Below are 62,872 nucleotides of genomic sequence, written 5' to 3'. Positions count from 1 at the left end.
ATGTGTGTACTTTGGATCACTGTCCTGTTGGATCCAGTTGTGTCCAGCTTTTCAAGTTCCACATTGAAGAATGGAGAGGTAGTCCTCCATCTTTATTATTCCATGTTTCCTTTTGAGAGCCTTCCAGCTTTATGATGTCAACAATGGGATTCAAATCCACACCTCCAGGGTGTGTAGACCACTCGTCCAGCCTGACATCGGACCATCCAGTTGTACAAATTTTTAACATGCTGCAGAGACGTTTCTTTACAAAATAAGTTGTCACTGAGGTAGTATTGTGACTTTATGCGAAGGCTCCACTTTTTTAAGCATGTTTTACTGCAAGCATTCACATATTGTGGTTATATCAATTCCACAGCTGTTCAGTCACGTTACTGTCACCCGAGAAACATTACTTTTGTTTTTGTCTGTGTGTGTGTGTGTGTGTGTGTGTGTGTGTGTGTGTGTGTGTGTGTGTGTGTGTGTGTGTTTTGTATATTTCCTTTGTGTTTTATCCAACTTCTGATATCTTTTATGGGGGGGGGGGGCGCATTAACTGGTGTTATTTTTTGTTTTTTTGTTTTTTTTTTTACCTCTCATAGCAACTGTAAAAGCAGTAAAGGTATCCTATGACTTCAAGATTTTTGTTTTTGGTTGAATACAAATCTCAGGGATCACAAACATGAAGACTACAGCAATTGCCATGCTGCAAAAATTACCACTGCTATCAAGAACACTGTCAGTAACCGAAAGAACAAAGCTGTTAAAGATAAAGTTGGAACATTTGGTGAAATCAGCAACAACTAAATTTGTCATGTTATCAGTATGAAGCAAAAATTCTGGGAACCAAGTTAAAGTGTGAGCATCATCACATTTTCATTGGAGTTTTTGTTTGCTTGTTTGTTTGTTTGTTTGTTTGTTTGTTTGATTGATTGATTGATTGATTGATTGATTGATTGATTGATTGATTGATTGATTGATTGATTGATTGATTGCATCGGCGGAGCGGGGCGGGTAGCTTACTGGGCTTAAGCCCGGGGTGTTGTTTCAGAAACCCGGGGTCTTTTGGAGTGTAATTTGTTTCATAGTTAGATGCCTGGCTGACAACTGTATAAAACAAAAACTACACACAATATTCGAAGCACATAGCGCACAGTCATAAATCCCCCCTAATTTTGGTATGATCCGAGCTCAGGCACGAGCCACTGAGCACAGCACTTACACATGTGAGCGAGGGGGGAGAAGCTGCTGCCTGCGAGTTTGCTGTAGGAGAAGCGGAGCCAGGCAGACAGAGGAGAGCTTAAGTTTGACCAGGTACCAAAGCAAATCATTGGTACTGTACAAATAATGTAAACATGACGGTGTATCGCAAAAGATTGATATCAAACTGATCACTTGACCCATATTACGTTACTTGCTCTTGGAGTGAATCAACAAATGGCGAAATGAAAAGCCGAACAACAACAATGCTGTTTTTTTTTTTAGAGAGAGTCTTAGCTTACATATGTGTTTATTTCATATTTTCAGTTGTTACCCTCCACGGCTAAACAAAGCACTCAACAATAGACATAAGGAGCTTCTTTCAAAGAAAAAACTCAGGTAGATGTTATTTTATATATTATGCTTTGTATGTTGTTCAGTATATTTCTATGCAAAACAAGAGGAATTTCAACACACAGCAGTATATTCACAGTTGAAACCAGATATTTACATATATCTGGTGGTGGTCAGAGGGCCTGGTGGCGCCAGTGTCCGGCAGCCTGGCCTCTGTCAGTGCGCCCCAGGGCAGCTGTGGCTACATTGTAGCTTGCCATTGCCAGTGTGTGAATGTGTGTGTGAATGGGTGGATGACTGAATGTAGTGTGAAGCGCTTTGGGGTCCTTAGGGACTGAGTAAAGCGCTATACAAATGCAGGCCATTTACCATTTACATACAGTTTAGGGAAAAAACATAAAAACATTTTTTTTACTGTTGAACATCAATGTTGAGTAAACTTTTTTGTTTTAGATAAATAAATATTGAAATATCTTTTGAATTAGTTAAATGTCAGAATAAAGAGAGACAGAGCTGTCTATTTTTATCACTTTCATCAAATTTAGGAGTACATATACACTTAGTTTATTGTTAATTAATAAGAAAAACTCCAAACGATTTCATTCTGAGCTTAAGAAGCTTCTGATAGGTTAGTAGAGTCCATGTGAGTAAATTGGTGGCACAGCTGTGGATGCATATAAGGCAAAACACAGAGCCTGTTTCTTTGACATGGGAAAATCATGAGATATCAATCAAAACACCAGGAAAAGAATTGTGGAGCTCCATAAGTGTGGCTCAATTTTGAATACAATTTGGGTGCAATTTGCAATTAAGAAATACAGATAGTTTCTCTCTTTACTCTTAAATTGAACAAATATGTTTTTTATATTTATCAATCTAAAAAAAAATAAACATTTAGTCTGATTTGATGTTTTACAATTAAAAAAGTCTTTTTGTTTTTTTCTGAAGAGTATGTAAATATCTGGTTTCAACTGTTTATTTGATGATGTTGGTGTTTGGCTTGATTTTTAGCACAAAGAGGGAGCGAGAGGAACAGAGAGGGCAAGAGAGGGAGATGGAGGAGAATGAGGACATATATGGTACAAATTATCTATTGAAAAGGAATACTTGAATAATATTGACACTGAAAATGTCATTGATAGGTTTGCAAAACTCAAGCTTCAAAGATACAGTCTCATGTTACCAGGTGCTGTAGCTCAGGTGGCAGAGCAGGTCAGCCACTAATCAGAAGGTCGGTGGTTCGATCCCAGGCTACCTCCTGGCTGCATGCCAAATATCCTCGGGCAAGATACTAACCCCATGTTTGCCTACTGGTGGTGGTCAGAGGGCCCGGTGGCGCCAGTGTCCGGCAGCCTCGCCTCTGTCAGTGTGCCCCAGGGCAGCTGTGGCTACAATGTAGCTTGCCATTGCCAATGGGGTCCTTAGGGACTAGAAAAGCGCTATACAAATGCAGGCCATTTACCACAATAAAGGGGTGTTGTCAGTGTAGTGCAGGTCTATGATGACTTTCAGTGCTACTATCATCTAGTTTTGATTCTGGTTAAGTCCTAAGTAGTCCTGATTTTGAACTGTTGTAGTCCTGTTTTATGCATGTATGTATGTATGTTTTATGTATTTGATAGCTTGCTGCAAGACCTCACATCGAGCACATCTACTGCAGGTGTGGTGCCTGTTATCGGTCCCGGAGTTAGCAACATCCCCCAAGAACCCGAAGGATAGAGTCCTGGCCCCTAGCCCTGCCAGTGTAGCAGAAATGATGACGGATGATGATGGCAGCAGCAGCCGTTCTTCTCTGCGTGAGTAGCTTAATGTTGTTCGTGTGTAATTTACGTTGAGTAGGCTAACCACGTTATTAAATTAATGCATGTAAGGTGAACTAGCAAACATCATCTTAGCTACATGCGGCTGTCCTCTTGTTTGATAGTAAGTACTCTCTTCACCCTGGCCAAAAAGGCTAAAATGACCAAAGAAAAAGTGGAAAACAGCTAAACATGAGAGGTTTTTGGACAAAATTTGTTTTTTTCCATTGTTTAAGCACTGCTTCCAGCCAAGAGTGATGCCATATATGCCCCATAGCTGCAGAAAAGGCTAACATTGTTATCTTTTTTACAAAAAAACAGCCAAACATGAGAGGTTTTTGGACAAAGTTTGTGTTCTCCATTCTTTAAGCACCGGTTTGAGCACCGTTTAAGCACCGGCACCGTTTCAAAAGTACCGGTTTGGCACTGGTATCGTATAAAACCTAAACGATACCCATCCCTAGTTCTACCCTCCCCCAATCCCACATGCATACTACCTTTTAGGGCTAAGCCATGTGTGTATAAAATGTCTGGCTCCGCCTCTGATTGATTGTTTGTTTGTTATTTGAATTGGCCAGAATCTTCTGCCAGAAAGACAGCAACAATCCAAGAGTGTAACTGTATTTGATAAACACTGTTTACAACACTCTACAAGAAAAAGCTGGAATATTTTGAGACAAATGCCGTTTTTATAAGAGAAAAAGAATGGTCTGTGGGGGAACAATAAAAATCATGGTGGTTTGACTGACATATGACAGCTTCAAATTTACATGACAATAACTTAACTGGACATTTTATCGCACTGAAGTGTGTCAGGTGTGTCAGGGTAGAAGTAGTTAACAGTAGTTTTAATGCTTTATTCTGTCTTTTATTGGGTAGGTTCTATAGTATGGTTTTATGCATGTTTTTATATATTTTGCATACCTTTATTTTGGAGCGTTTTTCTTTTTACTTTCTACCCACACTTTAATCGGTGCAATTCGCCACACCTGCTTACTTACACTGTATTAAAGAAAGGAGAAGACACAGAGCATGTGCAGACGTGGCACAGGCATGAAGACTGCAGAGCTTCAGCAGAGCAAACGGGTGGAGAAGCCAGACAGATCTCTGGGAAAGCCTTTCTCAGTGAGACACAACCAGTGAAAAGGGTGATTTCTCTGATGGTTGGTGCTAGAGCACCTCTGTCGCACCTGTGCATGTAATATTTGAGTGGGACTTCTCGCTTGGTTTTAGTTTGAGTTTTTTTGAGTTGATACTCCTTGGCTACCGTGACCATTTTAATTTTTTTTCTGCTCTCAAACTGATGAAAAACGACCTCCCTCTTCCCTCTACTTTTCCCTCATTACGCCTATTTTATTTGTTTGTTTTTTGTTGTCGTTTTTTGCTTGTTTTTAGTTTTAAACAAAGCAAAGCATCACTTTTAGAAATGTCCTGTTTCCTAAAGCCGTCTCCACTAATTGAACAGCAGCGCCCTCTGCAGTTGGTAGAAAGAAGTGACAAGAAGTGACAAGACATTTTTATGTCATTTTTCAACACATCTAAGAGATTACGTTCTAATCAATCCAGTACTTTTTGTCCAAACAATTTTATCCAAAAAGCTCAAAAATATTCATTCAAAATACATTAAGGGGATAACCCTGATTTTTTTTTTCAATCTTACATTAGACTCATATGACTTTGGGTGCTTTTTCACTCCTTTTCAGTCTAGCTCTTGTACCTGACCATTCAGTGGCATTTTTTGCTGTGGTTTGTTATTCAAATTGGCCAAAGTCTTCTGCCAGAAAGAGTGCAACAATCCAAGAGTTTCCTTAACTGTCTGTGATAAAGCCCCACAGGCGTGTTATAAGCACTGTTTACATTAAACATCTTTCCAGCAGTAATTAAATTCTGTGCAGTCATGACAGAAATCGTGTGGGTGATAATGTGGTTTCCTAGAAAACAGAGACAAACAATTGACTTTAATTGCAATAACATCAACTTTTGCTGAGATAGTAAACCACTTATCTCAAAATGTACACAAGGGGCTCTGTAGATCAGAAAATGGCACGCACAGCACACGTTTCATACAAACAGTTAGAGACCTGGACGGTCTCTTTACATGAGGCTGTCACAGAGTATGGAGTATGAAAATGTATCCATGAAGCATTTGCAACATTTGTGTCTTCACCTGACAAAAGAATTAGCAGTTACTGTAAAGATTCATGAACACACTTAATCACAACTTAATCACAAGACACTGCTTTACGACGGCTTCGCTGTGTAACACCTTCATTAGGGAGGGAAGCTGAGTGTGCCCAGCACACGTCTGCTGACGCACGGCTCTTTGGGTCCGCCTGGTTGTTACGCACAGACCTTCCTAGGGACAGGTCAGAGCAGGGAATAAACAATAATCATTATGAACAGTCACTAAACAGTCAAATGAATGTTAAACATGTATTATATCAACATAAATAAAAATATTTTTTTAAATAATTAGATTCAAAATTAAAGTCTGCAGCTGGCACTTGATTTTTTTGCACTGAAAACTTCTAAGAACAAAGGCAACAAAATTAATATATACAAAATACACAATATTATTCCCTTAAAAGTAAATAGTGCCCAGAGAGTGGGCTGCCTTGGCAGAAATTGGTTCTCTAGTTATTTTAAGTTTCTGGTTGGTCTACTGTTAGTGCTGGTCATTTTGGTTTTTGCATTCTAGACTCTAGCTGTTGGTTATTTGTCCTTTTGTACTTTGCTATTATAGGAAAAATTCCTTATAGTTTATTCCATGACTTTCAATTTTTCTGCCCTCCAGTGGCGTCCACGTCTGTTAAATGTGCTTCTGTAGGTGTGTTGTTGTTTCCTGCTTTATTTTGGTACTCTGTACTATCTCGTGCCTTGTATTAAGTTTAATTCCCCCTTGTCTTGATCGTTTGATTCTTGTCACCTGTCCCTTGTTTTCCCCAGCTGTGGTATTACTTCATAATTACCTCATGTGTCTATTTAAAGCTTCAGTTTGCCTTAGCACTTTGTCTTGTTGTACTGTTGTCAGCTCATGTGTTTCCTTTGCCATCTGTGATGAATGAGTTCATTTTTTTATGTACTTCGCTTTTTGTTCACCTTAACTTTGACTTTGAATTTGCATTTTGGGTCCACATTAGCCATATTCTAATGTACCGTCTGTGCATGGTTATAGCTAAGTGTGCCATGTGTAGTTTATAGTAAGTTATTTGGTGTTCTTTTTTGTTGTGTAGCCTGTAAAGGTAGCCCGGTGCATAGGACTGACTCTTGTTGTAATAATATTATTAATAACAACTTGTATTTGTATAGCGCCTTTGTATAGCGCTCTTCTGTAAAGCGCCCAAGGACGCTTCACAGAAGAGCACACTTATAAATGTAAATGTCTTGCTGTGCGCTTTAGTTTATAGCATGTTTTCTGTGGTCAGAAAGTGCATTATTGCACTGATAGTATGAATGTTCTCACTCTTTTGATTTTACTTAATTTTTTTGATATAATAGAAAATGTCCCCCTCTTAAATTTTGGTCGGTTGTCCCCTATATGCTGGTAAATATACTCTTTATATGGTGATGTGAGCAACTGCAGGATAAAATGAAAGAATATTTGAATAAATAAATCCAGTAATTTTAAAAAAATGTATTTTGAAAATAATTTTTTTTAATTTATAGAATAGCAGAAAAGATATCCACAAGTAGGCCGGATTGATATTTATACAAATATACTGAGAGCTACTCATTTGTAATTCAAAATATACTCATATTTATTCTTTTTTCTACTTTCAACCACCGATCCGATACCAAGTAATATTCAGGGTGGTATCGACGATACTGATCTGATACCGATACTTTGTACAAAAACTTATTTTATTCATTGTATCTCAAATTATAGCATCATAATGATTACAGGACATCAGATTACTTGTTCTTATCACTTAATAATGCAGAGTTCATCATATAGAAATAAAAAAAACTGAAGTTGTGCTATTTGAACACCTTGCCTGCCTGCAGCACTAAAGGACTCCGTGAGAGACATCTGTCTCGCCCTAGCAGCACCTGTCCCTCTCCTCTTCAGTTCACCTCAACATACACTCGTCATATTCTGTGATATGATTTCCTCTGCGGTGTTTGACAAGGTTAGTGATGTTGCCACAACCATACATGCCAACCCTCCCGATTTTTCCAGGAGAATATCAAATTTCAGTGCCCCTCCCGAAAATCTCCCGGAGCCACCATTCTCCCGAATTTCTCCCGATTTTCCACCCAGACAACAAAATTGAAAAACCATATCTCAGAATTCATAGCGTGGCCCAGCCAATTCCAGTTTCCCACAATGGCAGCAGATACTTAGTTTTAATATGACTCTTATTTCTCTTTCTGGGTCGCAAAAAACATTTAACATATTTTCAGGTGAGAATGTAGCTGTGTAAACTTCAAATATCTGAGACGATCGACACATCGTTTTCAAACCCCCGCGGTCTTTCGCTACTCGGGTTAAACATGATATATAAGTCACTTTGATAACTTAAAAATGTTATTGTTTGGCTTTTTCAGTGTTTTATTTGCTCGTGAGTAAATCGGTTTGGCTGAGATTAAAGTTATTAGATTAAATTAAATTTAACTTTATTAATCCCTCGGGAGGGTTCCTCCGGGGTGATATGAGACAGTACATGAGATATCGGCAGCATTTGCAGGTCATGCATGACATTTATATGACCTTTCATTTGGTGTTTAAGCTTTAATGAAAAGCCGACAACACAAAACTAAGTCAAATTCCAACCAAAGAGATTTCACAGCAAACGCCACTAGCATACCCTTAGCTTCAACATGACTCTTGATTTTCTGGTAGCTTTATGTTAGCATGCTCTCTGCACAGATGCTTGCAGAAACCTGATGTCACACCGCCAGTAAATGCTGGATCTGTAAGTCCTCAGTTCACTGTGTGCCAGCTGTTTTGTGTAAATCTTATTACTAATTATTATATAGTTTTACCAAAATGTCAGATGACGTAATGACTACATATATCTTTGATCAAATTCCAAAAATAAGCAAGCACGGGGCTAATGGGACCGATTGTACCTGTGAGCATGGCCCACATACTCCGGGGTACAAAGACGGGGAATCACTCACCCCGATCTGTCCTGACCATCTGTCTTGCCAGTCTGGTTCGTTTTTTTCCCTTCTTGAATCACACCAGAGACACGGGCTTCAGTTCAAATCCTTGCGTTTCCATTCAGAGACCACATGTTTTATTGCCCTCATTATTTTTGGGTTTTTTCATTTAAACAAAGGATTGATGGGATTTTTTCCCTCTCTTTTTTTGTTTTGCCAATTTCTTGTGATTTATTCATGCCTCCGAGCCGCCGAGTAGCAGGTGGGATGTGTGACTGTCATAAAACCAATGATATTATCTGACTTAGACCCAAAACGTTTGTCGTGTGGTCTGCCCCTTAATTTTCTCGTGTTCTCCCAGCTGTAAATGTGGTCGATGATGACTAATAATATTCAGCAATGGCAAAGGTTTTGCAATTGAATTTCAGAGCGCCCTCAATTGCGTTGTGATGATGACTCATGGGTGAATGTTGGATGCATGTTTCTGCATTGCTGTAGTGTTTTACTGGCTTACCTTACAGATTGTTTCATATTAATAGATTTCTCTAAAATTCGCATCAGAAGATGAGTTATGAAGACATTTCTAAATCATGTGTCCTATCCAACAAGTCCAAATCCAACAAAACTGAAATGTCTAGCATTTAAAAAGGAACATTTCAGGGTTGCAGTGGGGTCACTGTTACTTTAAATAACAATGAAATAATTTAGCTAATGTAGCATTCAAATTGTATTTTCGCTCCAAATATGATGACTACGACTCACCCTAGCAATTTTACAATATCTCTTTAAAGATACACCGTTGCCTCCCCCTGCATTAAGATGTCCAAAATGACCGCTTGTCAAGTCACATCAGTCAAAGTTAATTGATCCTTGTCATCCTCTGGCCTTGTGAACCTCCAAGTTGAAATCAATGGCCATTGTGTTTGAATCATGCCCTCCATTTTAAGCATTACTTGGAATTCAGCTAATATGATTGTGTGACGCATGTCTTGAGGAAGGATGGCAGCTGTGATGTGACGCAAGTAGCATTTTTGTTAATTTTCCATTTAAGAATGGGTCTTGCAGTGCTAATAATGGGGTTGTGCTTTTATTCAGCAATTGAACTTTAGTGGGTCTGAGAGTAAAGAAGGTGAGCTAAGGTTTCCTTATGTATTATATAGCTTTTATAGAAATTTGAACCTTGCACTCACCTGTACATAATCCAACAACATGTCACAAAAAAGAGTTTTAGTTTTTTGTAGCTCGAAAATCACAAAGCGTACATGCACTTCGGCACAATATAAATGGGTTAGCAAAGGGAAAGGTAAACAGCAGTAGACACTGCTGTAGATAAAGGGTAGTAGTTTTAAAGTTTGGTTTGGAAGATGGCTAAAAGCTTCTAATCAGATAACAAACCCTGAAATACCTCACAGGATAGACATCAGTACTTCTGAGAGAGTTTTCTGTGCATGATTAATTATCGTGTAATAAATGTACATTTTATTAAACATATCTGTTTAACTATTTGTTAACACGGATATCTGATCAATCATTTGGCAACAATGGCAAAAGCTCAGTGCATTTATGCAGGTAGACATGATCAAGGTGGTCTTTTGAAGTTCAAACTGAGCATCAGAATTGGGAGAAGAAGGGCAATTTAAGTGACTTTTGATGTGGCATAGTGTCAAAAAGCTCAGATCGAACCAATTTCTTAAATTTCTAGATTTCTTTAAAAAATAGAACTTGTGTAAATTTTTGGACAGTGTCTGGAGATAAAAGTAGAATAACCAAACACGGGAATAAAAAAAGGAGTTGGTATAGTTGTCCTTAGCAAGGTTAACTTTTTTCTTCCATATTTCTCCTTCAATTTCTGGCATCAGCTTTCCAACATTTTTGACCACTCCATTTCAAATGACCCAAGCTACAAAATTCTTTCTTGCATATATTGGCTATCTACAAATTTCAAAGAAATAAAAAGAAAAGATTTGAGTAAGAGGCATTCTGGGTGTCCATTGATATTTTCTCCTCGAGTCGTTTCTTGGTGGATTTGCTAGTGCGGTTAGGAACGTTATCCTTTACATTAGATCAGATCTTGCTCAGATTTTGGACAATATGATTTAAACAATTAAAGAAATCATGTGTGTGTAATATGTGCCCTTCTCTCCCTTCTTCCATTATGCAGACTGTGGTGATTTGCTTGTATGTTTTTCAAGCAGTCCCCTGTATTGTGTACATGCTTGCAGCTCTCTTAAATGTCAGTGAATTTCCCGCTTGGTTTTGCTCTGACTTTGTCACCTTCAGAGCGTTGCGGCTCATTTCTTCTTTTCACATCATCTTAACTTTATTTTTCCAGTGACTGTCTCATAATCAGATTCCGATGCTTGTCCAAGCTCACCAAAATAAAATCTAGTGGTTATCCTTTTCAATATTCCCACCAATAGACATGATGTTTGTCTAGTTTGAATCACATATGTATAATAACAGATCCTGGGCACTAACCCCATTTGGCAGTTATTGGTTCACGGTCATTCTGCGCAAACTGAAAATATAAAGAGATGCAGAATATTTTACATAGTCCCTGAAGGTTTTTGATGTAGACTTATATATGACTGGATATAAAACCTCAGGACTTATTTGGCAGCTGAAATTTAAACATAGCTGTTTCTACCGACAAAGTTCAGAAGGTCGGCTGATAATTTTATAGTATTTATGCTATTTTTCTATTTTTTCCATTGAAATATTCAATGGTACACAGATTTTCAGGCATATTGAGTGGAATAATCTGAAATGGGCATGACTGAAATGCAGACTTTCAGCTTTAATTCAAGGGGTGTAATAAAAGTGCATTGCATGAACTGCATAGGAATCATAGCCATTATTATACACAGTCCCATATAAGAATCGTGTGAAATGATAAGTATGCACCTTATGTTTCTCATGTGATATTTTGCTCATATAGATGAATTTACACAACTAATGTCAAACTCCTGACTCAGGAGAAAAGAGAAAAGATGAGCAACAACCAGTTATTCAATTAAACTTTATTCACAATGCAGCCATGTTGAGGTGTGTGTGTGTGTGTGTGTGGTGGTGTTTGTGTGTGTGTGTGTGGGGGGGGGGGGGGGGGGGTGACAGCTGGGAGTAATCAAACATGATGAGAGCAAGGGGAAGCAAAACTGAAAACATCAACATAGGACACAGACTGTCAAAGTAAAGCAGGAAACATAACACAGAGACAGGAACTTGATGGGGGACTAGGCTTTACAAAGGTAAGATGAGTTCAAATTAAACCAATTAACAGTTAAAATCAATACCATGTTAACTTAACAAACTTTGTCAGAATTGATTTAAACCCAGATGTTATGTTATATAATCTGTAAAAGTGCAAAACAAACATAGTACATGTTTGCCTATTACAGAATACATGTGAGATATGGCGAAATCAAAACAAGAATGTCAACTAAGAATATGGACAAATGGTGTTCTCACCCACTTTGTCACAGGACCATTATTCCAGCCATACAACTGATCATCGGTTTTCTGCTGATGACTTGTTGCCAGGACAGAGAACATTTCTCCTGCTTACTGTCAAGCTCTTAAGGAAGACTAACTGATTATGCTTGCATTTCTTCATCCTGCTTGATAAGTTAAACACATTTTAATCTGGGAGTTGGTCAATATGTAGCCAACTCCCTTACAAATGCTGTTAAACTGGCTCTGACTTGTTCACAAAGAGGCTGCTACTCTGTATATCATCCTGGCTGATTTGGGGATTTATTACTTTTGTTCGATAGAACCATACAGACGTGACTGCATCAGATTTCTTTTATTTGTAGCTTTGTAGTAAACATATGTTCACTTTAGTTATTGTTTAATGAATCGTCTTAGTATTAAATGAAATGTTAAGTTGACTTACACAATAGACATTACTCTTTGAACTGGTTTTGAATCGGGATCCGTAATGAACGTTTTGGCTCTCACCACCTTCTACTTTTTTGTAAACCCAAGTCCTGGGGGCTCTAACAGAGGACATTGTGTGCTCATATGGTAGAAATATACAGTGGTTTGAAAAAAGGTCTCCTGGAGAAAAGTTTTATGATCAGACGAACAAACATTACCCTATTTGGCCACAATGACACGAGGGGTGTTTGGATAAACCTGAGACTTTCATACCTGAGAACACTTTCAAGCATGGTCATGGTAGCATCGTGCTCTAGAGCTGTTTTGCTGCCCTTAGTACCTGTACATTATGAAAGTGGATGGAGGAATGAAAAAGGACTATCTCCAAATTCTTTAATTTCACTTGAAGTTAACAGCTAGGCACTAGACATTGGTTTTAAAATGGATAAAGCAGGCTAATATTAAGTTTCTGGAATGGCCTTCCTAAAGTCATGACGTATTTACATTTTTGAAAATTTGTGCACTACGCTTACAAGCTGGGTCTGTGCCATGAAACTAAAGAGTTCTGTCTAAAACCTCTGTTCCCTGAAGGAGAGGAACGAGGTACAACACATAAATATGGAATATAACAGCCCCCCATCTGTCCTGGAAACCTCTATTCACGCCTTTAAGGCAAATGACCTTTGATGACGTTTACACAGCCCCGCCTGCACATATACACCCTGTCATCACAGTCATCAATCAGTTTGATAGCTGATGAATAACAATTTGTTTCAAAAAGTGTAACACAGACTCTTTGCCTTTATTTTATATGGACCTATCAAGCTAACTGAGTAGTTACCATCTGTAGTCATCCTGTTTTCTGTTTTCTGTGGAGACCTTGAGAAGGGACATCATGTCTCTGATTAACAAAGCCAGGCTTTCTTTGTATTAGCTGTCTTTGCAAAACGCGGAACCTCTTTAACCCAGCCCCTGTGATTCACACACTGAGCATGCTCACATAACTTGACTCTTCCTCTGCACAAAATGGATTGATTGAGCACCACCTACTCAAATCAGACATTATCATAGGAGCAGTACAAAAATTATTTTAAAAAAATATATACAGTACTTTTGTTGTTCTGCAAATAAAACAGAGTTATTCTGGAGACCCTCGATAATCAGAATCAGAATCAGAATCAGAAAGGGTTTTATTGCCAAATGTTGAGCAGGTTTACAACATTAGGAAATTGCTGCGATAACTCTGTGATTTGATGATCACAAACACAAGGTAAAAAAATAAACTCGACACATTGCCTCAGATTCATTGTTACACTCTCCCACAGCCTAATAAACATGTGGAAACTGCAACAGTTTGTCACTCAACAAAAGTGAAATGAATTGCACTGAATGATGGATGTTCTCTAATCTGTGTTCACAGTAATGACAAAACCTGATAGCAGATTAGGAATAATCATAAAATATTTGTTTAGTTAAGGTAAAAAAAAAAAGTAAAAAAATAAAAAAAAATAAATAAATAAAATAAATAAAATTAAAAAAATAAAAAATTTAAAAAAAAAATAAAATATATATATATATATATATATATAGAGTTGCAGAAAGGTGCGACAAAGAAGGTGCCTAAGAAATACAGCAAGCTGTCCATACCTGAGGCCTTGGAAACTGCCAAGCAAAGACTCACAGCCTTGGCCAGCCGCTTGAGGAGGTACACCAGAGAGAAAGAAGGCAGGAGAATAAACCAGCTGTTCTCCACAGAACCAGCAAAGGTGTACTCTCAGTGGCAAGGGAACAATAAGAGAACAGCACCACCAAGGCTGGAGACGGAGCAATACTGGAAGAGCATATGGGAGAAGGACACAACCCATAACGGCAATGGTCAGTGGCTAGAGGATCTGAGGGCAGACCACAGCGACCTCCCTGAACAGGGTCCAGTAACCATCACAGTGGCAGATATCCAAGAAAGGGTCTCTAGTATGAAGAGTTGGACAGCACCAGGGCCCGACATGGTTCACGCCTACTGGCTGAAGAAGCTGACTGCACTCCACGAGCGTCTGGCAGCACAAATGAACCAGCTGCTAGTTAACGAAAGACACCCGGAATGGCTAACTGAAGGCCGGACGGTCCTGATCCCCAAGGACCCCAAGAAGGGACCGGTCCCCTCCAACTACCGACCAATAACCTGCCTCAGTACTACATGGAAGCTCCTGTCAGGCATCATATCGGCTAAGATGAACAGGCACATGGGTCAATACATGAGCGGGACACAGAAAGGAATTGGCAAGAATACCAGAGGTGCAAAACACCAGCTACTGGTAGACAGAACAATCAGCCGAGACTGCAAGACCAGACTGACCAACCTGTGCACTGCCTGGATTGATTACAAGAAGGCCTATGACTCAATGCCCCACAGCTGGATACTGGAATGCCTAGAATTGTACAAGATCAATGGGACCCTAAGAGCCTTCATCAGGAACTCAATGGGGATGTGGCGTACAACACTAGAGGCCAACTCCAAGCCCATAGCACAAGTTACCATCAAGTGCGGGATCTACCAAGGAGATGCTCTGTCCCCACTGCTGTTCTGCATAGGCCTGAACCCCCTCAGTGAGATCATTAACAAGACTGGCTACGGATACCGACTACGGAACGGAGCAGTTGTCAGCCACCTCCTGTACATGGATGACATCAAGCTGTATGCCAAGAGTGAACGAGACATCGATTCACTGATCCACACTACCAGGCTATACAGCAATGACATTGGAATGTCGTTCGGACTGGAGAAGTGTAGTCGGATGGTAACAAAGAGAGGGAAGGTAGTCAGAACTGAGGGGATTGAACTACCAGAAGGCAACATTGCAGACATAGAGGACAGTTACAAGTACCTGGGGATCCCGCAGGCAAATGGGAACCATGAAGAGGCCGCCAGAAAGGCTGCAACCACCAAGTACCTGCAGAGGGTCAGGCAAGTCCTGAGGAGTCAGCTGAATGGTAAGAACAAGATCCGGGCCATCAACACATACGCCCTGCCCGTGATCAGGTACCCTGCTGGGGTAATAGGCTGGCCAAAGGAGGAGATAGAAGCCACTGACATAAAGACAAGAAAGCTCCTGACCATGCATGGAGGGTTTCACCCCAAGTCCAGCACCCTGAGGCTGTACGCTAAGCGGAAGGAAGGGGGCCGGGGACTGGTGAGTGTCAGCACCACAGTCCAGGATGAGACAAGGAACATCCAAGAATACATTGGGAAGATGGCCCCAACTGACCGAGTGCTCAGTGAATACCTCAGGCAGCAGAAACCCAAGAAAGAGGAGGGAGACGAGGAACCATCATGGAAGGACAGGGCCCTGCACGGTATGTACCACCGGCAGATAGAGGAGGTGGCTGATATCCAGAAATCCTACCAGTGGCTGGACAAAGCTGGACTGAAAGACAGCACAGAGGCACTAATCATGGCAGCACAAGAACAAGCTCTGAGTACAAGATCCATAGAGGCTGGGGTCTATCACACCAGGCAAGACCCCAGGTGCAGGCTGTGTAAAGATGCCCCAGAAACAATCCAGCACATAACAGCAGGGTGCAAGATGCTAGCAGGCAAGGCATACATGGAACGCCATAACCAAGTGGCCGGCATAGTGTACAGGAACATCTGTGCCGAGTATAACCTAGAAGTCCCGAGGTCAAAATGGGAGATGCCCCCAAGGGTGGTGGAGAATGACCGAGCTAAGATCCTGTGGGACTTCCAGATACAGACGGACAAAATGGTGGTGGCTAACCAACCGGACATAGTGGTGGTAGACAAACAGAAGAAGACGGCCGTAGTGATCGATGTAGCGGTTCCGAATGACAGCAACATCAGGAAGAAGGAACACGAGAAGCTGGAGAAATACCAAGGGCTCAGAGAAGAGCTCGAGAGGATGTGGAGGGTGAAGGTAACGGTGGTCCCCGTGGTAATCGGAGCACTAGGTGCGGTGACTCCCAAGCTAGGCGAGTGGCTCCAGCAGATCCCGGGAACAACATCGGAGATCTCTGTCCAGAAGAGCGCAGTCCTGGGAACAGCTAAGATACTGCGCAGGACCCTCAAGCTCCCAGGCCTCTATAATATATTATATATAAGTATGTGTTATATATGTATATGTGTATATATGTATGGGTATATATATATATATATATATGTGTATATATATATAATGTATGTATGTGTATATATATATATATATATATATATATGTATATATATATATATATATATATATATATATATATATATATATATATATATATATATATATATATATATATATATGTATAATGTATAATATAAATTAACATAATAAAGACACTAATGAGGTGAAGTGTATTTCCGAGGTCATTCAACAACCAAGGAGCCCTGACAGCAAAAGCTCGGTCGCCTGCTGGTGGGAACAGTGTATCTGCCTGAGAATATGATACGTATTGGTTGGTAAGAGAACAGCAGTTTGAGGAGTTGTTTTCCATTTCCACCGACGTATTAATTCAGCTCCAGTGACACATCTCCACAAATATCAGGACAGATACACACAATTATTTGGCAAAAATGAGCCGAAAATGAAATTCAAACTAGTTTTTTCTGTGACATATCAAATCTGTCAAACTATGCTTTTTTCATCATCACTGAGGTCACGCCGCTTTCCTGTTCATCTTTGACACCCGCACTTTTTGAGAATAAAGGCCTTTTTAGACGAGAATGTCACTCAGTCGTGCTCTGCAGCGATTGTTATGCTGCGCACGTGTTTGTGTGCGTGCAGATGTGAGACCGTGTCACATGAGGAACGGCAGACAAAAGAGTCGTGTGGCTGAGGTTCATCAGCGCGGACGCAGGGTTTGTGACACTGGACTGACCGTCTCTTTTTCCCTTTCACCCTCTGTCTGTCTCACACCTTTCATATCTCCAGCTTATGGTGAAAACAAAGACTAACCTTTATTTTTTAGGCCAGTGCCGATATCGGCATTTAAATGTTTTATAAGAATAAAAAAAATTTGTTATAAAGTACAATGAAGCTACTGTAAAGGCAGTGTCCATACTTTATTTAGCTTTACAGGCCTGCTATGCCTGATGACGTTATCTGCTTTTTTTCTTCTACGTTTGTGTGTGGCAGTGAAGTTTTCAAATATTATCGCTCCTAGTTCACAGCGGTCACAGTGGGCATCACTGCAGGGTGAGATTGTAACACCTCGCAGATGTCAGATGATCTGACACACACAGACACACACAGACACACACACACCTGCAAAGTGTGAAACTTACTGAGCCGAATCTTCACAACATTTGTATTGAATTAATCACCCGTTGATGTCATATACTGACCTTTACCAGAGCAGGTCAGTATATGACATTTTTTAAGTGTTAGACAAAGCAGACGCATAAAGTTTAGGTTACAGTCTTGCTAAAAGAATGCCACAAGTCATCTACAGGTGGCATTTAAATGGCTTTTAAGCTTTTAGCATTTTATGTTTTGCAGTATTTATGTTGTTGTTTTTCCATTTCATTCAACTTTGAATAATTTTCAGTCTTGTGCTCTTATTTATCTTTTTATCGCTTGCTGACAGTTAATTATTGTCTTCTCGTTATCACTGTTTTTCTTTAGGGCCATTAAAAGAAAAAACTATTTTTCCAATATGCTTCCTGCTTGGATTCCAGGTTGACAGCACCTAGGGAACATTTGTCTAAAGAATGACAAATAAGGCTACAAAAAAAACAGAGACTCTCATCTCAAATTTTCTCTTCCAGTAGTGCTTGTCCTCCACCTTCTTCCTTCTTTTCATTCTTGCCTCTTTTTTTCTTCTTTTTTTTTTTACATCAGTTTTAATTTCCATGCATGCTTAAAATCTGCAAACTGAGGAAATTAAGAACATTTAGGACATTTCTGTGCACTAAAAATAGCTTACTATTGATCTATAAGAAGGCTGAATGAGTTACCCAAAGATTTACTCTTAGCTGTAATAAATAAGCTTTTCTCATATGTTTTATTCACATCAGTGTTTGCATCCAGGTTAAATCACATTTCCATAATAGAAATGGTAAATGAAATCTCTAGCTGCTAGTACTGAATGACAGCGTAAATGCATCCATAACCAGAAAAACCAAATATAATCAGATTTAAATTAAAGATGAGCCCAAGTAAAATCAAACATCGCCTCGACACCACTATTTGTGATGATTTAGAGATCTAACCCGTTAATTAACATTAAGTATGAAAAAGAAAGAAAAAATAAAAATCAATAAATGAAGATGGTAATTACAACCCATTAAATGTGTTTTTTATGATATTTTTAGGGAAGGCAGAAAAAGAAACAGTAGCATAGAGTGGAAGTTTAAAAAAATCTAAGCTTTAAATTCAATATCTGTCATTTTTATCTTGTTTATTTTAACTTGTCCTGTTTTCTGTATTGTATACAAATAAAGTAAAACAAACAAAATAGCCGTGAATTCGGTAAAAGATATTTAAAGGACTTCAGTATCTCAGTTTCTCTCTTGCAGCAAAGGTACCCCCTGAATGCAATGCTGCAAAGTCAATAACCTACCTCGTTTTGTTTTGTTTTTTAATTATGTTAGTATCAGCCTAAAGCACTTACAATCTTACAAGACACCAAATGTTTTCAGTGCTTTTATAAAGTTTTCCGATAATAATTGCTGCCTATGTTAAACATTTGTCTTCTGTAATAATGTGTGAGTAATGAGTGCATACTCAAACTTGATATTACTGCACAAGAGAAATAACTCCACGTACGTCATCGTCATCAATCCGAAAGACGATGACGCGTGTGAGAGGAAGGGAGGCAGGTTGTTGGGTGAACTAGTGTCTAGGGCTATATAAGGTCCACTCCCAAAGAGCGAAGAAGAAAAGAACACAAAGCAGACTGATAGAAGCAGCTTTCCCAGTTTGAGAGTCTGCAAGAGCATATTCCTGACAGAGAAACAAGGAAGCGAGCGGGATCTGCAGCACACATCAGACCGGCGCCCAGCTGACTCCCACCTGTGCACCTCAAACCAGGCAGTTTAATTTCAGGACAGGTGAGCAATGCTCTGGAGACTGACTCTCGCCGTGGCTGTGGTGTGTGTTGGCAGCATGTGCAGCTGTGAGAATGCTGATGTGATGAACAGACTGATCGTACCGAGGGACTATGGGGTGAAACTGTGTGGGAGAGAGTTCATCAGAGCGGTCATCTTCACCTGTGGTGGCTCCCGGTGGAGACGGTCCACGGAGGGAGACTTGGGTGAGTTAATGCTGCTACACTTTCACTAATTGTTTCATTTGTGTGCACTAATTAAATGTATGCAGACGTGTTTAAAACTACAGTGAATGGTGGAGATCTGTGAAGAGTGTGAGGTATTTATTTATCATTAAGACCAAAGATGCTCCACAGGTGGAGGACTGTGAAAGACTTCCTGTTAAATTTTGACCTATGGCACTTTGGAATGAGTTCAGGCTGTTTTCGTTCGTTGATGATGCCTGATACATGTATAGCACGACAGTTCAGCACCACAGTCGGCTCCTTTTAGTGAATACTCTCCATTATTCTCCTATTTTCTTTGTCTTTTCTGGCCTACAGTACACTTTCCTGCACTAATTTCCTGATTGCATTTGAGGTCGCTGATCTTTTTTTTTTTCTATCTCTAGATCTGTTCCCGTGGAGTTCCCTCCCTGATGTTAAAGTGGAGGAGAGCCAGCACACCTGGCAACGTGATGCAGACCTCGCAGAAAACCACTCTCCTCTCCGCACTGCCTCCTCTTACTCCCTGGCAGACCTCTTGGCTCTTTACGGGTCCACAGGTGACAGACAGCAGCAGCAGCCACCGCTGAGTCTTCCCGCCCCTCTGGGGGACTCCCATCTGTCCACAGCTGCAGGTGAGCAAGACGGGACCCCGGGTTCAGCTGACTGGATCCTACCAAGCAAGAAGAAGAGGAACTTTTCACTTGGTGTGGCAGGGATGTGCTGTAACCAGGGCTGCACCAAGAATGATATTGGACGCTTGTGCTGAGGCAGGAAGCAGGGTGGGTGGGTGATGGCACGAGCTCGATCATGGAGCCATTATGATGAGCAGTAATGGACAGTGTACAGAAAACGTCTGGTGTTGATTAAGCTGTTCCCACTCGTGCTGTAGTGTACAAGAAAAACATTCCCCCAGCTTCACATCGTCTTCATTCTCCTCTCTCCTTTGTTTAATCCATCTGTACGTATTATATGTTGTTATCTTTGTCAATAAATTTTAAATACTGTAATATATGACATATTGAGCAGCATCAGATTTTTTTCTGTCTATATTTTGGCCTGTCGACTCTCAGACCACATTCATGAAATGCATTCATACTAACACTGGACAGTATTGTACATTAATGTCATTTAGGAGGCCGGGAACTTATTGCTGGCCTTGTTCACAGCATTAAAACACCCTGATGATTTTCTCTAAACAGCCCGAGGATAATACTCCACAGGAGCAGGGTTTTTGTCCTTTTAACACTGTTGCACCCACCTAAACCCATTCAGCCTCAATAAAATAAACATAAAAATATCTCAACTCTTGCTGGCAATCATGGAGTTTACACATTAACTTCACATTAAAAAACGCTCTTAGATGGAGCTACGGCTACTGTATGACTTGTCTACTAAAAAAGCAATTAAAAACAAATAAGGAAAAAGAAACACCAGTTGAATTTTTGGAGCTTTTTATGAAAATCTTTGGATACAAAATGATACACACTTCACAGAGGAATCATATTTGATATACATACATCACAATAATACTGGTATGGAAAAAGATAACTCCCAAATGTTTTGCAATTTAAAAAAAACAAAAACAGAATAAACTGACAATCGTCAAGTATCATGAAAGAAATATTCAGGGTGCCTAATAGGAGGTTAAAACACAGGAGAACGCACACACATTTAAAGTGTACACTGTCTCATTGCTAATAATACATTTATTTGAGTTTCACACCAGAAAACGACTTGAAAAGAGAGCATTTGGGATTAAAAACAAAGAGAAAAGAGTCTGTCTTCCACAAACATTCACCGACAGTCTTAAACCTAAAAAGAAATCATGTAACACACAAGCTGGATCTTTAAATAGGTGTCGAAGTATAAAACGAAGACGTGACCACAAAATCGAATCAGTTTTCCTAATAAAAAGCACGACTGGCAACAAGTCTCCTGCAGAAAATAAAGGCACTTCCCATCATTACTTTCCCTCCAGGTGCAAAAAAAATCAACTTTACATCACTTTACATATCTACAAACTGCACAAGCTTAAAACTTCATACCCTATTATTAAAACACAACTGTTTATTAATAAAGGTTTCACAAAGTAATGGCTGCTTTTCACTGAAACAAAAATTACACTGAGTTTATGATAGTTTGCGGGTTTTTTCCCAATGCCTTGTGAAATTTTAACTCTGACCTCAATGAAATAGCATAACCTGCCCCTTATAAACAAGGAGGCGGCTCATTCCTTCAGTCACCTCACAGGTTCTCAGCACAGACACATTCAAAACTGTCACTTCCACTGTAGAAGCAGAAATCTCGTAAAGATCGCGATGGCGGGTCCCGTCCTTACAGACATGGATAAAAACCCTAAAAAAAATCGATATGGGCATCGGCAGGAAGAAATCTGCTCATTCAAGTAGAGCTGCTCATGAGCACGTGCACTGGGGTTCAGCTCTGGTGATTTATGCCCAGTGATGTGAAGACTGCAGAGCCTTTGTTCCCTCATAGTCTCTTTGCTTATGCAAAAAAAGACTTTCCTGCTTATTTTACATCTTTAAAGGTACACAGTAACTGCTGCTTGTTGGTGCTTGTTCTTTTCACATTCTTGGAAAAAATACTGACTATCACACTGAAACTTTTTATCGCCTCTCTCGACGTTTAAAACGCAACACGTGCAAACACATCAAAGAAAACAATTGGTCCCAGGGTGAAATCTTCCTGAAAGCACCGGAAGTGTAGTGTACTCATTCATCAGTTCATGTGAATACTTCATGCGACCATAGGAAGAAGACTGACATCACTTATAGGCAGCCTCGCTTCTGTCAGTCTGCCCCAGAGCAGCTGTGGCTACAACTGTAGCTTGCCTCCACCAGTGTGTGAATGGGTGGATGACTGGGTGTGTAAAGTGCTTTGGGTCCCTAGGGGGGGACTAGTAAAAGCGCTATACAAATACAGGCCATTTACCATTTACCATCACTTCAACTCCAAACTGCAGTAAATCAGATGCTTTGTTGTTTTGCTCAGGTCGGAGAGGACTGACTCACGCGAGTCAACGCCTAAAGGTCAAAGGTTCACGGATCGATGCTCCTCATCTTTCTTCGCTATCTCGTACAGTCTCCACACTATGGATTAATGTCTTGAAAGTAGGCCGCAGTTTAGGGTCATTGCTCCAGCACTCCATCATAATCTTGTGAATCTGGGGAGGCATCAGGACAGCATTATTTACACAGTTCTAAGAAAACAAAAGAGATTAAGTGTTACTAATGAAGCCTTCTGTAAGAACCCAGCAGTTTTAGGGGTGAGCTATGGAAGCTAAAAGCTCCAACACACTACCAGCAATGTGTATCTAATAAAATGGCTGTTGAACACAAGCTAAACTGTGTGTGCATCTTACTCAAAGCTTCATTTTACACGGTCATCTGGGTTAGTTCAGTGTTGTTGAGATATATGATTTTCATCTTAGCTGATCTTAATCCTCTCAGGATCACTGAGGACTATGTTTAATAGGTTCTTTACTCCACATGAATTTCTTATGTGAGACTCACGTTGTTAAACATCATAAGCAAGTTATATCTCTGTTGTCTTTGAACCACAAGACATTTTACCAAAACAATGAGCAGCTTATGGTGAAGAAAGTAACAGACCTGTGTAGGACACTTATCAGGAGCAGGCAGCCTATAGCCATTTCTCAGGAGGTCAATCAAATGGTAGACAATCATCTGGCCCTGCTTCTCATTGCCCATTTTATTCATAAAGACCTAAAACAGAAGAAAATTCATTTGGTCTGGTTAAGAAGAAGCAGTATGTTTCAAATAACATGAAAGAAAAATGAAGTGGTTCCTGTTTTTGAGTACATCACGCAGAGAGGAGTGCTCAATCAACTGATTCTTTAAGCCACGCTGCAGCCTAATTACAGTGAGTTGTTTTCCAAATCAACTGAGCAATTGAGACAAGTGACCAAGAAATTAAAAGTAAAATGAGGGAAACACTTAGCAGAACTAGAAAAAAAAACACAGTACCACTGGTGGGCTGCAGTTCTTGTCGCTGTAAGTGAAGAGTTCATAGAGGACGACCCCAAAACTCCAGACGTCTGAAGCCACAGAGAACTTGCTCTCTGTCAGCGACTCAGGAGCGTACCTGCAAGACACCGCAGCACATTCAAGACTCAAGCATATATATAACGCAATCCATACACAGATTGCATATAAAAGACAGACATTATACCAAATTTAAAGCCTCAACTTGATGTTGCTAGAAACAGAAACCGAGGACACTGCAGGCTCAAATCAAAAGCTCAAACCAATCAAAAAGTAGCCAAACCATAGAGATTCTCTGATCTTGTCTTTTACTCCAGTTAATTTCCAAAGTTAATATCACAATATGATGTTAAACTTTAAATAAAGACCATTAAACCACGAGCAAAATGTTTATTGAGGTCATACAGGAGGAGCAGTAGTGTTGTTTTCTCATAGAGTTCTATACAATCAGACTTGATTCTGCGTCGCCCCCAGCTGGTAGTTATCGGGAAAAAAACTATGTTCAATTAAGGCAGATCGGAAAGTCACATCCATAAAAACATTTTTTAAAAACACAGCTGTCTATTAAACGCAATCAAACGGAGATGAAGTTCTGACCAAAGACCATTTAAAGTGGATGCATAAAAACGAGTTCTAATCTTTGCCTCCGTGTGGATCATGATTTTACTTAATTGCAAATTTTTAAATCTCACAACTGTTAGAGTATTTAAAGAAAGGAAGTAACAGCTAGTAAAAGCAAAAGATATTAAGATAGGATTAAGCGTGGTCCTCACCAGAAGATGGGGCTTTCCCCAGGCTCTCTGACAGTGTAGTAGTCTTTGTCCTGAGGAAGCACCTTGGTCAGACCAAAGTCACCGATCTTAACCCTCATCTCGCTCTCCACCAGAATATTTCTTGTGGCCAGATCTCTGTGAATGTAACGCTTAGTGCCAAGATAGTCCATTCCCTGGAAGGAATTCATGTGTTACACCAAATGCATATATTTTGCAGCAGCTCCGAGAAGAACTGTGAAGAAGCGTTTTGCAAGAATCTCTGTATAGCACTGTGTTACCTTGCAAATCTGTGACGCGTAGTGCAACAGTTTCTTGGAATCAAATCTGTCCTTGTGTTTGATGAGATAATCTCTCAAACTGCCATAGGGGAGATATTCCATGATCAACCGTAGGTTTCTTCGTCCTGCAGAAAAAAGGGAGTTGAGTTCGCTACTAGAGAAAGAGAATACGATGTGAGCGGTGGAGCGGAGGCCTCGCCTAAAGTGGGTTTTCTGAGCTAATTCAGATTTATTTGTTTCATTGGGCATGGTCACTGACGCCCCAGGCAGCAAATGTGTGGAAAACAGCATAATGCATTAGAAAATGTGCCGGGGTGGGAATATTAAATCAAGAAACAAGCAGCTCACGGAAGTTTGCATTAAATAAAAGAGAAAAAAAAGAAAAAAGTGAATCTCTCGTCTTGACATTATTAAGGAAAATTACATAACATAAATATACAAAAGAAACAATATTTTATACCAAAACAGCAACATTTACTAACTTTAATTATAAGCTGAAATAGGACCAACAGCATTTAATGTTTTTACTGTAATCCAGTTTATCCAAGTCATAGGAGATGACGAGCAATACAAGTTCAAGTGCACAGTAATGTGAAAAAGCACACGGCTGATTTCTTTAAGTTTTTGCCTACAATATTTGTCAAACTTAAAAAACCACATGATCAAACACTTTTTGATATTACACAACAATAACCTGAGTAAAGACAAAAAGCAGCTTTTAAATAATGATTTCAATGATTATGGAAGAAAAGCTATCCAACAGTACCAGGTCCTGTGTGGAAATATTTATTAATTAATTAAATAACCACATCTTTTGGAACACTGAGAAGATGAATTGAGGTTGGCTGAAACAGCTCAAAAAGCAACACGTCCCTTAAAAACAGCTACGAAACAAAACCACTGACGTCTATCGATGTTGAAATGGATCAGTGGTGGACCTCGCCAGGACTGCCATACTTATCAAAATTACTCCAAGAGTGCACGGTTATCTTTGTCTAATATTTACATTTGTTGGATGATCTGAAACATTTAAGTGTGACGAATAAAATCTAAGAAATCAGAAAGTGGTTACTTAATGTTTCACAGCACCATAGAGATCAAACAATGTGCTCATACCTGCACTGTAGCACACTCCCTTGTATTTGACAATGTTTTCATGCTGAAGTGATTTAAGGATCTCAATTTCCCGCTCAAAGTCCCTGAGGTGCTCAGCTGTACTGTGCTGGAGTTTCTTCACAGCCACCACCTCTCCTGTGCTGTCCTGCAGCGGGTCGTACCTGCACATCTCCACACTGCCAAAGTTCCCCTGAAGTGTGAGATGAAACAGACAAGAAAAACACATTTTAAAAGAGAAATGCTATCATTTCCATTTATAATAAATAATTAGCACATAATAGTATTTTTGGATCTTCACCAATGGAAACAAGGAAATGATGAGCCGGTGGAAAAATAATAATTGACTATAAAAGCTGTTTAGAAATGATTTTGTTTATATACATTACATTTCTAATGACATGAAAAAGTTACTGTATTTTTCAGTCAGGTCAGTCAAACTTCACTCAACTCATTTTTCTTGCTTCCTCCACTTCTGTGCCATTGATTCATTAATGTTGAATTCTCTGGCAGCTGCTCTATTCCCATGTTGTTGCAGTATATTAATGACTAACCTCGTATTGCGGATGGATAATCTCTGTTGTTCTCCTGACTGAAGTTTGGTCCGTTTATAGCATCATGCCATGCGATTGCATTTGTCGCTAACCATCAGGAATCCTCAAGTTAGCTTTTATCGAGTGGAAAAAAGTTAGCATTCATCCTCTAGCTTCACTGTGTTTATGTTATGCTAACATAGCTGTGTCGCTAGTGATCACGTAGCACATCATTATATACCAGCTAGTCCAATTTCAGTAACCCTACAAAAGTTACTGCCGTTTAGTTTCCTGTCTTCATTTATGTTGGAAGTGATAGCAGAGCTGTACCTTTTAATTCTTTCAGAAATCTCAGTCAGAACATGCTATATCATATTTAGGTGGAAACTAGTGAGCTAACATCCTGCTAACTTCTAACGCCATTAAATTTAATAAATTCTGTTTTCATGGATGCCTTGATGTTAAACTTAATCGTTACACCTCAGGTGATCATTTTATTAAAGATGAAAGAATTTAGACAGTGTTTAACTCTCAGTGATGCCGCAGTGTTCGTTTGACTTTGGGACCTGAAGGGATGGAGTTTTGGACCCAGATTACTCTACGAGACTCCTGACTACGGTAGCCGTAATGCTCCGGCAAGCCATTAAGCCGTGCGCCTTCATGGCTTAACAAAGTTGGGATGTTGGTATGGGATATTGTATTTGTTTTAAATGTTATATATTTATGTGGTATGTGTATTTTGACTTTTTTTGCCATGATGCTAGGTCTCTCTTGGAACTGAGATTTTTAATCTCAATGAGATTTTTTTTACCTGGATAAATAAAGGACTAACAAAAATAAAAAATAAAAAAAGTTGTACTAATAGATTTTTGACAGATTTCTGCGCACTGTGTACCACAAAAAATCGGTTTGAGGTCAGTAAGCACAACCAGAATTCACACATAAGGCGCACTGCCAATTTTTAAGAAAATTAAAGGACTTTAAGTGAGCCTTATAGTGCAGAAATTACAGTAGTCAAACTCTAAAAATAAGTGATGTGTACATAGAGCATGTCTCACTTTGCCCAGCTGCTTGAGAAAAATGAGGTGCCGCTCCTCGAACTGTGACGGATCTTGGTTCTCAGAGGCCCACGGGAAGCCGAAGCCTCGTGCTCTGTTGGGCACCATGTCACTCTCCACCAGCAGCTCATAGTCTGCAACAAACGGCCGTGTCACTTTCAACAACATCTGGGTGAAATAACGAGCGTGCTGGAGTGATGCATGGTGGTCTTTCTCTGACACACATGACTCCATTCATGTTCCTACCTGGTGTGAAGAGACTGTTGAGATCTCGGATTATTGTTCTGAAGGAGGGCCGGTGTAAAGGCTCATAGTCCATACAGCTGTTTATCAGATTGGCCAGCTCTGTCCATTTAGGAGCCGGCAGCTGGTGTCTGTCCTCATAGAACAAGTTTTTCTACAGAACAGGAAAGAACAAAATTAAGTACCTGATTGTTCTTGTCTTGGAAAAGAAGACATGTTTTTAAAAGTTTAACATTTTAAACCTGTCTTTTCACAAAAGAAATTAGTGAGTTTCACATGTTCAGGAATATAAATGTATCTTTTTTGTAACAGACTGACCAGCCTCACATCTGTACAGCTAATTAGTTCAAATCTAAGCCGCTCTAATGAACCCGTTTATCTAATTATGTCTCAAAACCAAAGTTAAATATTTTACAAAATGTATCAATGCATGTTTGGTTTTTTTGGACCTTTGAGCTGTCCAGTGTGCTGAGAGGTTTGTCTCCTCCGCTGCAGATCTCCCAAAGCGTGGTCCCAAAGCTCCACTTGTCTGTAGCTAAACTCAGGTTTTGAGGGTTTTCAATGCACTCAGGAGGCACCCATGGGATACGCTCCACTAGCACTGCAGGTCAGACATGTAAAGAGATGCAGGAAAATACTAAATGTTGGAAATGCAGACCAAAGATGAAGAAAAGGGAAGCAAAAGGTGACTAAATTATGTCCTCGTAGGTATCTCTGACAATCACACCAAGGAAAAACCATGCAGTGAACATCATTCCAACATCACACAGGTGTGAGGTGCAAGCCTCGGGACCGCGATGTCGGCGTTCTCACCTTCTCTGGGCAGCACGGTGATGCTGATACCGGGGTCACTGAGCTTGATGAATGGAAGACTGCCTGTTTTCCGATCCTCCTCTCGAATCAGAAGGACATTCTTGGCACAAACATTCCCATGAATGACGTTTTTATCCTCCTGTGTTCAGTTACAATAGGGACAACATAAATATCAACGTAGCATTAGGAAAGTCCCAATGAAAGGTTCATTTCCATGTTGGTTTCTTTTTTCCCTTCATTTCAAAATGTGTAAATGTGTCCATAATCTTTACATTTAAAAAGAAATCTGTATGGGTCACACAGCATTAAGTTGGTAAGTCTTACCAGATAGTGCATAGCCCAGGACAGCTGTTTGGCCACTTCCAGCTTCCAGGTGATGTTAACACAGCCTTTGTTCTTCTTCAGGTAAGTGTCCAGTGAACCAAATTTACCGTACTCCTGCACCATCATGTCTGACCGGGAGATTGAGATTAGATCGTTTCACTTACTCATCTGTTTATTTACTTCTATCCATGAAGAAAATCTTTTCAACAAAGCTCTATGAAATGAAGCACTAAATTAACCAGTTTGTGGTTCACTGAAGATTGTGTTGAGTAGTAATACACATGTGCTTACCCAGAAGTCTTCCCCTGTTACCATGTAAAATTCTCAGAGATTACCTCTTGTAGTGATTTTGGGGTGTTTATATATATTTCATAAAACTGAACGGACATTTCTTCACTTAAACACTTCCCTCAGCCCACATGCACACACTTGACTTTTTGCATCCATTACATGTAAAAGAAGAAAGACTTTGACAACAGCTCCCAGATACACTACTTCACGTGTGTGCTGCTTTAAAGACTACAGTGGCCCCTTAGTGACCTGTTGATCCCAAGGGCTTAATCCAGTCTGAACGAAGGGTCAGAAACCTTCTGCCCTCTCTGTTTGATCGTCTCAGCTGCCCACAGGAACACAGTTTGACATTATTTGGTGCTCGTTTAATGTGTGAATGGTCTCTTTTTCTATTTTGGGAGCCTATTCCTCGTGGACCTACCACATGACTGGTATAATTAGTGTGTTGCTGCTCATTTTGTCTACATCTTAAATATCTTAAACCATCCAGTAAAGGTTGTGCTTGTGTTGTACACTTACTTTCATCTGCACAAACACACACGCCATAAGTGAGAAGTAAGTGTTTGTGGGAGAGCTGGCTCATTATGCTTGCAGCTTCAAAAAATGACTGCAAGGAAAAAAATGAGAGATGAGAATTTAAATTTGAGTCCATGAACATGAGTAATCAATAAGATTAACAGTCACCTAAATTCTTCCTTAAGAAGCTAACCTCTGAATAGCTGCGATGTGCCTTGTCCAGAATCTTAATAACAACGTCCATCTGATGTGTCTCCCCATAGTCTCCAAGCTCCTTCCTCACACCGCAAAAGATCTTGGTGAACGTTCCTTGACCCAGACTCTCTTTCTGAAACACAGTTTTATTGGTTTATTGAAAAAAACCACATTGTTTAGTTGACTCTAAACAGTTCCCTAGGCAATGTCCTCTCCTCATAAACTCCTCAAAATATATTAGCTTGAATAGCAGGAGTCATACAGTCATGCAACCAAAACAGCCTATACAGCGAAATGCAGGGTTTTTTGTTTAGAGCAGTATTCTCAAAACTACAGACAAATACATAGTTTATCATCCAAAGTAAGACGCATGAAACAAAAAAGATGACAAACTTTGACTTCTAACATCCATCAGAGCCAATTCCTTTAGCATTTCTTAATGAAAACTCAAAGTTGCCACAGATGTTTATCCAAATCTTTACTCCTGCCTTTTTTTATTCGTAGTTAAAGCTGAGATCTTCTGGATTCTCTGAAGTGAAGAGTCACGAACTATATCAATACATTTCCAAGCCTCCACACATTCATCCTGGGAACTAAATGAAATATTATGTTCGTCTGGCTGAGCTGTGACCCAGGCAATTAAACGTTATCGACCACCTGGATCCGATTTATTGAAGATCAGATATATTGGCAATATCATCAGGCCTTATCATTTCCAGGCAAATTGTCAGAACATAATATTTTTCTTCTGTAATGAAAGATAGAGTAATCTTTTGGGGTTTCAAGCGGTCTGCTAGCAAAGCTCTTAACTAACTTAATAAAAACATCAAGTGCAAATCAGAAAGTCAAAAAATACATTCAGTTTATACAGCCCTAAAAACTAAGCACACAACTTAGTTTCATAGGAAATAAGAGGTTAGCAGTCAGGTGCTGCTAATCAAATGCACTGCCCAGCACATCAGCACAAACACAAGCACAATACTGCAGGAGGAGTGTTTTGGATCCATAGACCCTTTGGTATATCAGAGAGTCATCTATCTGACAGTTAAAGCTTGGCTAAATAAACAGCCTGTAGTCGTGAGGTTTTCCTATGACAGTTCTGTCCAACAAAACTTTAAATGCTCAAATAAAATAAAAACAGAGACAGCAGACTGAGTCTTTTTGTTAACCGTATCTAGCATCCTGGCGGATCCCACAACAGTTCTCTTGCCTCTGGTGTTCTCACTCAAGTTTACATTCACAAAGGCTCCAGCCTTTAAAATACGAGATTATAAACAACAACAAAATAAACTATCACAGCTATGCAGATGACACACAAATATATATCACAATGTCACCAGGAGACCGAGGCCCTGTACAGGCTCTTGGTAAATGCATTGAGGAAATCAATGACTGGTTGTGCCACAATTTTCTCCAGCTAAACAAAAACAAAACTGAGGTAATAGTCTTTGGCGCCAAAGAAAAACGATTACAGGTCACCAGAGAACTTCAATCTATACATCTAAAAACCACAAACCAGGCGAGAAATTTGGGTGTAGTGATGGATGCAGACCTAAACTTAGAAAAACACATTAAGACAATAACAAAGTCAGCTTACTACCACCTCAAGAATATATCAAGGATAAAAGATCTGATGTCTCAACAGGACCTGGAAAAACTAGTCCATGCATTCATCTTTAGTAGGCTTGATTACTGTAACAGCATCTTTACAGGTCTACCTAAAAAATCAGTCAGACAACTACAGCTCATTCAGAACTCTGCTGCTCGAGTCCTCACTAAGACCAAAAAAGTTGACCACATCAGTCCAGCTCTGAGGTCCTTACACTGGCTGCCTGTCCGTCAGAGGATAGACTTTAAAGTTCTGATGCTGGCCTATAAAGCTCTGAATGGTTTAGGACCAAAATACATCAATGACCTCCTGACCCAGTATGAACCATCCAGATCCCTCAGGTCATCTGGATCCGGTCTTTTATCAGTTCCCAGAGTCAGAACCAGACACGGAGAAGCTGCATTCAGCTTTTATGCTCCTTATATCTGGAACAAACTCCCAGAAAGCCTCAGATCAGCTGAAACACTCAGTTTATTTAAATCCAGGTTGAAGACTCACCTGTTCTCAGCTGCATTTGAATAAAGCACCAAATCCACACTTTAAGCTTAAATTTCAAAACTTACATTTAACTACTGATTTTATCTACTGTTCTGATTTTATCTGTTTTGATTTTATATACTGTTGTTTGTTTGTTTGTTTGTTTGTTAATTAGTTAGTTAGTTTATTTGCTTGTTTTAATCAATTTTAAATCATGCTTTTTATTTGTTCTTGTTTCTAATGTCTCTGTAAAGCACTTTGAATCACCTTGTTGTTGAATTGTGCTATACAAATAAACTTGCCTTGCCTTGTTCAGAAGTCTTAAATCTAAATTATATCTCTTCTGGAGAAAGAAAAGAGGACTTTCAACACTGTTTGGTATTTCCAGTGTGTTTGAGAAACAGCATGTGCAATCCTGGCGTTTTCATGTCAAAGGAGAGGCTGAAGTTAGGAGCCAGAGAAGGTTTACTTACGATGATGAGATCCTCCTTTCGAATCTTGTGAAAGACCATCTGGCTGATGTTGTGTTTGTGGAGCGTGGGAGATATGGGCATCTCGGCCCCTTGATTGCTTCTACACACTAGCAGGTTGGACTTATCTGAAGAAAGGTAGAGATTAACAAGGTTCACACTACACCTGACCAAAACTAGACAATGACACTGATGACTCACACTGTTAAATATTGAATTTGATCAGCAATTATAAACCTGGATTATTACATTCAGAATTCTTATCGTGGATATGAAACTTTATGTTGTGTGTTTTTATATTTTTCACCATAAACCATAAATCAAAGTTTTGGTACCTAAAAACCTGGAATAGTTTACTGAATCTTTAGCTTTCATCTCTAACTTCTCCACACACATATGTTTTGTTTTGTTTTTTATGAGGCGATAAAAACTTATTTTTGTTCCAATAAAAATGTCATTAATTTCTTTTCTTATATGCATGCAAAGCTAAATCATTATTGATACCATACTATCAGTAACCATTTCTTCGTAACACCAACACAGTACCTTTGTATGATCTGTTCTTTGGCTTATAGTCTAATCACATGCACCAATAAACACATTTTCTTAAGATGTTTTTAAAGTATCTAATAAAAGCAGAAGCTTTAAGATGATTAATTGACTGCAGCAGGGACACAAAGGATTTCACACATAAACAGTTACAAAATAACAGTAAACAATAAACAGTTACAAAATTAAAATAACAGTGACATAAAAGTGCCCAGAAATTCTGTGGAGTGCTAACATAGGATTCATCAGTGCCACTGAAACAGGATTTATGTCATGGTCCTGGGCCATGTTGGCCCAGTATTCTTAGTTTTCTTGTATGTTTGTATTTTGTTCCCTATTTAGGCCATGTTTCCTGAGTTGCCCTGTTGTGTTGTTCCCTAAGTGTTTTCCCTTCGTGGCTTTTACCCCCTGTGTGCCCCTCTGTGTATCTGTGAGCCCTCGTCTCTCCTTATGTTTTATTCCATGTTTCCCCAGCCCGTTATGTCTGTGTTTTCCCCGTGCTCTCTCTCCTCCTGTCTGAACCTCCGTACTTCCTGTTTGACTCTGCCCGTCTCCCGTCAGTGTTATGTTCACCCCGCCCTGTCTCGTTATGGTTATCTGTGTCAGCTGTGTTCCCCGTGTGTTCCCACTTTCCTCGTTAACCCTCTGTGTATTTCTGTCTGCGTCTCCCTCTGTTCAGCGTCGCGTTCTCCCTCATGCTGTGTGTGGTTCTCCCCGTGTCTTCTGGTATATGTTACAATTAGCTTTTCCCAGTGTAGTTTAGTTTAGTTTTGTATTGCTTTGGTATCACTGCTTTCGTTTGTCACCTGTCAGCAATAAAGCTGCATTTTGAGTTTATCCCCTGAGTCCGTGAGTTTGCATTTTGGGTCCTCATCCTGCCTGCCACACAGCGACCATGACAATTTACAAGTTTGAGGATACTGGAAAACCACATTTTATTTGCTGATTTTATCACTGTCATCTAATGTTTCACAGCTAAACAACGCACGCTGCTCACTGTTTTCATAGCTTCATTAAATGTTAAAATGCTTTTATTTTTTTAAAAAACTCAAAGCATGTGGAAATGCATTTTACTGTGCCTTCAATTCTGAAATGAGAAAATAGCTTGTATTTCACGTTTTCATTTTCGTTTTCATCACATACATGTTCTGGATGTGAACACTGACCTTTGTGGCTGGGTGGGCAGCACCTGATCAGCTGAAATGTGTACCCATCAGTGCGGAGCGCCTCCTTCTGGTAGCAATTCAGAAGTTCCCTGAGTGAACCAAAGCTCCTCTTGGCTCCACTTAGAATGTACTCTCCTGACTCCGTCTTTGTGATCTGACAGTGCTTATAGTCCACCATCGTTTCATACTGAAAATCAAAAGAAAAGTTTCCACAGCTGAGTTGTGCTGAATGTTACAAAGGATGCTCCTTGTGTCCCTTCCTTACTGCCGTTTCAGTCAGCCATACACGGTCTGAAAACTGGTCATTTTTACTTGTTTTAATCCTCCCTCAGTCACACAAACTTGAAACAGTCTAAGTTACACTTAAAGTCAAACACAGAACACACATCCAGTAAGTCACAGTATGGTGACCTGCTGGGAGATATAGACCGCCTGCAGCAAGTAGATACCAAACCTTATTGCTCCCTCTAGTGGCTGAAAATGTGATCAAAATCATGTGCAGATAGGTGTGTTTCCGGTTTTTGAAAACCAGTGGACATGGTTTACTTTGAGAAACAGCTGTGCAATTTCATCGTAGTGACTTTAAACATCTTACTTCATATTTTATATCTGCTTGGATGTATGCAGTCATAAGCTGAAGAAGCGAGTTACATTGCATAGCAGTAATGTGGGAAATCGAGTGTTCCCCACAAACATTAACACTACTTACCCCCACCACAAAAGACATGAAGTATTTATCATAATCCCTGGGGCTGCAGCGAAGCATGTACAGGCCTTGATGGTTACCGGAGCGCCGCAATTTACTGACCGTAAATTCCATCCTGCGATCAAAAGGGACAGAATGTTTTTTGCTGATTTCATCTGTCCATGACTGTGCATGTGGGACGTGATGCATGATATGCATGCGTGTGATACTTACGACACAGGGCCGTGGCAGTAGCTCTGAATGCACTCCAGAAGCCGTGGCGGCGCTAATTCTTTGCACAGGTAATGATGGGCATCGGCCACCAGCCTGTAGTATCCATCGATCAGTGACACGAATGACACGGCCACTGAGAGCGAGCGAAATTCCAGCTCCTTCATTGTGAGTCAATGCAGAGGCATACAGAAATACAGATGCAGGATTTTACTTATTTTCTCGTGCTGGAAGCAACAAAGTATCTTATACACGAGCAAATGAGGACAACCTAACATCATTTAGTTGTGAGAGTTCAGCCCAGAGTCTCCAAGTTGATACTGCTACCATCTTGATCCATGATGGCTGCCACTGGTGACACGTGCCTGTTATCTGCTGCCAGTACTAAGCGTTCATTCAACTGTCTGAATACATACACTATATTTACTAAATAATTTAAGTAAATATAAGTACATTACACCTGCAGGAGCTGCTCCGCCATGAAAACCCATGCCACAAAGCTCCCGGTGCAGTGTTTATGCTGCCGTTAATGTCACAGGAGGTCTGGAACTCTAAAGATATTGAGTCAGCAGAGCTTTGAGTACTCGGTGACTCACCATGTAACTTTATGTAGTCTGCCACTTGGTAAATGAGTTTCTAAAAGTTCCCACTTTGCAGTAATACTATTTGCAGCTGACTGTAGGAAAAAAGAAGAAATTTCGGGAACTGCTTTCTTGAAACGGTGATACCTATTATGAATTCAGTGTCTTCTTTAGAATAGCCCATCTTTCTTTCACAAATGTTTGTAAAGGCAGGCTGCATGGTGAGGTGCTTGATTTTATACACCTGTATCAATTGAACTAAAAATACCTGTACTCAAAGATTAAGAGGAGTAGACATGTACTTTTATCCACAGAGCATATCTATTGAACTGCTGAGCATCTATCATGGTACTGGAACTGATGTTGAGGTCGTTAAACTGATGTGGAGATGCAGAATGAACTTCAAACTGGTAGGAAAACAATTTATTTTTCCACAGTGTTTCTTTTGTCCTGTTTCTCTCACCCCTAACAGGTCGGAGCAGATGGCTGCCCCTCCATGAGCCTGGTTTTGCTGGAGGTTTCTTCCTGTTAAAAGGGAGTATTTCCTTTGCCCTGGAACCAAGCGCTTGCTCATAGATGGATGTTTGATTGCTGGAGTTTCTCTGTATTATCTTAGGGTGTGGGGATCCTGCTTCATTGCATTTAATTTAATTCCACATTTTCTTAACTAAATCCAAATTAGCTTGTGTGTTTAGATGTTATGTTTAGCTAGTTGTTGGTCTGTTTTGTCAGCTCCTAAGATTTCTGGTAGTGGCATGGTTTCATTATGTGGGGCATCTGGAGGAGGATAATGTGTTCAAGTCATGTTGGCCCCATTGAAACGATTTATCTTCATATCCTTAAATACTTCTTTCAAATGAATAAAGAACATATGTTGCAACATGGTTAACAGACATGACTGAAAGTTAAATAGTTTTAAACCAAAGTGAACTGTAATTAAAATTTCTCAGTAACAGCAGAGAATGACCAATAACACAGCAGACGTGTTTACTATACCATGATCTGGTTATCCTGTTTGGTGAGTGTAACTATGCGGCTCTCTGCAGATCCTTCCTTATTGCCTTGTTTGATACTGATGTCAATCACCTCTGGAAAATCACAGTATGTCTGCAGCTCCTACACACACACACACACACACACACACACACACACACACACACACACACACGAACAGTTAAAAATTGTTATTTGTATTCTTCTTTTTTTTAAAAAATCAATGCACACAAGCACCAATGATAGGACACACCCATGACAACAACACACTTGTAATATATTTGTTCTCACCTCCTCTGCTCTGTCCTCCTCTTTCCCTTTAGACCACTGGATGCCCTTATTTCCCATGACAATGATGGTAACCTCATTTGAGGAGGTGTCTGTGACTTGGAAGTGCTCGGAGTAGAGAGAGGGCAACAGCATCTCAAGGCTCATTAAGTATTTGAGCTTGAGGTTACACACAGTGGCCTTGCACTCACTGAACTGCTGGATGAACTTCCTGAAGCGATAGCGGATTCTCTTCCGAGTCAAAATGTTATATTCCTGGATGCGGCTTCGCATGGACACTGGGAGGAAGGACTTGTAGCTAAAAGAACAGAGAGGTCATTCAGGAGGATCTGTCTAAAATCTTTACAAATAATTCATCCTAATGATTAGTTAGGCAGAAATATATATGTATGTATATATTTATATATATATATATATATATATATATATATATATATATATATATATATATATATATATATATATATATATATATATATATATATACCCTGTGATCAAGCCTAGTACAGATGAAATATTTTCAACTGAAACTTTATTTCACATACAGGTATTTTATTTAACTGCATGAACACTGTGTCTGTCACACTACTTTGATGATATTGTTATTCATAAACTATACCACATGCACACCAGCACAGGAACTAGCATTTCTAATTATTTAGGTCAAATAGTTGGCAGCATATGCACGCACATGCATATCCAGCACGATAAAATCACACTTCATGCACAGCCCTCTCTCTCTCTTTCTCTCTCTCTGTACTTCAAGAACAGTTTCTCGTCTAAAAATCTGTTTTCTGCATTATTCACACAAGTCTACCGTTGTTTACAGCGCTGCCGGCCGCAATTTTTTTCCTTTTACTTACTTCCGAAAAGAAAACCTAATTTCTGCCGTTCAATAGGCTTCTGAACAAATTTGAACTTTTAAAATTATGCAAAATGCAAAACGCTTAGCCGTGTCTCTAATAAAACCGCTGTAACTTCAGAGGTAATGTTCATAAGTTGATTAATGGTTTTCTTTCGTTTTTGATGTACTGCAGAATATTTTTATAAAATCCCAGGCCAGGAAAATCACCTTCATGTTTTTCTGTTTTATCTTCAGCTACTTTGACACAGAAGCATCTGCTGTGATGCTCACACCTTTGATAAAGTCTTGTGTGTGTCAGCTTCCTTTTTATTGATACAAAAATATGTAAATGTACTGATCTGAATTATAATATTTCTGACTGTCTGAGGCAAAATTTCCCAGATTTAAATCGAATTGAATCGAATTGTGGATCGAATCGTTTCAGGACCTTGTGAATCAGAATCGATTCTAGAAATCAGTGACGATATCCAGCACTATTTTACAGTTTTCCACAAGGGTTGCAAGGCCACAGGTCTAAGCATGCGTTGATCAGTCTCCCCAACCACCTATTCCAGGTCTTCTAGTGGAACGCTAGCCTAGATATATAACCTGCACTGAAGCACCGCAGCAATTTCCTAATGTTGTAAACCTTAGGGGCAGGGATAGCTCAGTAGGTAAAGTGGTCGCCCCATGATCGGAAGGTCGGCGGTTCGAATCCACTTAACGGCTACCCTGAGGTACCCCTGAGCAAGGTACCGTCCCTACACACTGCTCCCCGGGCGCCTGCTTAGTGGGCTGCCCACTGCTTCACAGAGTGAATGGGTCAAATGCAGAGAAAAACAAGTAATTTCCCCATGGGGATCAATAAAGTATCCATTATTATTATTATTAAACCTCAACATCTGGCAATAAACCCATTCTGATTCTGATTCTGATTCTTTCCAGGAAGTTCTGGGTGTAACCAAGGTCTTTTTTCCTGTTGCACATTCTAGTCTAATGACCTAAGCAGGGGCCTGTTCTTCGTACCTCGCTAAGTAGGTTAGCCGGATTAGATTGTTGACGATTTCGCGTGATCCTGGATCAGTCAGTTCCCCGAAGCTCATCCGGGACTTGCTGTCATAGCAACAGAGCCGTAAGCATAAACCTGCTCGGGAGCAGGTTTACTTTATGTAAACAGGATTAGATCGCGGCCACGCAGGTATGTCCGCTTCATTTATACGAAAGCAACAGCGATAAATAAATAACATCAATGTAACTGAAGATAATGCAGCACTTGATCCTTTTATTGATGTCACACAGATACATACAGGTCATTTCCTAAAAAAGGGAAATGTACTATTAACATTCTATTACATGTATGTGATTATTACAGATGTAATTCATATTTCAGAGTAGTAATTGTAAATTACTTCGTGTAATCAAGATGAGAGACCACGGCTATAAAAGCCAAGGTGGATTTGGGAAGCCTGTTGCAGCCATGTCCTGTCCGTTTACGCGAGCCACCCATTGCGGAAGGTGCAAGATTGATAAGGAGAGTCCTCAGAATTCAGCATATATTGCGGGACAGACAGGATCCTTTAGCTCAGCGCGACAGTGTGCTCATAGAGAGATATCGATTTTCCCGTGAGGATATTATTTACTTAACCAACTTGTTGACGAGGGGGTGCAGGACCACCACCTGTCTTTTTTTGCTCTGCCCTTTTCTTGGTTGCTGTTATAAACAAACAAACAGATTATTCCAGGGTCTCTTTCCAAGAGACGAAAAGCAATATAAGTGATAAATATTACCATTCTGTAGAATATTCTTATATTTCACTTTTACTTGTTCCCATGTTCTAGTGGGTCCTGTTGTGGCTCTAATGTGAAAGGGGATATAATATAACATATTATAATATAATATAATGTAATATAATATTGGATAATATGGTGTGATATGATAAATCTACCCTACCGCCTACTGGTGTTGGCCAGAGGGGCCGATGGCGCGATATGGCAGCCTGGCTTCTGTCAGTCTGTCCCAGGGCAGCTGTGGCTACAACCGTAGCTGCCTCCACCAGTGTGTGAATGTGAGAGTGAATGAATAGTGGCATTGTAAAGCGCTTTGGGTGCCTTGAAAAGCGCTATATAAATCCAATATATTATTATTATTATTATTAAATTACTTACGAGTTTAATTTGTCAGCAACTTTCTGCCAGCCCTCTCTCCTTGCTTTTGCAGCCTTTGCAGTGTTCCCTTGCGTTCTGATTAAACTTTGAAACTCCTGAAATCCCTCACTCAGGAGTTCTTGCTCTGCTGCCGAAAAATACCGAGCCGAGCGCGCTCCTTCGACATTTTCGCCGACCAATCAGAGGGTTGCCGATCAATGTTTCTACTATCGATGCGTAGCCCCTTTTACGACACCCAGTGATGTCACATTCCTGCGTCCAGCTGTAGTAATCGTCAACAGCAGGTGTGTTCGGGGAACCGGATTAGCGAGCTCACGGTTAGCGCGATGATTTGATCTTGGATGTGTCATTTGATCTTGGATGTAGTAAGCGACGTACGAAGAACGGGCCCCAGCTCACCAGATCACTGAACCTTACCTCACATTCTCTTTGGCTGTTTATGATTATGGACACAATTAGTGATAAAAAGCAGCCCTGGCAGTTCAATACCACCAGGGAATTAGTCTGAATTATTGCCAGCAATGTTAAGCAAGCTCTCACTACAGTAACAGTGAACAGCATACAGCAACAGACCCAACAACCCATACTTGTTAAGAAATCTGGATAGGATACCACAAGGAACACCTTCGAATGCCTTCTCTAAGTCCACCAATTGAGTTGAGCGAACTACCAACAATCCTTGATTATCCTTAAGATGATGATGGCCCAGTCCTGTGTCCCATGACTAGGACGAAGGTGGCAGAGGGCAACCAACACTTTTTTGGGGCCCGTGTTAATTAAAATCAGTTGTGGCCCCTGCATGCCAAACACCCAGACAATAGGAGAGCACAATCTCCTATGAGGAGCTGTAAAAGGCCAGCAGCAGCTTTCGGTCATGGTTATTATTCCTCAGGACACGGAGGAAGTGCAGCTGCTGTTAGGCCTTCTTTACCAGTGTGTGAGTCCAGGTGAGATCAGTTGAGATGTGGGTGCCCAGAAGCCTGTAGGTGGAGACAGATTTCACCTGTTCTCTGTTTATAATAAGAGTGGAGTGGACCTGTCTGTGCCTCCTGAAGTCTATTTTGAGTTCTTTTGTTTGAGGACGTTCAGCTTCAGGTTTCTGAGCACCAGCAGGACAAGTTCTCTACCTCAACCCTGTACGCTGTCTCATCTCCATCAGAGATGAGACCGACTATGGTGGTTCATACTTGACCATGACGTTGGTTGTTTGGGTTGGTGTACAGTCATGTGTTTACCGGGCGTACAGTAAGGACCGGGAACGCAGCACCACAAGAATCAAACCAGGCAAAGAAGGTGTTGAACTCCTCTGCAACTTTGAAGCTGCTGTCGGGGGTTGGGGGGCTCTGGCCTTTAAAGTTCGTGAGGGCTTGGATGCCTCTCTATACCTGGCAGAGGTTGTTGCCTGTGAGGAAGCCCTCTATCCTTCCTTACTTCTATCCACCTCTTGTAGGCCTCCTTGGCCTGTTTGATGCCCTTCCTCAGGTTGGCTCTGGCGGGCTGGTTCTGGCCAGGTACGGGGTGTGATAAACCTTTAGGTGGAGCACAGCCTAAAAAGCACCACCGTAGTTTGCCAATCCAAGGACACTGTTGCCAGCTTCCATGCAATGTTGCAGAGGCAAGTTAACCCCTAAAGCCCCACAATGTCTAAAACCTTAAGCAACTTGGAAAAAAATCCACTCCACTCCAGTGGATAGTATTTTTTCATTTTACAGGACATTTTCCCATTTTCATTTCCATTTCCTTTTTTTATGATTCTATTTCTTAACACAGCTTGATTATATCATTATCTGCAACACTCAAGGAAAGGCTTTTCCTTCACACATTGCCAGATCTACAGGATCCAAGTTTAAATGTTTAGGAATTTTTTTTGCAGAAGATTAGTTTAGATGTCTTTGAGTTAGAGCAATTTCATCCTTCATGACAAAACATCGAAATTCCCTATGCCACCAGGGTCACGCCCTTTGATGAAAACTCTTTTTTCAGTTGAGCCTAAAACCAACTCCTTCAGGGCTTCCTGGGGTTTCTGGGGTCAACTGCCTTGAAGCAGTAAAACATGACATTTCCTGTTCCCACTAGGTAACACTGTGACCAGTCAAATATTGCAAAATGTGCCAAATTTCATGAAAGATCTGAAAAAGGTGATCAAAGACATGAAATAATAATAATAATAATGATAAATGGAGCAGATACAACAGGGCATTCACACTTCGTGTCCTCAGGCCCTAAAAAAACAATCCAGGAAGTCTTAATAGGTATTAGGTAAGTAAAACTATAAAAGACTGCTAAGATTTTGTTTCCTAATTTATTTTTTTTGAGCAGATTGGAAAATAAGAAACAGACGGCAAGCTACCTTTTGTCATTGTAGATGTCCACTGCTGATTGCCCGCTCTCTTTGGCGAGCCTCATCATGTCCAGCACAGCCATGCCCAGGCACTCCTCCTGCGCTTCATGGCTAACTGGAATATCAACCCAGCCATTCAGAAAGTCACTACGCCACTGGCAAAAGAAAATGAACAAAAGGAAACTGATGAATAATACACAAAGAAAAAAGTAAATATGACTAAAGCTAAAAATTATAAGGCGCACTTAAAATCCTTTAATTTTCTCAAAAATCGGCAGTGCACCTTATAATCCGGTGCGCCTTATATATGAATTCTGGTTGTGCTTACTGACCTCGAACCGATTTTAAGTGGTACACAGCGCTCAAAAATCGTTTTAGTACGACTTCGGTAAGCTACAATGCCACACCACTTGATGATAGCATTATGGCTACCGTAGTCAGGAGCCTCGCAGAGTAATATGGGTCCAGGAAGTTAGCTCGCTAGTTTCCACCTAAACATGATATACCATGTTCTGACTGAGAGATTTCTAAAAGAATTAAAACGTACATAAATATATATAAACATACATAAAAAATAAATGAAGACAGGTGAGGGTTCCCAATGGTTAGGGACAAATGCAATCATATGGCAGGAAAGGGTCTAAAGGGACCAAACTTGAGTCAGGAGAACAGCTGAGATAATCCATCCGCAATACGAGGTTAGTCATTAATATACTGCAACAACCTGGGAATAGAGGAGCTGCAAGTGAATTCAACATTACTGAATAAATGTTACGGAAGTGGAGGAAGCAAGAAGGATGAGTCGAGTAAAGTTTGACTTTTGACTGTTTTGTTTCGCTAAATGCGCCTTTTGTATGACAACAGACCCGTTCATCGACAGTGTGCCTTATAATCCGGTGCGCTTTATGGTCCGAAAAATACGGCATCTTTTAAGGAGAACAGCTATTTTAATGTTAATATAAAGAAGAGGCTGCCCCTCCATAAGCAGGATTATGGAGGGGCAGCCTCCATAAGCCTGCATTAAAGTTGTGCATTGACAGAAAATGCACAACTTTAATGCACAACTCTTTTTATCCATTATTTCATCAGCAAACTACTACGTGGCTGAACTCTTGCAGAAGTCCACCAAAACAAACCCGTCTGTTTTGCCACACAGCTCGGGGTGGCAATGTGGCAATGGTGATGAAAACAAAACTCAACAGACAGTGTCTTCAAGTGAGGTTAGCACAAACATGACAAGATAAAAAAAAAAGTCAGAAGCTATTTTAAAAACATGCACACAAAAACATTTGTGTGCATGCATACACATAAACAAAAAGAACCTGGACCTGTTCCCCATTTTGTGCTTCTTGAGCACTCTCACTACCCCACTTCCTGTTTTCTTAATTTGTACCAAAGAATGGGCTGACATGACAGACAGACTGGCAGCCAGTCAGAGAGACAGAGAAACAAGCACATTTTATCTCCCACCCAACAGTGCTAAAAAAAAAGAGAAAGAAACCACATGCGCAGACGATAAAGAAAGGGTGAAGGCATTAAACAGACTCTGCAGACTCTATGGCGCTACAAAAACAAAATGACGTCTTACTGTTCTTTATGAGGTATAAAGCGTTAAGACTAACCTGAAAAAACTGGTATGCCATGACACAGTCATCCATCACAGGGCTTTCCATCCCTTTAGAGAAACCATAGCGATGTGCGTATGATAAATTGCTGCTGTTGTACCAGCCAGGAAAATAGTATCTGGACAAGAGGGGTGATCATGGAAAAGAAGAGAAAAGAGAAAAAGAGAAGAAAAAAAAGTTTGAAAAATCTGAAACAGATTAAGGAAATCAGAAAAAAAAACTAAAAAGTATAACTGTCTACCTGATTCTGAAGTGCAGTTTCTCACAGGATGAGTGGTCCACTTTAAAGACATGATTTGGGGCGAACCATGTTCGGTCACTTTCCCTCATTAGGCCAAACAAGCTGCAGTACACTGGACCAATCCCTGGAAAAAGAATAAATATACATATTGTTTTAAATTAATTAAGTCATTTAAATGTTTAAGGTGCTGTTAGTTTTACTCCGTTAGCAGCTATCTTCCAATCACTTCGTCCTACAGTGTCTAACATCATCCCCTATTTAAAGGTCACTTCAGTAAACACTTAATTGCACACATCAATAACCAGTTCGTAAATATAAAAAACAATTTCACTAAACAAACTGCTGATATTTAGAATTTTTTTCGCACATGCAGGATGCTTTGTGGCATCACTGCAGCCTGCAAACAACTGCATTAACATGCTCAACAACAACCAAATATTCTCGTGTAGTGTATCTTCAGTTACCGCTGGTCGATATGCTTCCCCCCACATCGAAAGTCCCTGTGTGCTAGAAGTCTGATGATAATGATGATGATGTATATAGGCTAACAATGGATGGACGACTTCATATACATCCGTAGTAATAAGCATTTGTACAGTATTACGTAAAATGCTTGATAACCCGTCATGTATTTATATTTTTGTAGGAAATGGTGAAATTAATTTGTTGAAACATGTGTATATATATATATATACATGGAAATAGAGTATATAGTTTGTAAAATTCTAAAAAGCTCGAATAAGGTCAGTATTTAGTATGACTACTATGACTCTTAGACTTTCTTTTAATGTTTATAAGCATTCGTCAAGAATATTTCTCCCGGCCTCTTCAAGGAAATCTAAAGCTTTTCTTTGGATGTTGGTTGCCTATTGTCCAAATCTCTGTCAAGACGATCTTATACTGCTTCGATGATGTTGAAGTGCAGGCTCTGTTTTGTTGGTAAGTTGCCTGCTATGTGTAGATCAAATACTTGTTCATTCCTTCGGTGCTTTTTTTATGCTTGAATGATTCACAGGTCAGTGTTAAGTGTCTTTTAAAAAAAAAGAAAAGAAAAAGAAAACCTTCCTCTGAAAGACACCAGTGTCCAAAGAAAACCTCAGAAAGACCTTCAGAAAGCTTGGCAAGGTATTGCTCAAAACGTCAATACAAATTAGAACAAATCTGGCACAATGGAAGCAAAATATTAAGAGAATAATACTGTATTTGGTACAATACTGTATTTTGTCACATCCAACTACAGGGAGTGCAGAATTGTTAGGCAAGTTGTATTTTTGAGGAATAATTTTATTATTGAACAACAACCATGTTCTCAATCAACCCAAAAAACTCATTAATATCAAAGCTGAATGTTTTTGGAAGTAGTTTTTAGTTTGTTTTTAGTTTTAGCTATTTTAGGGGGATATCTGTGTGTGCAGGTGACTATTACTGTGCATAATTATTAGGCAACTCAACAAAAAACAAATATATACCCATTTCAATTATTTATTTTTACCAGTGAAACCAATATAACATCTCCACATTCACAAATATACATTTCTGACATTCAAAAACAAAACAAAAACAAATCAGCGACCAATATAGCCACCTTTCTTTGCAAGGACACTCAAAAGCCTGCCATCTATGGATTCTGTCAGTGTTTTGATCTGTTCACCATCAACATTGCGTGCAGCAGCAACCACAGCCTCCCAGACACTGTTCAGAGAGGTGTACTGTTTTCCCTCCTTGTAAATCTCACATTTGATGATGGACCACAGGTTCTCAATGGGGTTCAGATCAGGTGAACAAGGTGGCCATGTCATTAGTTTTTCTTCTTTTATACCCTTTCTTGCCAGCCACGCTGTGGAGTACTTGGATGCGTGTGATGGAGCATTGTCCTGCATGAAAATCATGTTTTTCTTGAAGGATGCAGACTTCTTCCTGTACCACTGCTTGAAGAAGGTGTCTTCCAGAAACTGGCAGTAGGACTGGGAGTTGAGCTTGACTCCATCCTCAACCCAAAAAGGCCCCACAAGCTCATCTTTGATGATACCAGCCCAAACCAGTACTCCACCTCCACCTTGCTGGCGTCTGAGTCGGACTGGAGCTCTCTGCCCTTTACCAATCCAGCCACGGGCCCATCCATCTGGCCCATCAAGACTCACTCTCATTTCATCAGTCCATAAAACCTTAGAAAAATCAGTCTTGAGATATTTCTTGGCCCAGTCTTGACGTTTCAGCTTGTGTGTCTTGTTCAGTGGTGGTCGTCTTTCAGCCTTTCTTACCTTGGCCATGTCTCTGAGTATTGCACACCTTGTGCTTTTGGGCACTCCAGTGATGTTGCAGCTCTGAAATATGGCCAAACTGGTGGCAAGTGGCATCTTGGCAGCTGCACGCTTGACTTTTCTCAGTTCATGGGCAGTTATTTTGCGCCTTAGTTTTTCCACACGCTTCTTGCGTCCCTGTTGACTATTTTGAATGAAACGCTTGATTGTTCGATGATCACGCTTCAGAAGCTTTGCAATTTTGAGACTGCTGCATCCCTCTGCAAGATATCTCACTATTTTTGACTTTTCTGAGCCTGTCAAGTCCTTCTTTTGACCCATTTTGCCAAAGGAAAGGACGTTGCCTAATAATTATGCACACCTGATATAGGGTGTTGATGTCATTAGACCACACCCCTTCTCATTACAGAGATGCACATCACCTAATATGCTTAATTGGTAGTAGGCTTTCGAGCCTATACAGCTTGGAGTAAGACAACATGCATGAAGAGGATGATGTGGACAAAATACTCATTTGCCTAATAATTCTGCACTCCCTGTAGTTCATCCTTGAATCCTGTTCATGTCTGGGCCCCATGTAAAGAAATCCTCTCCAGCTTTTCGTGGTGATGATGTACTCTGCCATGTTTACAAGAACACAGCGGACACCAGGACAGTGGCCTAGACCAAACTTGAACTAGGAAAACCAGTTAAGTTTAAATGAATGTTTTTGCCAAATCTGAAAAACTTTCCCTTGAATGCTCCTGAGATAGCGGGTTCCTGACTGAGCTCCTTGGCATGGGTGATGAACTTTATTGGACTGGGTCAGGCCACGGCGGTCTACAATGCTGAGGCATAAAAAGTGCCATGAAGAAAACAACTGGTGTTTTATCAGTGTTCGAACTGAACTTAAAGGGCATAAAATGTCATCACGCATGCGGAAGCCCTCACACATGTGAAGCAACAGAGTGAGGACAGAAGCGCTGCCGAGGAGAGGAGGAAATGGGCTCAACCACAACAAGGGAAGTAAAGTCAAAGTGCTAACAAGGTTAATGTACAGACAACTCCTACCGTGTGATATGTATTACAATCAAAACAGTATAAAAAGTTCAAGATACACTGAAGACTAAAATACTGTAGTTCTACATTTTAAGAGATTTGTACCGCATGTTAGATTTAATAACTTTGTATGCTTTTTTTTAGAAACTGAACAATCAAGCAGAACATCCTTGTGTCTTACTTTTTAACTTATTTCTACATGAGGACTAAAAGGAAGAAATTGTACTAGGGATGACTGCAAAGAAGGAGGCCATAATTAACTTCAGTCTGGTAGCAAGTTGTCCTGCCCTAGCCATTTAAATGAATATTAATGATTCTCTAATAAATAATATCCTAGTAACAAACTACTCAACTTATTCAGCTAAATTCAACTGCAATTAACCAACAAAAGAAACAGTCTAAGAGACAGTCAGAAGGTAAAGTACAAGTTTAAGAATTGACAAAGAGGTGGAAATGAAAAATGAAACAAAGACTTTGAAAAATGGGGAAATATAAAAACAGCTCATGGTAAAAAGACTTCATTCAACCGTTCCAGAAGGAAGGGTGCACATAGGGGAAAACAGACACACAGCAAGACAACTTCCTGATCTGAGTTTTCTAGAAAGAGGCGATGACAAAGTGGCCTTACTATCTTAGTTCTGTTTTCACGACTAAAAACTGGCCTAAGCAATCTAATTCTGGTCTTACTTTAAAAGACAGTTTAAGAAAATGTGCATCTAAACCTTGCAGAGCTTGAATGCTCCTTTACGACCTTTACGAGGATTAAACTGGTCAGTTAGCCCTTAGTAACCCAGTGTCTTAGTGATCTGCAACATCTGCCAAACAGCTGAAATTCACATTTTTATTCATGTGTCGTTAACGTTGGGGAGTGTATTTTTTTTTCTTAGTGACCGATGGCTGCCAGGAGGTCACTCACCAATCTTGAGGCCTGCATAATTAGGGCCTAGGTTTTATTTTTAAAAAGCTGTTTTTTGTGACAGTTCAAGTAACCATTATCACTAGTCTACCATAATTATGCACAATCATCTGTGAGTAGTTTGGGAATGTAGACATCTTTAATTTAGAGTCAAATAATTTCTTGTCAGAATGGAGTTAAAGTTACTGCATGAAGTTCCCCTCCCTAGGAAATTCTGTTCAAAATGCAGTCTTGTTTTTTTTTGTCTGGCAGTTTTTGTGTTGGTGTTTCTTGGGGGGGGTTTTCTTGCATTTACAAAGAATAAATGAAAGATTAAGAAAAAGGTATGGTATTTAATGTCTAAAACAAATGCACTGAAACAACAGTCCAAAAAAGGTTAACAAACCAGATTACGGGCTCACATTGTTCTGGCAGGGCAAAGAGTATTCATCTCAAAGCAGAAGTAATTCCAATTTAGAGCAATTTTAACCAAGAACAAATCATATTCAAAGAGTGCATCAAGTTTGTTTTCCCCAAAAATGCCAACACAGCTAACTTATTCAACTGCCTTAAAACACCCTAAAATGGATAAGAAAAACAAAACAGTGGTTGCTAATACGAATATCCAACATCAACTCAGGTGCTGTACAATGCATCAGCCTATTCATCCTGAAATAATGTAAATAACATCCATTATTCAGGTATAATGAATTCAGTGAAACGATATATTTTGCTATCTTCTGCAAATGTGCTTTAAATAGCAGGAATGTTGCACAATGTAAAACTAAAAGCTGTGCCTGCTGATTTAATGCTTCACCAAGTTTAGCTGAACGAAAAGGAGCCTTTTATTTTCATTGAAAGAGTTGTGCATTAGGGGAACTGCTGCAAACCATGAATGTGAAAGCAGTGCTGTTTTTATGGGACATTTCTAAGTGAAATTTGTAATCCAAAAATGTCTTGTTGGTTAAGAGTGGGTCTTTCACTGCCAGAATATGTGGATACAGAAGAACCTTTAGATTTCATTGATATAAACGCTTAATTAAAAAAATCCTTAACTGTACTGTGACCTATTTAGAGTTCAAGTGGCTTCTTACAGAAAGAAATGTGTTATAAAGAAACCAGTCACCTTTTAAGAGGATTCCAGCGTGAATGTATGCATTATTTGTAATGCACAGTTAACAGCTGTTGTTTTCTTTATACAAATGTTTTTTGTTAAGCTGAGGTTAGAAAATGGCTCAACCAAAAAATGTCAGATGTGTAAATGAAACTATACACTGCATGTGTGGGTAAACACGTGAACTGAAACACAGTTGTGACTCACCACACGCTTTCGCTGCAGAGATGCAGAGTTCCTCTGCTACGTACTCTCCAGGTGGAAACGTGAGGACACTTTCTGAATAACTTGCCCCGCCCTCTCCTCCCTCCTTCTCGCAGTACTGGTAGACGCTCAGACAGGTGGCCTTACTGTCTTGCTTCGGTCCAGTGGCCAAGTCTAGATTTGGCGGGAGGCCGTTCTGATTTTCCGCGGTGGGCGGGTCCATGTTTGTCAGCAGAATACAAGCCATGTGCCGCTTAAAAAAAGACATGCACCTGTCAGGTGAAAAAGAAGAGATAAAATGAGAAAGGAACGACTTAGAGTGAAAGGAGGCACTGCTGCAGAGAAGGATATTTTTTTATTTTTTTTTTTGTGGGGGCGGGGGGGGGGGGGGGGTGTATTCAACCTATGCTTTGCAGCAATTGCTAATAAATACTACTTTACAACTGACCATTCAGTACATGTTGCATTGGATAGAAGCTAAGGATTTGAGGGGGTTTTTTGGAGGGGGGGGGGGAGTTCTGCATATTAGAATTGTTTTGTTTTTGCATTTCATCAGTAACAGTTACAAGCAGTGAAAACTAGAACTTTGCAGTGTCATTGTCTGTAATAATATCCTGACCTCTGTTAACTTGACAACACTGAGCACTTCCGGCACCTGTACTGTATATAGATAAGAACTTTAGTTGCAAGTGAGCTTCTGAGTTAGTGGCGACACGGTTGCACAAAACTTTTTAGAGAGGAGAGATGCAAAAATGTGCAATAAAAACACTATATGAATGAAGCGGCTTATGTAATACAACAACCTGAACGATCTTAATAAAAACAAGACTGTCTCACTGTGCTTTATTTGAAAATATATCCATATACCAGTAATATCTGTAGTCAGCATTGTGTGGTGTAGCTCAGCTAAAACGCCCTTTGCTTGCAGAGTTCTTGATTTAAGAAGAGCTCTTCTTTCTGTGCACAAACTAGAAACCTAGAGTTAAATGTGAATAGAGCTGCACTTTAATTGTTGTGTACTACACTGGTACATGGAAGCCACAGGTATTTGGAATGACTCACTCAGAAGTCTCTGATTTGTGTATATTTGTAATACCAGAACATTAGATAGACTGCAGACCAATTCAGTGCTAGGTAGTTTCAGCTGCTCCCTTATTTCCCAAAGGGCTGGATCTGTATGTTTGGTTTGGGACAGACCTTTAAGCCAGATGCCATTTCCCAAACAGCCCTCCAATTTACTACATCCGGGTTGTACTGAGGATGCAGATATAAGCTTGTGACCCACTGAGCCCGGGCTCAGTGGGGTCACAATAATAAACCATTACGCCATGAAAGCACTCCACTGATGAATTCAGTAGAAAGACTTATTCTTGTTTTATAGCAACATGTGTGTGTCTGTTTAGCATTTTCCTCTGGAGAGCCTTGTTCCTCTGGAACATTAGAATACACATTTAGGACTACTCTGATCAGTTCGCATTTTCAATGTGTGCTGGGGTAAACAGCATCAGATGAAGCTCATAAGTGAAGAATGACCTCTATTGAAGTGCACAGTAGTAAGTGTAGCTTCTTGACTTAAACGTTCAACCTCTCTCCTTGGAAATTACAGTCATCCCAACAAAAGAATAAAAACTCTACGCCCTCAACTTAATGCCAGCAGCAACAAAACAGCGTCAAACAAAGGTGTTATTACTGACTTATAAAAACAAAGAGGAAGTGCAACAATATTAAAACAAACAACACATAAAAAAACTGCACAAGTGCTGCGGAGAGATAACAAAAATGGATTTCATGAAAATTAAGTCAGCGGTAACTTTTAAATGACTTCTGAAAACATTTTTATAGTTGAGCTTTCCCTTTTGGCAAAGCTTATTATCATTTCTTTTAACTTTTTTATTAAAACTATGATCCATTGTTTAGCCGTGTGTTTGAAAAATAGTGCAATACAAATAAAACTATGATAATATTTCTGGACAACCGTCAGTAGGTAGGCATTATTACTGACTGAGATAAGCCTTCCTGTTTCAGATAGGCGCTGACCCCTGTCTGGCCATGGATATCTGCCTGGTTACAGAGGTCTTTAGAGCTGCTTCCAATACATTGAGTACAAGTACTAAGTGCTCATTTGCTGCACAAACCTCAGCAGACAAGAGAATTGCGTGTTTTCACAATACTTGAGTAGCCATGCTTTCAAAATGTTTTTGAAATTGTTGTTTAACGTTTAAATCTTTGGTGACCTAAATTCAGTTAATGGGTACTTCCTATTTTATTACTGGGTCAAAGTATTGTGCCAGCAGGGGTGTAAGCGGCTCTGGATTAAACCGATTACTCCAATTAATGATACAGATTCAATTTATCAAACAACTGAACAAGCGTTGTTTACTAGTGGTACTCGTATTCTGGCCACTGCCCTTCAGCACATGCTTCACCATAGCAGGGGCTCGATGTAAGTCTTACTTTAAACGACAGTAATAGCCGGTAATAGTTTAAGCAGAATAAAACAATAATAAAGTCAAGCTAATTAAAACAATGGGAGCTGTAGGTATAAAGTTGATGACAAAAGAGAGACTTGCACATTTTGTTTTTACAGTTCCAGGCAGAGCAGCTCACTAAATGCTGCAGTAATAATATTCTTCCAATTGTTTCAGGTCTCTATTGATGTTATTATAATTGTTCGATAGCTGGGGACTATTCTACATGTTGTACAAGAAGAGAGAGAAAAACAGCCCTGTTTACACACCCAAAACGTTTATCATGCAGCAGACACACACACACAGAGTTTTACCAGTTCCTTGCTCCGTCTTATCAGGGCCTTGGTATAAGTTGAGGTCAGAGCTATCAGCTCTCACACATTTTACTTTTTATGACTTTTTGGTTTCACTTCTGGTTACAACGCCAGCTCTTCATTCAGCCTGGACTGCTGGACTTCATTAAAAGTCAGGATTAAAGGTGCTTTTTGTACAATTAAAATAACCATCAGCAGTCGATCTTAAAATAAGCTGAATGTCTGTTGTACATTTCAAGGTTATGGTTCTGAGTTTCAGACTGTTGGCTGCAGTGCCAGCTGACCACAGAAAAAGTTGTGTGTGACTAAAGTCTATCTGGGCTGGAAGCCTGCCAGAGGCTACCGTGCAAATTTCCAGTGGACATTCCTATCTGCAGATCCTTCTGTACAGACTGTTGTCCTGTCTGAGCAACTTTTCTGCAAACTAAAATATTCTTTCCACTGTGAACTGTGGATATCCACCCAGTTGCTCTCCAGGGGTGGTCCTCGTGATCTGAGCTGCTCTTTAAGTTTTGCTTTTACTGCAGCCTCCTCTTACGCTGCAATCCTTCTTTCGGTTTCATCTAATTGTAAATGTCTTTAAGTAGTTTATTCTCTTGTCTAAACCACTTATCTCATCCTTCCTTGGTCTTCTAACCTAAAGCTAACCTTTACTGTAACACCTAAGCCTAACCCTTTCTCCATTCTATCATTGTTCTTGTTCTGGCAACTTATTTTATTGAAACTAACTAATGCTTATATATATTTCTATATTTTATTAAACAAAACAGACTGTTTGGGATTTTTTTTTTGTTTTTGGTCCCAACTTCTCCAGGTTCACTCAAACACATCTCAGAATAGATTGTTTCATTCTACTGGACAGAGCCAGTAAAATCCAGCTTTAAAATGAATTCCTCCTTTATCTAAACTGTTTTATTTGTCTGCATTGCTCTTTAACAACTTCAAAACTCTAATTTTTGTGTATTTTCTTTACATAGATGTTACATAGATCTCGACTTAGTAGAAGCTGATAAAAGTTGAAGAATTAGTACTACAGTGGTGGAGGGGGGGTAATCTATACAAGGACTGGCAGAGAAATTACAGAATTAGCATGTGCTGTTTTGGAAGTGGATTAGTAGTTACTGTATAACAGCTATAGCATAAGTAGACTAGATATAATTACACTGCTTTAAATACTATACACAAATTGGAAATAGACTTACAAAAAAGGTGTGCAGGCACAAAATTACTCCACGCAGAATCAACACTATTAAATAACAATCTTAATAAAAATAGTATCAAAACTTACTGACAAAATACTGGAAGCTACAGGAAAACATGTTCTGGCTAAACAGCTGCAGAATGAAATATATTGTAATATTTTTTAATAAGTGACTAGTGACATTATCACAGCAAATACATCAAAGTTACATTTTAAGTGAGAAAGAAAACCCTACAAAACTGAAAAGCAGATTGATGGCTGAAACATTAAGAAAAAGCTGCAATTGTGCCAGTTCACTTGAGGAAAACAACAGCAGGAAAGGATACGACTTCCAGCAGTAACTTAACACAGTTCTGACACCATAAAAGTAATTAGTTATGTGCAGACAGGACCACAGAAGCAGGCTACAGCAATGGAGACCTCAGCTGACCCTTTTAAGTCAACACAACTCAGAATGAGGGGCGGTTTATAGACACAGAGCATAAAACGTTAGTGGTTACCATTCACAGCTTTATAACAGAGTAATTCCCATTCATTAAGAATTTTGACCATGACTTGAATGTACTGAAAGTTAAACTAAACCACTTCCTGCCAAAAAAAAAAAAAATCACACAAAGGAGGCTCAGCTACACATTAAATTCAGCAAGAAACCACACTATGAGATGGTAGTCTTTGCAGTCTTGGTGAGATTGGAGTAGTGACACTTGAACCTGCACTCCACATTTCAGAGCATCTTCAAAGCACAGCTGCAGGCCAGGACAGTGGAGCTGTTGAACTTTGCCTGACCAATGTATCATTTTCTAACAGAAAGTTCTTGTCTTTGTTCTGTCTACTGTGGCTCAAAATGTTGTCCATCCCTGCTCTAGGTCCTGCCAAGGCTTTCCACAATGGCTTAGAAATGTAATATAGCTTGGATAGGCTCCAGTTTCACTGCAATCCTAAATTGAATAAGCAAAAGAAAACAGATGGATGAGAAAAAGCTGTTAGCTGGATTGGCTTACACTATTGTTTACTGCAACACTTGAGAGACTCCTAGTATTCAGTATAACAACTTCCTTGCTAACTTTATTCATGAGGCTTCACACAGGTCCAAAACATTATCAGCTAGCACCACACCCCAATTCAACTGAAAAACAAAAAAAACCCTCATAATAAAATACACAGCAAAAGGATAAAACAGAAGAAAATAAAATCACAGTGGCCAGCTGGACTTCTCTCAATCCTAATCTTTCACTAGTTCTAGAAGAGGTTGTAAAAATGTCAATTTTATTCAGGAGCTTTGCAGACAGATACAAAAAAACTGATGACTTTGATGAAAGGAAAACATCTAATGATTTCACAAACACCAACTAACCGGCACAACTATCTAGTTAAGCAAAAGTCCCTACTTACCATTACCGATGCTATCTATAGAAACTAATCTGGCTTCACAATTAGACGGTTGCTTCCTTGCTTGATGCACTGTTGGTGCTGTATGACACTCTGGAATCACTATTGATGTCAAGCTATACAGAGGCTTGTTTGACCTGTGTAACAATCTTGACTATTTGGTCCTAGAGGTGTATTTAATTTTTTATTTCCAAGTCCTCAATCAGCTCTTTACATGTTTACTTATCAAGCTTCTTATCGTATTATAATTAAATTTCTACTCACTGACCCCATCTTTTGTGTTATCTTGACTGTCTGGACTATTTAATTTTGTCATATTATATTTATGTTGCCGAGCTAATCCACTTTATCTAAGGTACTTTTTAATCGGTTGTGTTTAGTGTTTGGGCTCCTGCAGCACAGTGGAGATAAAGAAACTATATCGTTATGTTCTGACAAGTCAACACACGCTGCTCTGTTAAAATAACCTGCGCTGCTGTTATCTCTCAAAAGGTCACATGTAAAAATCCCCCTTTTGTCTTTTGACAAAATATCACAATATTTTAATGATTTTTCCCCCACAGAAGAAAGGAAAACTAATTAAAAGAAAACAACATCAGAATAGAGACCAACAGACTGCAACTGGAAAGGATTGGTTTCACTAGTAACTGAGCAAACAGAGCCATAACAGGGTTGTGGCTAAAGTTCATAAAAACACATTCAACCCATTTACCATATACTGACACAACACTGTGTTTGTTTTAGCATGTTGACACTTCCCCAAAAACATGCACAAAACATAGAAATTGCACATACTCTGTGGAAAGGAAAATATAAGTAAACACTTTTTTTCTACTGAAGTAGAGCAGTCCATGTTTACCTACATTACTTCTGTTGCTATGTATGTAGAAATACTCCAACTCAGTGAAGAGGAGGAATGAAAACCCACACTCAAGGCTGTGCTATATAAAACATTACTGCCCTTTCTTATACAATTAACATCTTAAAAAAAAAACACTATTCCCATTACATTACGAAGAAAACATCCAGAACACACAACAGCAAAAGCAAAAGCAAACCAAGAGAAATAACAACTGCAACACCATTTACTTATATGTTTGCAACAGTTTCTGAGTTACACACAAATGGTGATCAAGAGAGCAGACAAGACTGAAACACCTCCCTTGTCGGCTTCTCCTTCTGTTGAAAAGCTAATATTGCGCATGCAGTAACACAACAAATTGTAAACTCGATTATTATTATTTACCCATCTTTTAGTAAAACTGTGAGAAGCTTCAAAGCTTCAAAAGAGCAAAAAAACCTAGTGTCACCACATATAATAACTGTATGCGGCAAAGACTCTCGCATGGAGCTGAAATTATACTGTCAACATTTCCAGGGTGTATCCTCCATCTTGCCAGATGACAGCGGGAAAGCCTCAAGTCTCACCGTGACCCTGAGCTTGATGAGCCAAAGAAAAAAGATAGATGGAAGGTTGGCTGCTGGAATCACATATTCATCATTAGCAGCTGAGTCACTGTAATCAGCACAGCACGATATTTGATAACTTGGGTTATGAGGCTTCAAAAGGGTCCAGAACGTCAAGAGTTATCACCCCACCCCAATTCTCTTCATTATAAGGAGAAAAAAACCCTAAAAAAAAACAGCAAATAAGGAAAACAGCAGAAAAAAAAATCTGATTTCAGCAAGAGATTAGTCGACCTGCTGAATAGGAATAGTTGCCATACATACTGGAAGAGTTTTGCTCATGTCCATGATATTTTACCAGCTGCAAATGAGCACTGTGACTCACTGAGTAAAAAAATGCTTCTTTGCTACAGGGGTATGTGAGAAATGCAGCTGCACAGCACCGCAAATATGAAGCCAAAACAAATGACTCTGGTGGGCAAGAGACATCTCACAACTGGTGAAGGTTACGTAAATACTATTACCAGTACTGATGCTGTCTTACAGAATTTAGACATGATCCAATATCATCCAGCTTTTTCCGGTTCCAATACCTTGGCTGTGGTTATCTGCTGATACTCAGTATCAATAGGAGATCGGTGAAATTAGGAATATGTATTCCTCACTCACAGACAAGGAGCTGACAGTAAACAGGTGAAGAGAAATAATCGTGCCTGGCATAATAAAGGCTCACCACTAAGAGTTACACAAAAACCCACGTCCTTCCATGTTCTTAAATAAGATTACTGACCAAACATGACGAGGAATGAGAAGGGCTCACTTTATCAGGTCACTTTGACCAATGTTAAAAACTTTTGCGAGCATACAAGCAGAAGCGTGAAATACGTCCAAAATACGGTCCCTCAGCTATTCGCTTCTTCTGTGCTATGTTAGCTCTGCTGCTAGCTGTGGCAGGAATGCAGAGAGGTGGACTGAATGGACCAAGGATCTGCTCTTTTTCACCATTAGCTGATCAAATTATTAGCTGGGGACATACCCGAGACGAACTGTTCTGGCATTAAGAGGAGAAGACTGGACTGTATTGTTAGTGCATGATGTGTAATTTGGAATCAGTGCAAACTACACAACAGGGACACCGTCTCTAAACTGTTTAAGGAAAATGCACTTTAAAAACAGAGTCAGTGACTTTAGAGTAGATGATCATACATGTTAGAAGTCTACACTAATGTTATACATTAAAAGGGATTTTCAATCTCACAATAAGGATTCTATATAATTAATTTAACACTGGTGTCAGATCAGTACTCGATATTTCCAGAAAGCCCAAAGTCATGGTATTAATATTAAATAGAAACTGGAAAAAGTCAAGGCATTTCCCTACGTGATTAATATATAACTATATTTTATCAGAAAGTACCAGCTCTTTTACACAAGATTCTTGGATCAAGTAGTAACCACATAAAACAACAACATCTAGTGACAATGACCACCTTCAGCACATTCTTTATGATGCTTTAGGTATTGATATACATTATAGGTATAACCATGTATACGTTTAGTTCTTTACACTAGCTATTTCATATTCAAAGTACATAAGTAGAAAAATGCTGTTTACCCCAGATCTGTTGCCAAGTAACATCATAAGCAACAGAAAAATGAAGGCGACACCTTCATAGTTTCCTATGTTGAAATGCATACATTTAGAAGATTAAAAAGCATGTTTACAGGCTGGTACAAACTGATTTGAGTTCCCTTCTTTCACAACAACTCAAAAGAGGGTAAAGAGGTAGGCTTTAATAACTCATCCACCTTGATGCTGTGGTGTGCCTCACATTTTCTAACTGGAGTTAATGAACTGGACCTCTTCACTGTATCTATGTTACTCTATGCCCTTTGGATCATTTTAATGGATCATTTGACAAATATAAGGGCTCACTGAGTTACGCAGCCAAGCCAATAAGCTTGTGCTGTTTTGTTAGACTGCTATTACTCTGCTACTAAACAGTAATAAGCTGACGTGTACGCCAAATATGACTTCCTACACCAAATGTTAGCATAAAGACTTCAACTCTGAAAGTCGAAAACAAGTGGGTGACATCGCAGTGACTACATCCATCTTTTATAGCATCTATGGTTATCTAATGCAGCAGATACAGAGAAAGAGACAGAGGTAAGCTGGAACTTTACCCAATGTGACTTTTTGGCTAAAAATACACCAGTGCTGTTTCCTGCGAATGGTCAGTGATGGTCAATCAACCAAAATATAAAGAATGCAGTGGTAAGCAAGAGATAAGAGGCAGATAAGAGGTGACGAGCAAATCATCGAGTACATTATTTAAAAACAACAACACACAGCAAGTTGCTAACTGTGAAGCATTCTGGCACAGACTTTCAGTCACAAGTGAAGAAGGCTGTTAAGCTGTCTGAAAATAATAAAGTTCAGGGTCAGAATTAATTGAGCAATTTCACATTTGCATTGCACACTAAACCCTACTTCCTTGGACCTTGCTCTAATCTAGCCACAAGTCTCTCTGTGTTGTGATGGTTCCTAAAAGGGTCATAAACATTATTTAAAGAAAGTTGTGATATGAAACAACATGAAGCTCTTATCGTGCTGTTCCATTTTAAACCACTCAACTAATTTTTCTCCACTGCAACAGCTGACAGTGCGGTTCTTTGTACATGACCTGGATAAAACTTGCACACACTGATGCAAGAATAATGTACTTTCCCCATAAAATGCCTGTGTCACTGATGTTGTCCTTCCAGTAAATAAAACAGTTTATTTGTCTTTGAAAACTGTGCCAGCTCTGCCTACATACACAACTGAAACATTACCAAGGCTATTAGTGGTTATTTTACAACTAAAATAAGACAGCAGTGGCAAACTGTATATATGTCAGATCTAAACCTAACATACTTATACTACTTCAGTATATCCTTGTTGTGATAAATGTGGACCTTATTCTATCACCAGCACTTTCCTTCAAATGGCATACAGTCAGAATAAGAATTCTTTTTAGTATTACTGATGACAGATGATTCAAACATTTCAAAAATTATAAAGCTTGAACTGGAAACTGACTGCTCTCAAGAGTACAGGCTTGCAAAATTAATCATCACTACTATAAAGAATCCATTCAAATCATAAATCTAGCAAGCTTTGTAATGTAAAAGGTTTGTAATAAACCCTACCCCCATGAAGACTCAAAGTTGGGGTTTTTGTCAAAGGTTCTTGAGAGCGCTGTTGATTAAAGGGATGAGGGAATCCCCTTTTATTACATCTTACCAAAACGGTCTAATACTGTGCAACCGACCTTATCGCTGGAGTTTATTCATACTTGAGCTCATTTTCCAACGACATAAAGAAGATCATTCTCCTGTTCAACTGGTCTGTATCCTTTTCAATTGGAGCAACAAATATTTCCAGTTATTAAAGTATTCCCGTTTACTGATAAAAATCAGAGTAAGCTGTTACAAATGCCTTTTCAGGGAGGACACGAATTTAGATTAAGATAATGGTTGATTTATTTTTTGTACCTTGCATTTATATGTGTTGAATGCTGCGAGCTCTTGCAAGCATTAAATAAAGCAACCTGTTCTTAGTGGTTTTCATTCAAAGGTTTCCCAGGAGCCTCTCCTTGGTGATCTAAAAGCAGTATATGATTACTGTCTAAAAACCTTCAGCAAATAAAATCTGTTACAATATGGAAGGAGCTGCCAGACATTTTTACTAAAGTACTGATTTAAAAGAGGCAGGGGAGACTTTGGAAGAAGGCAGTAAGCAGCTGGACAAATCCCCATTGTTTGAATCTTTAGACTAGTTAGACATGCTATTCACACCAATTTAAAGTGAGTTCTGTACTGGGGTGCCAGGAATATGTCATGCAATACAATTAAGCCGTTTCCAACATGACAATGAGTTCAGTCTACAGGCCTCTATAATAATTAGCCTTATTAAAGACAGTCTGTAATGAGGAACTGTACGACACACTAATGTAAGCCTTAAATCGGTTTAGAGACTGTGTTCCTGTTGTGTAGTTTGCACTCAAGACAGACGTATCTTGAGCTATGTATTTATTTACATAAATAAATACATTTTACAGCTTATGTATTTAAGCTATAACTCCAGTAACAGGGAGGTTAGTGGAGTTAACTAAGAATAAACTAAAATACAAAACTAAATGAGCAAGACTAACAGAAATAAAGACAAGAATTATGAGAAAAATGGGAAGTAACAACATCACAACACACTTGATGAGACATGCATTTGTGTCCTGGTGAGACTTGGGATTACTATTCTATATGATCATCAATCAAGTGCCATTAAAAATTGCATTATTCTTAAGTTCTAAAATACATGCTCCTAATGAATAGTCTCTATATCCTAATAATGGCAAAAAATAAATAAATAAATAAATAAAACTAAGAAAGAAAGTAATAAAAACGAAACTAAAACTACACGCTTGTAGACCATAAAGACAAAACTGAAATATGCTAAATCCTCATTGGGTGCTAACTGAAAAAAATCAAATTCCTAAGATAAAGCTCAGAGGTAAGAAGGAAAAACAAGTAAGAGTATAGAAAACTAATAATTCTAGGATGCAGCTCCCCAGTGAATTAGTTCCTGAACACCCAAAGTTTAACAAAATAGAGAAATCATACTATACATGTTTGTATGCTCCCTATCTCCTCCTATACGAGTGAACCAATCTTGATGAGACATTGTGAGTGCCAATGCGTATATGGCATATACAAACATTTTATACAATTCCACAATCGAATATGTTTGTACAGTTCAGCTTAATAGACAATTTGACTGTACACCGAATGGAATGTCATAGCATAGAAGCAATGTCATATTGAAGGAACGTTATAGTAAGGTGTAGAATGTCGTAGTATAGAATGGAATGTCATAGCATAGAAGCAATGTCATATTGAAGGAACGTTATAGTAAGGTGTAGAATGTCGTAGTATAGAATGGAATGTCATAGCATAGAAGCAATGTCATATTGAAGGAACGTTATAGTAAGGTGTAGAATGTCGTAGTATAGAATGGAATGTCATAGTATAGAAGCAATGTCATATTGAAGGAACGTTATAGTAAGGTGTAGAATGTCGTAGTGTAGAATGGAATGTCATAGTAAAGATTGGATTGTCATAATATAGAAAGGAATTTCATAGAATGAAATGTCATATTGAACAGAACATTACAGCAAGGTGTGGAATATCGTGGTATAGAATGGAATGCCAGATTAGAATGCCATGTCCCAGTATATAATGTATTATAGCATCATACTTTAATGATGTACGTAGGTATATAATCTGGTAATAAAGGGTTAAACTAGTTATAAATAAATGTAAACTGTTGACATCGCTGAGTTGACATCGCTTTATTCACGTCAACAAACATGCAAAGCTCTGCAGAGGGGGTCTTCATGAAGGTCAGCTTTTTCCTGAAGGTCTGTAAAAGTGCTGCCTCTTCAGGTTTTCAAAACTCGAATTACTGGTTGATAACGGACTGCTGATGGCAGATGGGCACAGCAGTACATATAGGCTGTAATAAAATCCTGATCCAAATCAATGATCATTAGAGTCTTTTTCTTTACACGGGCATGTTTGATAAACTGAGAGTGGACTGCAGTGAAAATCTAACTACCGTAAATGGATTTTCTTAGTAAGTTTCTTGTGTGCAGCCGTTTCTATATTTACCACGTAAACACAAGTATGGCAGGCACATGCTCAGCAAAAACTTTCTGTAAAAAAGCAAAGTTTAGCAAGTCTGACTGCCACACACCAACTGATGAAGCCCGGCTCGACTAGCTAAGTTACTGCGCTAACCATAAGCACGATTAAATTCATAGCAACAATGACTCCTCTCAGCATCACCCGCACACGCTCGCACTTACTCTCCTTCCTTTAGGTTACGGCTGCTTCAGCTTCCCTTCCGTCCGCTCGGGTCTGCGGGTCGGCGTGTAGTCCAGTGCTGGGTCAACTTCGCGCTACAGCTAAGCTACGACGGCTCCTGAATGTTCACCATAGCTGTCAATAAAAGTACCCGCTGCTTCGTTATTTTCTCCCTCAAACGCCATCCTGTTGGTCTTTACATATTTCCCTGCGACTGCTTCGTTTTACTCTCCACACTAACTACACTGTAGGTCAGCTCTCCGTATTTTCTTTTTTTTAACCCGACATGTTTGCTTTAAGGTCAAATAGAGCACGGACTGAAACCTCGACCGTAGAAACCTCCTGTTATGTGCGGACACACTGATACAGCGACAGATTATGGAGGTTTGAGGGCGGAGCAGAATGCCCCTTTTTTTTCTGTTTAAGCTCGCTTCTGGCTCTCTGCCCTCGCCCTAGCTCCTTCCGCGTTTGACGTAGAAAAAATAAAAATAAAAACGATGTTGATATATCAGCCATCAGCAACAGTGTTTACTTTTGGCCCCTTTACAGGTCTACTTCGCTTCAGTTCATATGAAAATACTGTGGGCTACTTTTCCTTGAACACATTTTTATAGCTTTGACCTTTTTTAAGGTCATGAGCCTAAAAATCCCTCCCAGCCACGACATTAAAATGTT

At 39.6% G+C, this 62,872-nt stretch overlaps 2 protein-coding genes across 2 annotated transcripts; one reads left to right on the top strand and one right to left on the bottom strand.

Moving 5' to 3' along the window:
* The first annotated feature begins 19,099 nt into the window (after nt 1-19,099).
* On the top strand, nt 19,100-20,551 carry rln1 (relaxin 1). Its single transcript, XM_026176950.1, has 2 exons — nt 19,100-19,571; nt 19,976-20,551. Exons 1-2 carry the CDS (start codon nt 19,376-19,378, stop codon nt 20,335-20,337), a joined length of 558 nt encoding a protein of 185 aa, XP_026032735.1. The 5' UTR covers nt 19,100-19,375; the 3' UTR covers nt 20,338-20,551.
* Nucleotides 20,552-22,485: 1,934 nt separating this feature from the next.
* Nucleotides 22,486-62,614, bottom strand: LOC113025906 (tyrosine-protein kinase JAK2-like). The gene is made up of 24 exons (XM_026174148.1): nt 62,200-62,614; nt 49,515-49,783; nt 44,000-44,123; nt 43,756-43,876; nt 42,143-42,288; nt 36,786-37,080; nt 36,498-36,617; nt 34,924-35,081; nt 34,714-34,825; nt 34,005-34,191; nt 32,293-32,417; nt 29,732-29,866; nt 29,542-29,629; nt 28,732-28,859; nt 28,408-28,546; nt 28,044-28,195; nt 27,598-27,748; nt 27,352-27,485; nt 25,764-25,953; nt 24,648-24,772; nt 24,370-24,542; nt 23,579-23,696; nt 23,204-23,317; nt 22,486-22,755 (listed from the first exon to the last, which is right to left on the bottom strand). Exons 2-24 carry the CDS (start codon nt 49,777-49,779, stop codon nt 22,648-22,650), a joined length of 3,408 nt encoding a protein of 1,135 aa, XP_026029933.1. The 5' UTR covers nt 49,780-49,783; nt 62,200-62,614; the 3' UTR covers nt 22,486-22,647.
* Between the last annotated feature and the right edge of the window lie 258 nt (nt 62,615-62,872).

The sequence above is a fragment of the Astatotilapia calliptera genome, chromosome 7 (assembly GCF_900246225.1).
Source record: "Astatotilapia calliptera chromosome 7, fAstCal1.2, whole genome shotgun sequence".
In the NCBI taxonomy this organism is placed as follows: domain Eukaryota; kingdom Metazoa; phylum Chordata; class Actinopteri; order Cichliformes; family Cichlidae; genus Astatotilapia; species Astatotilapia calliptera.
This window is presented reverse-complemented; position numbering and strand designations above follow the sequence as displayed.

Bases quoted from the DNA above. Each gene is read 5' to 3' on its own strand.
- rln1 (XM_026176950.1), top strand. From the start codon at position 19,376: ATGCTCTGGAGACTGACTCTCGCCGTGGCTGTGGTGTGTGTTGGCAGC. The intron at 19,572-19,975 runs GTGAGTTAATGC...TTCTATCTCTAG, and splicing joins GTCCACGGAGGGAGACTTGG to ATCTGTTCCCGTGGAGTTCC.
- LOC113025906 (XM_026174148.1), bottom strand. From the start codon at position 49,779: ATGTCTTTTTTTAAGCGGCACATGGCTTGTATTCTGCTGACAAACATG. The intron at 42,289-43,755 runs GTTAGTCTTAAC...TTCTTTTGCCAG, and splicing joins TGGCATACCAGTTTTTTCAG to TGGCGTAGTGACTTTCTGAA. The intron at 24,773-25,763 runs GTATGAGCACAT...TTTTTTCTGCAG, and splicing joins GGGAGTGTGCTACAGTGCAG to GACGAAGAAACCTACGGTTG.